The sequence below is a fragment of the Electrona antarctica genome (genome assembly GCF_951216825.1).
Source record: "Electrona antarctica genome assembly, chromosome: 14".
NCBI classification, from domain to species: domain Eukaryota; kingdom Metazoa; phylum Chordata; class Actinopteri; order Myctophiformes; family Myctophidae; genus Electrona; species Electrona antarctica.
This window is the reverse complement of record NC_136795.1, coordinates 13,035,417-13,092,738: the sequence shown is the minus strand read 5'-3', so window position 1 is coordinate 13,092,738 and position 57,322 is coordinate 13,035,417. Positions and strand designations below refer to the sequence as shown.

At 41.6% G+C, this 57,322-nt stretch overlaps 2 protein-coding genes across 9 annotated transcripts; both read left to right on the top strand.

Annotated features, from left to right (window-relative positions):
• The first annotated feature begins 8,522 nt into the window (after positions 1 to 8,522).
• Positions 8,523 to 33,361, top strand: vwa3a (von Willebrand factor A domain containing 3A). 8 transcript variants are annotated; one of them, XM_079520507.1, is made up of 32 exons: positions 8,523 to 8,628; positions 9,121 to 9,243; positions 9,420 to 9,532; positions 9,731 to 9,814; positions 10,410 to 10,464; positions 11,078 to 11,185; positions 11,305 to 11,411; positions 12,748 to 12,879; positions 13,068 to 13,170; positions 13,781 to 13,843; positions 15,702 to 15,857; positions 16,189 to 16,327; positions 16,774 to 16,877; positions 18,716 to 18,796; positions 18,980 to 19,074; positions 19,237 to 19,356; positions 21,341 to 21,415; positions 21,885 to 22,050; positions 22,830 to 23,019; positions 24,149 to 24,219; positions 24,360 to 24,527; positions 24,654 to 24,702; positions 25,330 to 25,431; positions 25,648 to 25,745; positions 25,856 to 26,008; positions 26,347 to 26,455; positions 27,357 to 27,501; positions 30,608 to 30,752; positions 30,849 to 31,000; positions 31,270 to 31,390; positions 32,874 to 32,971; positions 33,135 to 33,361. In XM_079520507.1, the coding sequence occupies exons 2-32, from the start codon at positions 9,136 to 9,138 to the stop codon at positions 33,169 to 33,171; spliced, it is 3,447 nt and encodes a 1,148-aa protein (XP_079376633.1). In that variant the 5' UTR covers positions 8,523 to 8,628; positions 9,121 to 9,135; the 3' UTR covers positions 33,172 to 33,361. The 8 variants fall into 8 exon arrangements, with proteins under 8 accessions (XP_079376633.1, XP_079376636.1, XP_079376635.1 ...); XM_079520510.1 differs by having other exon boundaries at positions 8,526 to 8,632; positions 16,195 to 16,327; XM_079520509.1 differs by having other exon boundaries at positions 8,526 to 8,632; positions 18,983 to 19,074.
• Positions 33,362 to 34,621: 1,260 nt separating this feature from the next.
• On the top strand, positions 34,622 to 49,256 carry sdr42e2 (short chain dehydrogenase/reductase family 42E, member 2). The gene is made up of 12 exons (XM_079519819.1): positions 34,622 to 34,742; positions 36,169 to 36,649; positions 37,254 to 37,349; positions 38,604 to 38,661; positions 39,754 to 39,872; positions 40,676 to 40,751; positions 42,584 to 42,666; positions 43,220 to 43,357; positions 43,948 to 44,013; positions 44,106 to 44,169; positions 44,835 to 44,908; positions 48,833 to 49,256. Exons 2-12 carry the CDS (start codon positions 36,182 to 36,184, stop codon positions 49,070 to 49,072), a joined length of 1,482 nt encoding a protein of 493 aa, XP_079375945.1. The 5' UTR covers positions 34,622 to 34,742; positions 36,169 to 36,181; the 3' UTR covers positions 49,073 to 49,256.
• The last annotated feature ends 8,066 nt before the right edge of the window (positions 49,257 to 57,322 follow it).

Here is a 57,322-nt window from a genome sequence, read left to right as displayed (position 1 = left end):
CCCCCCCAGGTGTGGAGTTTTGGGGGGGTGGGGATAACAGCTGTCTGGGTGGGCTGCTGTATTGAGAGACGGGAGGGAGGCAGGTGTTGAACTCTCTTGTCTCCCAGCAGCCAGCTCTGCCTCGGGGAGCCGGAGCGTGGTCACACTCGAGACCAGTGGTGGAAACAGTTTTACTTAAGTAAAAGTATCAATACTCCATTACAAGCAAAAGTCCAGAATTCAAAATGTACTTGAGTAAAATGACAAAGGTATTGGCATCAAAATGTACTTAAAGTATCAAAAGTAGAAAGTACTCACTATGCACTTCAAGTTTCCAAATGTATAACAATCTTTGGAAAATGGCTGAAATATATATATAGAGTGGTTAATGTGTGGCAGCTTGTAGGGCTGGCCCCCCACCTCGTTGATGTAGAAACCTATGGGGAAGATGAGCGCTGCCATGCAGAACAGGATCACTAGGGGAGAGAGAGAGAGAGACAGTTCAGTGATTCTCTTTCATTTCAAGGACCCACACTTTGATCAGACGCCCCCATTTATTATTTTCTATAGTGTACAAAGTAAGTTGCAAATAAATGTAGTGGAGTAAAGTAAAGTACAATATTTGGATCTGAGATGTAGTGGAGTAAAAGTATTGGAAATTGGAAATACCCAAGTAAAGTACAGATACCTAAACATTGTACTTCAGTGCAGTACTTAAGTAAATGTACTTTCCACCACTGCTGGAGACCAGGCAGAGCAGCGAATCAAGCCTTGATTTATACTTAGTCATACGATGGTGTTGCGTGCAGAAAAACAGCAGATCTACAGGCTCACAACGCTTCGCTATATGCAACATGTTTTGAGCCTGTAGATCTGCTCTTTTCGGCATGCGACACCTGCGTGCGGCGGAGTATACATGAAGCATCAAGCACCTTTAAAAGGGGAATACCGCTCTGTTTATATAACCATCATATGATATTCATATGCCTTTATAGGACAGCACAATATGAACAGCATTAACAACTGTATTGCAGCTAAATATCAGATAACATGGGCTCTACTCTGTGACTCAGAGAATAAAGACTGTGAACTATACAATATTCATTCTGAACTTGTACACACAACACGCACGCTTCATATTATAACAGCGCTATTAGTTTAGTAGCAGAAGGCTTCAGTTACCACTTCCAATTAGCTCACTTTGGACATAAACGTTATTCTGCTTTTTTAGCAGATGGTGCGAATGGAGACCCGACACCAAAGTATGACAATGACAATGACATGCATGCATGAATACGATTGGTATTCTCCTTTTAAAGCTGTTCATACTGGAGGGGAAATAAGGGAAACAAGCTCATTGTTTTTTTTTGTTGTTTTTTTGTTTCGCAGAATGTTAAAAACACGAGGACTGCTGGTCAGATCCATGCATGAGGCTGTGCCTCAGAGTGCTGCTCTTGAAGTCTGTGAACACACACACACACACACACACACACACACACACACACACACACACACACTCTAATATAGAGATACATGCATGTACAGTATAGATTTACGCATGTATACTTATGTACACATGTTTTGGACGCAGCATTAAACCTAATGAAACTCAGATCACCATATAGACAAGTGTGTGCTGACATGGTTCCAGACTGAGACACGAGCGTTTATTGTAATTTTCTCTTCGTTTCCATGCTTAGCCTTTTTTTCTTCTCTCACCCTTGTTTCCAATGTACAGCGCTAACGATGGACTCCACATCGCCTTGCCCCGGTTCAATTCGGTATTGTGCCATGACCTGTTATGTTTAATAATGTACGGACACAAAAGGCGGGGATTTCTGTATTAGCAAGCGCTGTGTATTCAACAGTATAGGCAGCAGAAATAGAAGCACCACAAATGTACAAAAAGAGAGAACTTCTTACCTCATTGTTTTTTGTTTTTTTGTTTCTGCTATTATTATTTTCTAATAATGGTGGCAGTGTGTGCCCTCTAATTTTTGTCTATTGCCTTGATCAGATGTCTACACATAAAGCCTATGATCATAGCAGAATTATTTATCACTGAATAAAACAAGGAAATGATGGATGTGCTTTGGACACGGTCAGTCTGTACGGTTTTGCTCATCTATAAAGGCATAAAAAGCATTTCTCAGCAGTAGTTGGCTAGAGTTGACAATACCTGTACGAGCCTAAAACAGTAGCCTATAGAAGATAATGCAGTTGACAAGAAATCTGAAAAGTTGTGTTATTAAATTTAACTTTAAACCGTGAATTATGACTAATGTTTAGAAAATATATGTTCAATATGACCTGAGTTGTAACTGGCCCTGCTTTGAAATGATTTATGATTATGGATGTTAAGACTTGAGTTAACTTAACTACTAATCTAATACAGTAACAGTCTCGGGTCCTGTCTCGGGGACATGTCCTATAAAGGTGGTTCTCACTTACAGGTCTAACTCTGTTATGGGGGTCCTTGAAATTACAAACCTTTGGGAATCACTGTCCTAAAATAACTCCTGTCCTGCTTCATGGAGTGTGAGTATATTCAGCCACAAATCTACTGTGATCAAGGGCAGTTTAATGGTGCATAATGAGGAAGGGCTATATCAGTGTTGTTCCCGGAATCCCTGCTAAATGCAAGTCATCTTCAGAGTTAAAGGGATATTTCACTTTCAAACATGCATTGTGTCATTTTAACATCTACTCTGGCTTTTGTGAGCACCTCAAACAGTCTAAGTTGTTTGAGTATCTAGATAATTGACTTTCATTTTAGGGGGGTATGATAATAATATGATCATAATAATAAAATAAATTAAATAAAAACGTAATTGAAATAAAAATCACACCCGTGTGAAAATAGACACTAAGCCGATTTGCTCAGACACTGGCGTAAAATTCTCCATTCATTGTCAATGGGAATTTAATGTTTGTGTAGGACAAAAATCACACCTGTGTGAAGTGAGGGGCGCTAATATATTAAAGTCTAACACATGCTGATTAGGTGATGTAATGGTGATGTAAAACAAAGGTTGCAAACAAAACATTAAACACCATTAACAATAAAAAGACAATATGACGTAATGAGGCACATTATATGTAGATTTTCCCTTCATTGTCAATGGCGTTTACAAAACAAACATTGAAGTTAAGACAAACATTAAACCTGTGTATAGGAGGGGCCCTCAAAAATAGACACTAAGCCGATTTGCTCAGACACTATGACGTAAAATTCTCCATGCATTGTCAATGGGAATTTAATGTTTGTGTAGGATGGAAATCTACACTAATAGCTGAATATAGGAGGGGCTAAAACATAAGGACAATATCAGTTACCTTACCAGTAGCAAGGATGGGTGTTTTCAATTAATCTAACATGGTTAAAATTCACCTGATAAAATTATATTAAATATCAACTGTCTAAGGTGCTCACAAAAGCCTGACCCCAAACATGAAACAGAAAGTGAAATATCCCTTTCACCTGCACAAAACCTGACACATTGACTGCCACGTATGTATTAATGAATGAATTAATTAATTCATTCTTTCATTCATATTATTTATTTTTTAAGTCATCCGATACATACATTTGTAACCGCAATCAGTGACGGGGCCGTGATCGGCCGTAAACAAAGCTCGTTTTGATCAGAATCGGAATCTGGGATAATGGGATAAAAGTATATTGAAAAAAAATCCAAACAAAGGTAAGTGGGGATGGATGGCCGGCGGCAAATTAGATTTTCTGGTCATCGCCCTGTTTATGTCGCACTAGCATTCCAGAGCCAGATGTAGCTGAGGACCGCGACCAACTTTAGTCAACATACAATATTAAAAGACGGAGATCTCCATCCACGGCAGTGAACTGATGGATTTGAAAAGACGGAGATCTCCGTCCACGGCAGTCAATGTGTTGTCTAAATATGGTAAGCGATTTAGTGTAAGCGACACACACAGTAATGCTCTTCATATTGGTGTTAATTTACCTAGCAGTGACCTTAAATTCTATTTATTATGCCATGAGGGCATCCAATCAGTTGGAATTATTATTTTCAGCCGTCAGTGATTTAATTTGAATGCTGTTCACCTGTAAAGTAAAGAATTCACCATTTCGCCATTTGAGCATTGACTGTGTTTTGTTTGCTTGCCTTTGGGCAAATATGGTGATAACACGCATGAATAGCGATTCTGTAATTTGGGATGCTGCAGTGCTCAATGAAGCATGGTTTTCTGGTTATTCCATGGATGGTGGCATCCAATATGTTCATCTGGCAAGATTGCTCTATTGATTTGCTTCATGTGGCTGCTGTGGCATTATCTATATGGCATTTGCAGCTTCAATCAGTCCTTCAATCATGAGTATTTTTATTTTATCTTTTACAAGAAATGCAATTTTCGGATTAACAGCCATTCCGTTTCTTCTTTTATGGACAGAGATGATTAAATATGCTCTTCCTACTGAGAACGATGTATCTTTTCAGTTCCAACTATGACGGCAGTGGTTACATTTTATGGCGTCTTTTGAAGATCTATTTTACACATTAGCTTCAAGAAAAGCTACAGTATGGTTCAGCAACTTCCTTCACCCATGCCAGAATACAACCATATTGAACACACCCATACATCAGATCCACAATAACGTTATTCTCAGAATCGTTGTATTAACCTACAACTCTCTATTTTTATTATTTTTGTGTGTGTGTGTGTGTGTGTGTGTGTGTGTGTGTGTGTGTGTGTGTGTGTGTGTGTGTTGTGTGTGTGTGTGTGTGTGTGTGTGTGTGTGTGTGTGTGTGTGTGTGTGTGTGTGTGTGTGTGTGTGTGTGTGTGTGTGTGTGTGTGTGTGTGTGTTTTTCACCCACGTGTCAAGAATGAATGGCATGCAGTTATTGAAATGTCATTCCCCTTTTTATTTGTGAATGAAAGTGGCTGAAGCAGGTATCCTTGTGGATAGAGTGTCCGCTCTGAGACTGGAGGTCAACTGAGTCATACCCAAGACTATAAGAATGCTACCAAATGCCTCCCTGCTTGGCACTCAGTATTGGATTGGGGGGTGTACTTGAATATCAAGCTGATCAAGCTGCCTCATGCAACTGAAACAGGGGAGAGGCCTTTGCTTGACCCATGAGTCACATAAGGCTTTTACTTTACTTAGGCTATAGTTTTTGTGTCTGCAATATAGTGTCTACACAACTGATGAAGGTTTATTTAATCACAAACTGTAAATACTTTAATTAAAGTAAGACCACGTTAATTGGGGAGCTATTTGATATCTATACATTATGAGGGTAATAACCCACATTGTACTTGCAATGCTTTTAGTACTGTAATGCCAAATGTATACTCATTATTATACGATGGATCTACAAGCTCACGACACAACACAACGTATCGTGATGTGAGCTTGTAGATCAGCTATTTTTAGTACAGATAGCACCGTACAATAAAGTAGCTATACTATAACAGTGGTTCTCAAACATTTTCATATCAAGGATGTGTATTTGTATTTGGTCGCCAACCCCATCTGTAAATATTTTGTGCCAAGGCCCCCAGAAGAGAAGGCTTGTGTTAAATTATTCAAAACCTTCCCAAAATAGCAATGTACAAGGTGTGAGCTTGTACCTCTGCTATTTTTGGATAGCCAAAGCATCAAAATGGATGAAGTGGTTAAAATAATTGTGATGATATATTAATCCATTGAGACCTGGAACGCATCCATGTCACGTTAGCGTTTAACCACATTAACCATTACCCCATTTTGGGGCGGGAACCCCTTTTGGTGTTTTAAACATTGTTATAATTTAGCTATTGAAAAATAGCAGATCTACAAGCTCATAGCGCGCCACCGAGTGGCGCGCTATGAACTTGTAGGTCTGCTATTTTTGAAAAATCGTTAAAATGTGCCTCAAATCTTTCCGAAAATTGTCATGATTTAGAAAACTTTTTTTTTTTTAAATTTCGACGTCAGGCCTGAATGGGTTAACAAAGGACCCCATGGGGTCCCCGGACCCCACTTTAAGAACCACTGACCTATATAAATGAGCGCAAGTCAATCTTTCCATTGGTGGACAGAGCAGGCCATTTATCACAGGCCAAGGGAAGAGGGATCTCTCTAATAGTCAAGTGCATCAATACAATCCCGTGACCATTACTGCTACACTGATAACTACTGTACCAGCTATTATACCATTTTGTAATCACGTCAAGTGCCTGTCTAATGTTTTTTAATTATTGTGTATTGTCTTGAAGAGTTGCAATTGTGTATCACTTAGTCTCTCTAGTATACACGGTGGCTCTTTGTTGTCTCCTTTTAATTCAAGACTGTATTTGGCCTGCTTCACCGTCATACAGTACACATTTTTCAGACAGTCTCTCACAACACCCGGCAGCTTAAATTAAATAACCCATCTATACTCAGTGCCTGTTGGTTTTATTTACATTGTTGCTGTCGGGCATAAAACGTTAATCTCCATATTCTACTTTTTTGTGTTTTCTTGTAAATTAATGCCCTACTTGATCTATTCTACAGTGTCACACAAAAGCACCACCAAAAGTAGCAGATCCACAAGCTTGAAACATGGTGCGAAGCAACATGTTTAGAGCTTGTAGATCTGCTACTTTTGCGGTTTTTGAATATTGAATCCAGGTAAGAGTTTTGGACATACGAGGTTTCCTGTTATTACGTTTTTGTTTGGTATGGGAGGAGTGGGGGGGTTGGGAGTCCATATCTATCTTTGTACAGTATTTTGTAGCCGCGGGTTGGGGTCACAGTCTATATAAAGTTGTCCAGGAGGATTCACAGATGTGTGCTAGTCTTGATTTAGTCAGGCCTCTTTGACAGTCTGCAGATCCTTAATAGTGAGTTAGTGGAGGCCTGATCAATATTGACAGTCCAGATGGAAGACCAACAACTTGGTTATGACAAACCAACCAGTCCATTTCACACCTATCAATTCTTCAACTGAATAACATGTGCTCCCTGTGAGGAGAAAGTGCACTCTACACACCTCGACTTTAGTGTGTGTGTGTGTGTGTGTGTGTGTGTGTGTGTGTGTGCACGCACACGCGTGCGTGCGTGCGTGTTTGTGTATGTGTGTGTGTGTGTGTGTGGGGGGGGGGGGGGGGGGGGGGGGTATTGTTGACATGAATTTGCTCTCAATTAGGCTTTTGGTATGTCCATTATGAATGTAAATGAGCAGTTGCAAGGCTGAGTGATAAAGTGTTATTGGCTGGTTGGTAATAGATTGGACAGAGATGTTTTGGGATTGATTGCTCAATGCTCACCATTCATGGAGCGATTGTGTTTAATTAATGGCCTCAGTGTGAATGCAACCATATGATCGAAGCTAACAAGTCATGCCATAGTTGCAATGCATTCACAATGGACTTTTGTGTCGCCATTAGCTGATTTATCTCCTAATTATATTACGCGTATTTGCAGCACTGCATGCATTATAGGACCTTATCATCAAGCAATTGACCTCAACTGAATTGTATTTGCATTGTCTATCATTCTAGCCATCAATGAATGTGTTACCCAGGACTGAAAAGTTAGTTCACCCACCCCCACTTGTAAATTAAATCTACCCTGAAGCAGAAGGTTATGCCTGGGAAAGGAGGAGAGTTAATTCAGTATACAACTGGTTTCACTCACCCCATGGGGACAGTTTGACATGCATAACAAAAACTCTGGAGTTGCTTATTGGCACAAGCAAATTTATAAAAGAATATACAGTTTTTTTGTTATTTAACTTATTTTAGATTTCTTTGAATCCGTCTAGCCTTCTGCAATCACAATCTGGTTTTGTGGTGACTACATTAATTGCTATTGTATTTATGATTATTATATTTTTGTTTTTTTACAATGAATGTACCATATATATTTATAAATATTTATAATATAAATATTGCAGGATAGGCTTTTGTTGATGCTTTCTGACCAATTGCAAATGTATGCACAGTGTGTTGTTTTTATGCGTTGCAGTGTAGTGTCCTGCTGCCCACTAAGATAGATTATTATGTCAGTGTGCTGCCAAAGTGCACTTAGATGGAAATATGGTTGCCATCTGTTCATCTGATGCTGTTCCAGCTTTCTATTCCACCTTTAGAGAAGAGGGGCCTGGACTGAGAGGAACTACTGGAATCAATGCCACATTTTGCCTGCAAAAATCATACACAAATCTAACAATTTCACCACAAATGAGCCCTGGCCATTCATTCAAGAGGCCATTATGCCTGGCTGTCTGTTTTGTCTCTCTGTCTGCGGTCTGTCTGTCAGATTCTGTCTTATCAGATATCTAGTAATGCAATGTAAGATATCAAATGTGTTTTTGTAGTGCATGCTTTTCTTTGTATCATATTCACATTATTTATCTTAACCAAAACAAACAAACCACCATTCAGTCACAATCTAGAGAGGTCACCATACTTGAAGTGAATGCATGCATGCGCCCCCGTGTGTCTGTTTGCAGAATTGCTCCGTTTCCTTGGAGATAGAGCAACAGTCAAGGTATGGCAAGTGGCAATACAATACAATACAAGAGTGAGGAAGTCGGAAGATTAAATGCTGAGCCTACATTACACACCAGGCCCAGGCAAGTAGGGCCCAAGCGGATCAAAGTGGAAGATCAACGTCGATTCGCGTGAAATTACGGTGTGGGTAATTAATAGCCGTTGTTGATGAAATGAAATGAAATGAAATGAAATCTATATTTACCCAGGGTATCTGGGCTAAGCTCAAGAACTTGTTTCCAGCCAGGCCCTGCTCATAGAACACATTTCATCGTAGTGGTTGATGCCTTGTTCAAGGGCATTTCAGCGGTGGTAATTTTAACGTGTCGGACGGCTGATTCGAACTGGGAACCTTCCGGTATCTAGACCGCGCCGCTATCCGTTCGGCCACCGCTGCCACTATCACTTAATCTTTACTTAATTTACTTATTTACTTAATCTTGTCCCGGTAAATAGACTAATACTATTTAATCGATAGCCTATGGAGAATTTGTGTTGAAGTTGAACATTCACTTTGATTTGTTATGTTGACGTTTCACCAAAACGTTGCACAGTCCTCCTACATTAAGAAGCCTAGTCTGTGATGGTGGGATGATATTGTAGCAAACCTCGATCTGCTATTGTTTGGTGGGTTAGGTTTGTAGGAGAGAGATGGAGCTTGACAACGTGTGTTCGCTCAGTGGGAGCCCTGCTTTGGAGAACCATGTACCAGATAATGATCCAACTGTCATCACCTGTGTCAATCAACAAGATGTACTGGTAAGAAGAGAAATCAAAATAATTAGGCTTATAGGAAAACAGATCCAGTATAGAATAATACGGATATAACGGTTGGATTTTTCTCCTGTGAGGTTGGCAATGTCACTATCCTTCTGGGCTCTTACACTGCCTGACTGTGTGTGTGTGTGTATGTGTGTGTGTGTGTATAACTTCAGCAAACAGAGAAATTACCAAATCAGTCCAGTGAGTGGAAGAGTTCATCTGATTGGCTGCAGTATCACAGTCTGCACATGTCTGAGCAACTCTCACAGCACACTGCCAAGATCATGTAAGTGTGTGTCAGTCTGGGTGTGTGTGTGTGTGTGTGTGTGTGTGTGTGTGTGTGACTGTGTGTGTGTGTGTGTGTGTGTGTGTGCACATGCACATACACTGATTGCCATGGCTGCAGTACAGTAATGTTCACCAGTACATCTTTACTGCTTGTCTTGTGTCCTACTGTTGTGTGTGTTCTTTGTTGTGTGGCCAGACTCCAGATGGATGGAGGAGGAGCATGTGGACAGCAGCAGAACAGCTCTGAGGCAGTCAGTGAGCTGGAGTTTAAGCTCTACCAGTGAGTACTGTTGAAACTGAAAAGCACACAACAATAGAGCATACACACACATCCACTAACTAAACGCCAGGTGCCAGGCCGAGGTAAATAATAGAAAAAAGATAAGATCTGCACACTGGAATAAGCTCCAAAGCTTCAAAATGTATTAAGGTTCCTTACACCATAGTGGTTTTGGTAATGTTTTGGGGGAAAATTGCGGGAAATGTTTGAATTTCTTTCGAAAGATGTTGCTGCCTATAATGGCATGCTCAAAAGCATATGTGCTTAAGCTCTCTACCAGTAAGTACGGCTATAACACTTGCACACTCAAATCACACGCCCACACACTAGTACAGTACATACAGGAATGTAGCAGACATCTACTGTCACTTAAGTCTCATATAATTATAATGTGTATCCATTTATGCTAACATATGGTATGCATTCTGAGCACCAACACATGTGTGGTGCGTAGCGCAAGCACCACAGGTCTGCCGTCATGCACAGCAAAAAACACAGCTGCATTGGCCTGCTTTAACAAGGCTGCACCTGTGACTAGCACCTGCTTGCTGTCTCCACAATCCTCTGCAATGATGTTCTCTGGACTGTGTCACAGGATGATTGAATTGTACCACGGCAGAATACGATGGCTCAACCAAGGGAGCAGGAAGGTACAGTACTACACTGGTTCTCAACCAGTTCTCGGGACCCATGTGTGGGCCGCGGACCCAACTTTTATGGGTCGCGAGTAAATATCCCTTTATTTTCTGTTTCCTACATTTTGTGTTTAATTATTATTTCAAAAAATGTACAAAAAAAAATCAACATTTGTCATATTAAGTTAAAAACAAATTCAAACGTTTAATCCATTAATTACATGAAAAAAATAATTGCTAATATAACATTAATATGTAAATAAGAACTTAAAGTATACTATGTTAATTCCATTGATCCGAGGTAGAACACAATCGATTGATTGAATAATGTGATCACAATGAATGTGTTCATTCTTAATGTTGAACTTTGGTAGAATGTTTTACAGTATAGCTGCTTGGGCATGATCTGTCCAAATCTGTCCATCATCTTTGTTACTTCTGTGCTGTGTTATTCCGGAACCAGAGTAGCGATTCCATTATGGCATAATATGTAGGTCTCAAAATTACATTTTTAGCATGGAAATGAGCACATGCAAAGTCGATAAAGATGATAACATTTGGACTTCTATCATGCCCAGCAGTTCAAGATTGTTTTAAAGGTTAACGCAGATTCCTCTGTATGAATCAGGTATTTGGCGTGATCCAAGGTTCCAGAGTGGGACTGATTATTGACAGCTCTGATGCTAACTGTAGCTCTACCGAAGTCAGACTGCAGGAGCTACAGACAAACCTTCAGGTCAGTGGTAGGGTGTCACCTGACACAACCTCACGAGCCAACCAATGAGCGTAAACCCAATTTAAATGGTGTGTGTGTGTATGTGTGTGTGTGTGCGTACGTGTGTGCGTCCGTCCCAGTGCCTTATAGAGGAGCAGCTCAGCACCAAAAAGCAGCTGTACCTGATGTCCTTTGGCTCAGACCACAGCAGCCTGTGGGACAGTCCCAAGGACATCAATGCCTCCAGGTGAGACCAACAGGTCACCATTCAAATCAGGTCAAAGGTCTCTCTCTATCCCAATCATCCCCTGCGATCTTATAGTACCAGGCTTTGTTGATTCGTCTTAAAGTTTGAAGTGAGCATCACAAAAATATGTTTGACAAATGTAAATGTAACACCCTACACCTGCATCGGTGGGGTTATGTGCAATTTTTCTTAACTCTGTTATGTTCAATTCATGTTATCATAAAACATTAGCATAATGTTCCACATATGCTGGATTTCTGCTATAATGCTACTAGTGAATTACACAGTATACTATTTGATGCATTCTATAGTATTATAATTGTGGCTGTAGTGAGTCTAGTGACTACTGAGCTATAGTTAAATAAGATGTTAGGTACTGTACTTGTGGGTTAGTACTGACTTGCTAATCCCTCTCAAATGCTCTCCAAAACAAAGATTTAGGCAACATGTTCTAAATGGTTTGGCTGCGTAATAGAACATAGCCTTCAGTGGACTCTTTCAAAAAAGTAACTCCACAGTGCACTTTTTCTTTGCCAAGCCTTGTGCCTTTTATCACATGTATTCAATTAGTCACATGTCCGCACAAAAGCCCACTAAAAGTTGTGTCATTCATCACTCTCCGGATATTATTGCTGACACACATCCCTTTAAGTGTTCTGTTGCGATGAAAGCCCCTATTATTCATCTGATGGTCTTAGGGTATCTTTAAGAGGCTTCTAGTCACTTTAGTTTAGGTTCTTTGTTGCTGTCCATGGACTCTGAATGTTTATCTACCAGTAGGAGATGGAGGGGAGGCTGCTGGGGGTGTAGTCTCACGACCCACAGAGCAGTGTGCAGGCCAGTGTTTATTTCTGCTACGGCCCTTGGTTTATTTTTATTAGGGTATTCATGTCTATTTTGATATGCCTCTTGTGTTATTTTAGATGAGTCACTGGGGAATGTGTGGGCACATTTGAGAACACTTTGTGACTGTGTGAAGAGAGACAAGTTCAGACAACACATGCACACAGTCACACACATTGAAACACATGCACGCACGTACACACACACACGCACGCGTGCGCGCGGCTAAATGTGGAGGACAGAAAAAGCTCCTGTGTTCTGTCTGTAGTAAATATCAGTGCCACAAAAAGGAGATAAAAATAGAATATCCGAGTCCAAGTGATTGTCTGTTGTGTAACTCGGGATTACATGAACGTTCAGTCCATCAAAGTGTCTTGCAGCAAACCGCATAATGAGCTTTATATTGAATGTATCCCTGCGACTATCCAGTTTCTGCATATTTTATCCTACTGCTCGGTCTGTGGCCTCGCCTACCATTTGTCTCTTCCCTCAGACTACAAGAGGCCCATGGCTGGGTCAGAGAGCTGAGACCCATGGGAAACTGCAACCTACTCCAAGCCCTTCAGAGAGGCCTGGAGCTGGGACGCTCTCAGCTTGACTCCTTGGTCATCATCCTGGGATCCAGGTCAAGATCTACTGTATCTAGCCTCCCTCATAATTTGTATTCTGTACAAATGCTTTCTCACGCGCAACCTTATAACCTCAAGCTCATAACCTTTGTAGCCGCCAACAAACAATCGACTGATTGTTCCCTGTCTTCCTCCTTACTCTTTCCATCCACGTCTGGTCAATGGCTCATCTGTCCACCTCCAGGACCGAGCAGACACCAGACGCCATCGCTGAGTACGCGGAGCAGTGCACGCTGGGACAGGAGTTGTCAGTCCATGTCGTGTCTTACTGCAGCAGCAGTGCCACTGTGAGTGGAAACACAAATAAACATTTGGATCATGTGAATCTCAGGATCCACATGGGAACGACTTGGCTTCGATATGGATCGGAGACTCATGAGGCCAGCCTGTAATGTCAATCATCTGTGTATTACATTAGTCGTCTATGACTATATCTATGACATATGACCCAAAATGAGGGCAAGGTTTCAGCCCGATCTGATTCCAGGATAAAATTAAGTTAGCCTACTGACGGTGTGCACAAGAGAGCTGGCATTGATTGGTCCAGCGGTTTGTGAGATTAGCTCCTGACACACACACACACACACACACACACACATCCTCTTACAGATGACTAGCCTCTGCAGAAGTATGCCATAAGAATTGGTTGCACGCAATGACAATATTGTATGCTTGATTGATTAAATACTTTAATAATAATAATAATAACATTATTAACAGTACATTCAAAGGTTATGCTAAAAAGGCGTGGGGGGCTTGTTTCCATTGTGGTCCATTGTAATCAATTCATCAGTAAGACATACAATACATACCGTACATTACATTACATTACGGATATTTTAAGTTATTTTAGGTTAGATTTCTATGAATGATTTACTGTGGTTTTGTTTCAAACAGAGCACTGTAAAGAGACTTGCTGAGGTGACCCATGGCCGTTACCACGTCGTCACTGCTTCACGGGTAAATACTATAGTTGTGTGTAATGTATTGTATGTGGCATGTGTTCAATGAATGTTGAACGCATGGTTGCCATCTAGGGTTGTCCACAACCAAATACATTCTTAGTTGACTAATAGTCGTAGGAATGTGTCGACTGATCTGATTTAATCAACAAATCTGTAAAATTACGATACAATCATGCAGAGACCAGACCTTTCCTGTTGGTGACATTGAGAACTGAAACTGAACATTATAATGTTGATTGCACAAAGGCTACAGGCTGAACTGATTATTAGAGATTAGAGTTTACAGGAGAGTTACTCATAATTCTTCAAAATATAATTCATTCAGCATTGAAAAAAGCATAAAAACAAGTAAACACTTTAATTGCCCGGGGTTATTTAATCCATTACATTATAGCGCCCAGTCGATTTATAAACACGGACCACTTTTACCGACGGACCGGATGTTGTTGTGAATGTGTGTGTAGCAGCTAACAATAGCCACACCACTAGAGTCAATCGACAACAACGGGAGGTAAGAATAAATCTATCGCGACTAGCGACTGGACAGCGGAGGGCCGTCTAACACAGGATGTTTTTTTTATAATTAGACGGGATGATTTAGATCGCGAGTTATTAAGGTTTTAAGATTTTTGTTGTCGTCGGCTAAACAGGGGAGGGACATTTTCAATGACGTCTCACTGTTGCGCAACATCGAGGATTGCACAACAGGCGCTTCCAGGCTGTGGAGCGATGTGATCCGTTTTCATATCAATAAACTTCGTCTTTTGGATCAAACTTCGTTTTGGGCGTCGGGCGTTACTAATAGAAAGGACAAAGAACTTCGTCCTGGGCGATGGGGGTGTTAACTGACAGTCTTGGTCAACTAGGACCTAGCCTTGGGGACCGCAGGTGTTTTGTTTTCAAAAGGAAAAAAAGGCCTGAGCAAACGAGCCAGGAAATCTGGCATAGGAGTGGGAGTGAACCTTGTAATAATTCAGTATTTAAGTCCGACGTCATTTTGTAGTGCTACGTTACGTCCGGGTCCAAGTGGCACCAGCTCCCGTCCGCATCTCATTGTCAATAGAATATCTAAACGCGTGAATCTTTTTACAATGACGTTATTTTTCAGAAAGGAAGCCATTGAGGGTTAAAATGGGTCTTAATGCTTCCAACTCTAGTAGAATTATTAATGTTTTGTACAAGTTTCCATGACAAAAAAAAATATGATGTGGAGACAATAAAGACTATTATTATCATTATTATTGAAGGTGGTAACAGTCCATTTGCTCAGTAAAATATTTCGGGGGCATATTTATAATGTTTGCAGGCTTGAGTATGTTGAATCTAGTTTGCATTAATGAGGATTTAGTTGACACAATGAAATAAAATGGCGATATTATTCCGCGTGGGGCAGACGGCCTGTCACAGCCAGATTTGGGAGAGCAGCGCAGCTTTGTTGTTGCGAGGAAAGCGGTAAAATGAGACTTTCATGGTTGTTTTCGTCTCAGATTTAGTCCGACGGAGCGTCACAGTATAACTCTATGGGGACACAAAAGCGTATATGGGGACACAAAAGTAGGACCCGGAAGTATCTCACGTGCTCGCGCTCACGTCACAGCTAAAATACTGAATAGTGCAGAGTAGAGGGCGTCGCTCCAAATTAGGTGATGTCAGTGTTCTCTGCTGTGTTCTACCAGGGAGGAGGAGGGGGATGGACGCACAGATTGGTAAACCAATAGGATCCACCGCCCCTCTAGACCAGAAATCACACACACGGGGCAGGCTAACTAGGACCAAATCAGCCAATAAATCTGTGTGTTTGTGTGTGTGTGTGTGTGTGTGTGTGTTTGTGTGTGTGTTTGTGTGTGCGTCAGTGTGTAGTAGATGACAGTACAGATGTCAGTGTGCTACGGCAGGAGATCCAGGTTGCTAGGGACCTGCTGAGCCAGACCGAGGCCCTGCATCAGGGACATCTGGAGGACATGGTGACAGTCCTGGAGGACATGACAGTCTCTGGCACAGATGGAGAGGTGACTCTCTCGCTTTCTCTCTTTCTCACTCTCCCTCTTGACCAACTCACCATTTTGCTAAACATCAACATTTCTACCCCTCCTGCTTTAATCTTCTGCATGAATGTAGCCTATACTTTGTTATACGAGGAATAGCCAATACTAGATCTATAAGTGAACTTAGATATAGATCTGCTATTTCGTCTATTTTTTTTATTCTTTGGAATGATATTCGTATGTAACAAGGATCACCATTTAAAACAGTTGCTACACTCTCTCAGAGTTGAGTCAACGTCAAGGTTTTTACTGTGCACGTGACACAACTGTTTTATTTAAATGTCTCGTTTGCCAGCTGCAGATGTCTGCAGAGCGTGAAGACCTTTCACTGCTGCTCCCGTGCCCAGCCGATCGTAGCTGTCTGCTGAATATAAAGCCATCAGGTGTCCAAGATATCTGCTCAGCAGATTGGCTCCATAGCGATGGATTGAAAGGTATACTGCCAACTATTGATTCCATGCATGCCTCTGGGGCTTAACGAGAACAGGCTCGGGGGGAAATCTTTATTTGTCGAATTCTGCTAAAATCTTGTTCAAGTTTGCTGCATACGTTGCTTTTCATCCATATGAATATACTGTAGTGTACAGTATATAAAAAAAACCACTGACTGTGGAGATTAAAGAAACTGACTATGTTAGCAAATCACTGAGCAAGACCAATAGAACAATGTGAATATAGGTAAACGAAGTATAATACAGTATATGAAGATTGTTATTGCTTAGGAAATATAGATACAGTATGCTAGTTTTTGATATGCTAATGTAGATTAACTGATTGATTGGTAGGGAGAAAGGAAGGTATACAGACAGACAGATTGATTAGATAAGACACTGTTGCATTGTTTTTCCACCTCATATGTTTCATCCTCTCTGTGCCTTAGCTAAGAGACTAGGACTGTACCAGGTTCTGTCTCCTAATGCCTACTCCCCCGTGGAACAGTACGTGCCCATTCTCAACAAAACGGTCACGTCCACAGTCCACGAGGTACCATCAGATGTGATTTCGGTTCCCTTCTTTGTTCTTCCTCTGTTATCTCTTTTTGAAACATCACAACAATCATCCTGTCAATGTAAATTTTCTTCAACCAGTGAGTTACCAGCTATGTTCTCCTCCAATCAGCTGTGGGCAGACACGACACAAATGAAAACGCTTTTTGTTCACTCACCTGCAGGAACAGATTTATTCCACTGCTTTCATTATTTTACCAACAGATTTCAGCTTTATAATATAAAAGAAACACCCCAGATGGCGTTTGGCCTCCTGCTACTGTGGCTGAGTGGTTCTCAAACATTATTTACCAGTGTACCCCTGCAACAATATTACTTCAGCTGAGTGCCCCCTTAACCAGCACAAAACATTCTTTGACCTGGTTTTCAGTTGTAAGTTTTAACCACTTTTTTGGGCTTTAGATATCTCTAAAAAAAAAAATACAGCGAGCTTGCTGGACGCTTATTTTTTTATTGGTTGGTTGTTGAGGGAACTGGGGATTGGTTGTATTGAAATGGCATATACATTATTTTTCTAATGTATCATAGTTTACAGATTTAACTGACTTTATGAACAACCAATATCAGACAGAATCTATATATATATATATATATATATATATTTTTTATCCCTAGTAGTACTTTATTATTAGTAGCCCAATTTGAGAAACTAGAGTGGTGCCCGTTGGCACTGGCCTTCTTGGAACGATGCAAGTTGGAAATGCATGCCCCACCCAGATATTTTTTGTCTGTTTCCCTTATATGCCCTTTTATGGAGTTCTTTGTCAGGCATGCCCAAATATGGAGTCTATGCAGACGTCAGAATTATGTCAGAACAGGCCAGCTCCATATATGGACACTGGGCAGTTCCCTGTACAGACCCGGGCAGAGGCCTTTTTGGGGCGGTTATGGACAACCGTGGGTCCGACCGACTCGACACCGGGCACTGCACCCCCTGTGGTGGTGTGGAACACGTGTGTCGAATTTGAAGTCGTTGGGGCGAACGGTTCTCGAGTAACGTGGATTACACACGTACGTTCAGACGCACAGAGACTTGGTGCATTTCTTTATAGATAGATAAGATAGATAGAAGATACTGTCATATACCAACTGACCACCCTCAGTCAAGGTTTATCTTCCCTAAGGTTCCATAAAGCCTAGTACTAGAGTACACTACTTACTTCCCCTGCTTCCTTCAAAGCCTAATTTATACTTGCGTCATATGGCTGTGTCGCTTTGATGAAAATAGCTCACTTTTAAGTGAAAGCCAAGTGTACTTTGAAGTCAGTGACATTGTGTCGCACAATGAAGCCTTTACCTTGTCCTCATTTTTTATTTCCCATTTCATTCTTTCAGTCCAGTTTGTGTTAAAGCTTCTCTTTCATTTTTTTCTTTAATTGTTTTTAACTGTAGATGAGGAAAGGAAAGAAGAACCTAGTGGTTTTAAGACTAATTAAAAAAAACATGATTAGTGGAAATAACGGCACTCCAAAAGATAAAAATGTAAGACTTTAAGATATATTCACTTATTTTCTTTTCTTTTGCTACATCAGGCTGCTAATGCATTTCAGCCTGGATCCTTCATTAGAGCATCATAAAACTCTTTTAACCACTTTAACCCTGATTTGTTATAATAAAGAAAGTGGCACTGAATATAACAAGGCGCCAATGAACGCCTGATCAATCCCTTGCTCTTTTAGAGATGCCATACTCATACTGTGTCTGGCCAACATAGTGTGCAGGTTCTGTTCTTTCCTAATGATCATATCCTATTCCTAACCCAACACATTGACAAGTGACAATTTTTCATCCTGTCGTTTTTGGCCGCCTAACCAGAAAGCCATGGTGCAGTTTGAATGGCACGACGGAACAGTGAAGAATCTTCACGTGGACCTGCCGTGTATTTTTAACTACCAGGTGTGTATGAAAGAAAGCCCACGACATGTCCCCATCCACTGAATTGTTTTGTTTTATTCCTCACCCCCGTAACGCTCATGAAACCTTGTATGTCACCATACCTTTTGCCTCCTCCTACTCTCCTTTTCTCTCACCCATCTCTCCTCCATATGTCTCTGTCTCTTTCTCGGTCTCTCTCCTCAGAAGCAGCTCCAGGCAGTGGTGTGTGCGTTGGAGAGGAGGGTGCAGTGGCTGAGCTGTGGAAGCAGGCAGATTTGGGGAGCAGTGTACGAGAAGAGGTAGTGTAGAATAGAAGCCACATGCTCTCCTTCCATTATCTCACATCCTGGAACAATCAGTCAGTCAGTCAGTCAGTCAATAATGTGTCCGTCCATCCATCCATCCACCCTTCCTGTCTTTCTTCCCCTTCATCCTGTCGTCCTCTATCTGTATTTCCATAGGGTCCAGATATTGGTTGATATGTCATTGATGAACTCTAGCCTTTCTCTACCAATTGACCTGTTCCTCAAGAGACTACTGGAAGAGCAACTGTCCAACACACACAGTTTCAACATTATCACGTAAGCTGCACGCACGCACGCAGGCAGGCACACACACACACACACACACACACACACACACACACACACACACACACACTGCACTGTGCACAGTCTATTTGTAGATCCTGTGTCTATAAAACAGTTAAAAGCTCATCTTGCTCGATGAAGGATAATTGAAGCCTTGCTTGTTTCACATCCCCTCTGTCCCACTTCATCAAGAGTGATCTTGTTAGGTTGTGCGTAATGTCACTCTAATTGATTTAGCTTAAAATCCCCTAGCTGCTCTTTCAAAGCATGACCTCAGAGAGCCTTTTCCCAAAATTACCATGACATGATGGGGCGGCAGTGGCTCAGGGGTAGAGTGGCCGCTTTCTAACCAGTAGGTTCCAGGTTTGTTCCCGGGGTCCCTCAGACTTTGCGTGGAAGTGTCCTTGAGCAAAATGCTGAACCCCTAAATTCTCCCGATGAGCAGGTTGGTGCCTTGCATGGTTTCCTCTGCCATCGGCGTATGAATGTGTGTGTGAATGGGTGAATGTAATGCACAATCTATGTAAAGCGCCTTGGATAAAGTCGCTATATAAATGCACCATTTACATGAGAGGACTCATCACTTTCATCAACACCAAAACTGACAACATGACATGAGATGACTAAACCACTTCAGTTACCTACTGTACTTCAAGTAAACCTGCGGACGTCAAAGTTATATGTGTCACCCTCACAATTTACCCTAGGGATGTTAAAAGCAAGTATCAGTTCACAGAGTGGGGTTCAGGGACACTCAGGCTGAGAACCACTGATGGAGAACATGTAATAACACTAGAGGTTCGGCCCGCTATGCGGCCCTCGCCCCTAGCGCCACACGTCGCCAAGAAGGAAATTGCTGGATTTGACAACCGTCCCTTTATTCTGCCCTTCACATCTAGTAGCGGATGGCACATAAATAGTATGTGTACTGTAGTTTATGTAACAGGGTATCTGCACGTTTAGTCAAGTCAGATTTAACTTTTTAAATACCTTACAGACTTCAACACTTGTCAGTCACTTGGCATAATAGCAGCACAGAGCATGCATGCATGCAAACAACATGTTCCTCCAGTTGGGGGGGGGGGTGTGTGTGTGTGTGTGTGTGTGTGTGTGTGTGTGTGTGTGTGTGTGTGTGTGTGTGTGTGTGTGTGTGTGTGTGTGTGTGTGTGTGTGTGTGTGTGTGTGTGTGTGTGTGTGTGTGTGTGTGTGTGTGTGTGTGTGTGTGTGTGTGTGTGTGTGTGTGTGTGTGTGTGTGTGTGTGTGTGTGTGTGTGTGTGTGTGTGTGTGTGTGTGTGTGTGTGTGTGTGTGTGTGGTCACGTGACAGTAAGCAGCCAATCACAGGGCTCACTGTTAACATGTGTTCTCTGGGTGAACATATGTGATGGTCTGAGGTCCAAGCCAAATATATATATATATATATTTTTGGTGGATGAATGGATATTGTGCCTGCTGTATGGTTGCAACATCCTACTGTAGTTTCCAGCAGAGTCCCCCTCCTGTCTCACTGCACTCTCTTTGTAGAAATGCAAAACAATGCACTGGTATAACTCAAAGTATCACTGAATAATACACAATGATGTGCATAAATTTGTTTTCACATCATTAATTCCCTCACTCATCTACCACTGACTGTAGGGTTTCTTAATGTTTCAGTTGTTTAGCACGCTTCAACGGCGAACAGCTCCGTTTTCCAGATGCCATCTGTTCCACCGTCATTCTGCTTCTGTTTGATTTGCATCTGGAATCCCTTGACAGTCAGAAGCTGTCCTAGAAACAATAGATCATTCATGTCACTGTGTAAAGTGTGTATACCCAAAATATAATTGCACTGTTTTACTTTTCATCTCTCATAAAAAAGTCAATTGTTTTTGTTTGTTTTTCTCTGCATTCTCCTTTGACGTCCGGGCATGCCTTTGAGATCTCGTCGTCAATCTTGACACTTCTACGTTGTGCTGCGTTCCATCATTGTGACAGGTTTGGTTCCAGCGTAACAATGTGGAGGGAAAGGATGGCTCCCCCTACCCCAGAAAACCTTGGAGATGCTTGGCAGTAAGGCCGTCTGTGTGTGCATGTGGCTATGAGGATGCTGTGTGATTCTGTCAGGTGTCTGCTTTTGAGAGCTCCTCTTTCCTTCTCTGTATCGACTTCAGATCTGCTCTGTACTGGCACAGCCCTCAGCTGTCAGAGAGACCGTTGTTCACATGCTGCCTAGTCAAAATGCAACTTTAAAACACCATCTGCCGTCAAAAATGATACTCGGATAAAACTTTTGAACAGAGTTTGCAGTGTGTGTGTGTGTTGTAACTTGTGTGTGTGTATTACTCTTACCTTTGTGTAAGAATTTAATAAAAGATGTTCTTATTAGTTGCTAATTTGTCATGGGATTAATCGGATTAGCTTCAGTCTAATATTATATAAATACATTATTAGTCAACACGCATTGGACTGATGTAGTTTATCAGTGGAACCTGATACCTCTTATCTCCAATGTGGACCTTGTTGCAATTCTTCTCTCTAGGTGGTTCCAGGGCGTCCAGTATTCAGGCAACAGCACCACTCTGGATGGTCTGAGACAGGCACTAGCTGGCATCCTTCACGACAACAGCGGATATGGTGGTGCATCCTCTGATCAGCTCACACAGGGGGTCTACCTCCTCACCAGCGGGCTTCCTGTCCAAGAAATGGTGAGCAACATGACCTGGGATGCCAGTCACAACACACAAATGATTATGTCTGTCATCACTGTCAGGTGGAAACATTGTATGTACAAAAATAACAAAAATAAAGGCCCTGTGTTCCAGTCAGTGGATCCAATTGCAGTTATTATTTGGTCACAAGCTCTTAATACTTTTAATTGGTTAAATATTTATCAAAACCCACAGACAGACTTAACCGCTTTCAATTTGGCATCCCTATTTTTGGCGTGTGTCACATCGTGTCACAAGTGTCACATCGCAATGTAATGTGAGGTTGTAGATCTGTTATTTTTGCTATTCTTATGGGACACTATACAATGAAATGTAAAATGGTTAAATAGGACATTCATTTATGAAGGTTTCTACCCAACAGCAATGATATACTCACAGTCTGACACAGACTGACTGTGGCCATGAGAAGACAAAAAAAAAACAATAAATAAATGGCTTTCAAATGGTTCTCATGGGAAGAGCAAATGGATAATATGCACTTATGCAGAAGGGGAATTGTGAAGCCATTTTACTGTTGTCTAGCACCCCCTGCTGTCTGACATTATTCATCTTTTACTTTGAGGAATCACACACTGGCACAGTACTGCACACATCATTAATAAAACTCCAGACCACATAGGGAAACTGGGATTGAGTATAAATACTAAAATGTATGCTTGTGTCTCATTTTCAAAGGCAATGAATGGTTCATGTCTCCACTTGTATTTTGCTCATTATCATTTCAAACAATCCTTTCCTGAACATCCGGTTTTCAGGGCGAGCTATGTTCATACGCGTCCGAGTCCTGCAGTCGTCAGCGCCTGCATCTCCATGTGTGTCTGTGCACCAACAAAGAGGAAGACAAACACCCTTCTGTTGGTTACACCGACCTTCACAGAACAGCAGGGGCTCTGAGAGAGCTGGCACAGGCTGGCAGGGGACGTTTTCATTGGTGCACAGAGGAAGGTACTAGAAAGATCGCACGCACGCACGCACGCACGCACGCACGCACGCACGCGCGCGCACACACACACACGCACACACGCACACACGCACACACGCACACACACACACACACACTAACAGCCTCTCACACATGCTCCAGCATGTTGGCTGATGTAATGGTTTATTAGGTTACCCATGCACTTAAATGTCCATATACAGTGTCAGAGTAGGACGTAAGGGCCCTCGACAGTTCATTACAATACATCAGAAACCACATTGTAAAATCCTGAGTGGTCATTTAACTCTGATTATACTCTCTGAGTTGAAAAAAATGGATATAAATGAGCACTGGGGATTTTACTGTGTAAGCTAATCAAAGCTAGTTTGCATTCTGAGAGGCCCACATTTTAAATTGACTTGAGGGAAGAGCTTTGGAGAGGGTGCAGACGAGGCAATGTCTCCCACCCTGAGAGGTCAGACACGGCTTCCGCTGGTGTATATGAGAGGCAACTGCACTCGTATTAGACGACACACTGGAAGACTAGACAAGTAGATGGGGAAAGACAGGGGGAGGTACACAATGACATTTAGAATCTTCATTTAGCGCTGGGTGCATTCTCAGATAAATGAATACTCCAGATTTTAATGGGGAATTGTAATCTTGCTGTAATAATGCAGTCAGTGTGTTATCGAGCTGGTTTGCAGGATCTGTCTTGAGAGATAAGTGTGCTATTTATAATCCTCCCATCACGTTTTTTTTTTAAATATTGTTGCAGATAAATGTTTTACTGTAAACAGCTGCTTAGTGGAGCCTGTAATTGATATCACAAATATGTAATTTGGTACAGAAAGATATGCTCTTAAGCTGTCAGATGATTTGGACACTGTCCATGTCATGTGCATTATGGCTGTATTTGTTTGTGTATGTCTGTGATTCGCAACCTTTTTAATTTCAAGAACCCCCAGTTTGACATGACCCCCGTTTGATAAATGTTTGTTTAATCTCTGTGATCCTAACCTACACTGTAAATTACTCAGTGTCTCATCTGAGAGTGTACACAAATCAGACCCGTAAGGGTGCATTTGGACCCCTTCTGGGTCCAAATGCACCACCCAACATTGAGAAACAGTGTTTTATTTGTACCATCAGGAATCATGGAGAGTGATGATATTACATTGCTAACTGAAGAAATGGAACAAGCAGCTAGTTACTGGGAGAAGGTGAGTGTACACGGCTGAATATAACAACTACTGTAATAATAAATGCACATACACAAAATGTGCTAAAGCGAGTATGTTGAATGATGACAAGGTTCGAGCCACAGTAGCAAACATTTCACTGTTTTCTACTGTCTTTCCAGAGTTTCAAGCTGGTGGAGGCTCTGACCCAGAGAGGTAGCTGTACATGCCCAGGCGAGGTGGTCCCCCCTGGGCAGAACGGCTCAGCTCTGATCCCCCAGCACTTGAGGTCCTCCAGAGATGGACCCATTCCCCTGCCTAAACCTACAGCACTCACCATAGCCAGGCTGGTGAGCACAAACTCCACACATCTCACTAACATTTTGTATTCGGCATAATAAAATAAAAATGAAACCTCCTTATTTATTAAACCTCCTTTAGTTATTAAAAATAAAAAAGCTTGTGATTGATTTCAGCAAGCCAAGTCAGAGGTTTCCAGCACTGCCAGAGCTTATACCCCCCCAGGTAATTCAGGTGAATGTATGGAAAATGCCAGCAGGTCTTGTCCCTTGCTGAAATTGTAATTGACTGTAAGGATAGCTAAATTGAACGGTCCTTAAAGCAGCTCCATCCAAAACAAAGTAAATGCTAAATCTCCACCAAACAAACGTACAAATTAAATCGTAATATTACAATGCTTCTTTTAAGAAGCCCAGGCTCCGCTCCTTCTGCAGTCTCTTAAGACCAGCCTTTTCTTCCTTTTTAATTACGTGTAGTGCTTTATGCTGTCAGCTCAGGTTTGGCATTGTGTCTGCTGTCTCCTGAATAAAAGATGATAGTTCTATTTCTGTCCTCCTTCCAAAACTACCCCACTCAGGACGTGCTGTTGTTGTTTACCTGAAGTATAGTCACACTGAAACTGACACAACATGAATCAGAGGCTTTCATGCTTGGATTTTATTAAGTGGTTACGATGAGTAAAGACTTGTGTTTATTTTTACCACCATACAGTTGCAAAATCAAAATGTCAGTTCTTTGTTGTTTCCCTGAAAGAGACATGAAATGAATGTGTTATTATTAAGCTAGAACACTAGCTTTTACAATCCTCTAATGGGTTATTGATTAAATGTAAAACGTTGATTGTGGCCTCAGGTCAGTCCATGAGTGGGAAGAGGCCATTAAGTACTAAATCCATGCAGAAGAAATGCAATTATGCGTCCCAGTCTTTCTTCTACCTTGAAGATGGCAATTTGGGTGAGGCGCACACACACACACACACACACACACACACACACACACACACACACACACACACACACACACACACACACACACACACACACACACACACACAAGACAAACTGGCATAGATCATTACAGAGATAGCCACAGCCTATGTGTATATGCTCAGATGTACATTGCACAAAATCTTCAGCATCATTTCATTAATGCAAACCTGCTTCATTACAGGTGTGATGTTTAAGTCTTACCCCAAACCTAAAAGTGTACGCAAGTCCATACCTTCTGTGGCTCTGCCCAAACGAGAAGACCTCTGCTCCACTAAGCAGGTATAATACACAAATCATAAGAATGCATTATTTACTCATCATCCATACACATCTCAACAGCAGAACCTTTTGCCTCCCCTCTACTGTCATGTTGCTACCCTGCCACCTAGTGGCTGAAGCGTTACAGTGTCAGGAGGCTGAAGCTGGACCTTCACCGCCTCCTATCTGGACCGGACTGTGCTCATGGGAAGAAGCTGGTTCCTTCTGTTCTCAAGGCTGTCTCTGCACGATACTGCTCCATATTCCCCACTGTCCAAATCAACGTGAGGACGAATCTTTATCTTTGTTTAACCCATTTTGACCTGAGATCAGATTCTAAAAATGTCTTCTACATCCTGACAGTTTTCTGAAAAAGCTATGTTTCTGTGTCAGTCGTTCTTCGATTTTTCAAAAATAGCAGACCTACAAGCTCGTAGCGCGCCACTCGGTGGCGCGCTACGAGCTTGTAGATCTGCTATTTTTCAATAGCTAAAGCATAACATAATGCTAACACCAACAGGGGTTCCCGCCCAAAATGGGTTAACAAACAAGTGTAGGTTATATTACATGTATACACATGTCATCATTAAAGGTCATGTTTGATTGTGCTTGTGGTTGCCAGGGGGCAGTAAAACACCTGCAGCTGACTCCAGGGGAGTTGGAAGACTATCTGTGTCAGACACAGAGACTGTTGCAGCGCTACCTTCAAAGACTACACTGGCTGCTTACAGGTTAGCTGCTCACCCACATTTAGATTTCATTTAATCAAATGACACACGTCTGAGCTGACTGGTGGACTAAAAATGGAATAATGGATAATTGCGATCGAAGGTCGCAGTTAACTATGGAATCGTGCATTTCCCGTCAGTGTGTGTGTGTTGGTTGGTTGGTTGGTTGATCAGGGATGGAGCACGTGACATCACGTGACATCATCAGGGATGGAGCATGTGACATCACGTGACATCATCAGGGATGGAGATCAATATTAATCCCATATATGGAGATCCCTGATGTCATCAATATTGGCCAGCAACTCTACATCTGACCTCAAACCCTTAGATCTCCATATATGGAGCTGACCTGTTCTGACATTCCATATGTTGATCCTTCCCCATCCATGCTTCCTCTTCGATGTCTCCCTTTTGACTGATTGATAACTGTCCATTTAAACTCTAGACGGGCCTGCCCCAAAGTTATTAGTGCAGCCGGCGAAAACTAGAGTTCTTAACAGGCCCGCAAATTAAGATCTTACCCCCCATGCCAAAGCACCAGCGCTCGCCCAGCAGTCTGCTGTCACCCAGGCGGATGCGTGCGGGGCGAGGTCACTTCTCGCCCTCAGGCGTCTTACTGGTATGAAAACTATATAAATTAATTGAATGGTGTTGATTCATTAACAAGCAAGCACAAGTGCATGCTTGTTCAATATTGTGAATGTCATTGTCATATAATTTTAAATGTAGTTAAAAGGTTGGAGGTTAATAATACTCTACTAGTCTACGGTAAAATCATAGTGTTAGTTTGAATTTAATGAAACGTTTGACACTCGGGGTTAAATGACCACAGTAGAGTACATTTCAGGCATTCTTTCCTGAGTCGTCTCCTCTGTCCCTCATCTGTCCGTCTGTCCTCTAGGGAGCAGGCGAGTGTTCGGGACGGTCCTGGAGAAGGATGTCTGTGTCCTGGTGGACGTCTCAGGCTCCATGGCCCCCTCTCTGGCGGAGCTGAAACGAGACTTGTCCTCATTAATCTGGGACCAACTGCACCACAACAAGATCAGGTAGTCTCTGTGCGTACTGCGTAGGACAAAAGCATGGGTCGAGTTCATTTGTGCAGCCCTTAATCATTCACTGTTGTAGTCTCAAAGAGTTTCACAGGCCCAATTAACAAGGGAAACAAAGCAACACAACCTCCAATAGACCTTGATAGTCCATAGATCTTTAATCAGGAGGAAAGGTCTAAAGTAAAAACACCTGACAGCAAATAAAAGGAAGTAACCGTCACAAAAGACAGGGCTCCCCTTTTTAATCTATGGGCCCCCAATTTACACTGTATGAAAGTGTTAATTTAACAATGTGAGAGTGTACAAATGCAACCAAATGTGATGAAGGTCGTAATAGACCGAAACATTGTAGCCTAATAAACTACTGCTGTAAGTGAAGACAGTGTGCAGGACTTACATTTTTGCTCATGTTGCACTGGTTGCCTGTTCCTCCGCATCGGGCCCAGTAGGTGTGCAAAAGGACTTTTCTCGACAAAATAAATTATTACACACAGCCATGGTCAAGAATTGAATTGGAAGCGCAGGACCGTGAATGGGGTTGATGTCCACGGGGCATCCACACACCAAGGAGGTGGTTTTTATTTAAGAAGTGCTACGATTCATTACTCACACAGGGTTGAAAATATGACCTAATGTCCAGTTTTATTTTGACATTGTGTTACTGTAAAGTCAGCATTGCAGCTCAGAATAGAGCGCTGGACAGTGTGTTAAATATGTCATTTATTCTCTTATTCTCTTTTCTATTATTTACCTCAGCCCAGCACCTGGCGTTTTATTTTATTTATGTATTTATTTGACAGGGACAATTAATCAACATTTCAGTTTTCACTTCCATGTAAATGTGCCAGAGTTAGCCATAAGCTAATTTTCATCTGTAGTCCCTGAGCAGGCTCTTAAAATGGTAGTAAAACTAAACATACAATGACACATACAGTACAATACAATGCAATACAATACAGATAAGTTTTGTTAGTGGATGTGCGTGCTCTATTATCTCTTTCTGTCTGGACATATCCCAAACACTCAAATGGAAGGCCATGCCCATGGGACACACAGCTAGTGGAAGGCCGTGCCCATGGGACACACAGCTAGTGGAAGGCCATGCCCATGGGACACACAGCTAGTGGAAGGCCGTGCCCATGGGACACACAGCTAGTGGAAGGCCATGCCCATGGGACACACAGCTAGTGGAAGGCCGTGCCCATGGGACACACAGCTAGTGGAAGGCCATGCCCATGGGACACACAGCTAGTGGAAGGCCGTGCCCATGGGACACACAGCTAGTGGAAGGCCATGCCCATGGGACACACAGCTAGTGGAAGGCCATGCCCATGGGACACACAGCTAGTGGAAGGCCATGCCCATGGGACACACAGCTAGTGGAAGGCCGTGCCCATGGGACACACAGCTAGTGGAAGGCCATGCCCATGGGACACACAGCTAGTGGAAGGCCATGCCCATGGGACACACAGCTAGTGGAAGGCCATGCCCATGGGACACACAGCTAGTGGAAGGCCGTGCCCATGGGACACACAGCTAGTGGAAGGCCGTGCCCATGGGACACACAGCTAGTGGAAGGCCATGCCCATGGGACACACAGCTAGTGGAATGGGAGCCGTGGTGCTGTCTGACACAGATCAGCTGATATCCTTTTAGCATTATTGTATAACCATAATGCCATACATATATACCATACATATATAGTATTCAATCAAAGCTGTGGATAGGAATGAAGAGAGAACTTCAGGACCATCACACTGCACACAGCCTTACACTAGCCGATAATCGGAAATTTTTGACGCTCGGGGGGTGCCCGACCGCTCAAAGCGCGATCGGGATCGGCCCGATCCACATCAAGAATGTTTGATATTTGCTCTGCCCCGCGCCGATTATCCTGTAGTGTGTGGTGCTATCAGATTTCAGATTTCAGATTGAAAAAAAGCGGCTAGTGTAAGGCCACCTTTACAGTAGAGTACTACATGATGACCTATATTCTATTGAAAACATCACTCACATAAACATGACACACACTCAGACAGGGGAGGTGAAACAGTCCCAACGACGATTTCGTCCTATTCCTTGCCTTCTTTTGATCAACGCTAAGGATTGTTTGGAGGCCAGTTTCTGAATACCACATGGACAGACACGGGGCATATAGGAAGAGAGGAGATCTTGGTGTGATGGTCGTGTGTCTTTGTCCGGAGCTAATCTCACAAACCGTTGAACCGATCAGTGCCAAATCTCTTGTGCACACTGCCTGTAGCCCACCAAAGTACAGTATATCCACTATTTAGTTTTTCTACATATGTTTTAAACTTTGCATTGCACAGCTTTGTGTGTATGTCTGTCCGTTCAGCACGGAATGTCCATTAGCTTAGTGTGGCTTTGTGTGTATCATGTGACATCATGTTGTTGACATCATCAGAATCAGACGTCGTCATTGTGATGAAAGGCACCGCTCACTTCACCCTTTGTCAAGTCCCGCCCGTGGTTGTGCCCCTCTTCGCACCCATTGGTTGCCGTTTCATGGTTGGACAAAAATCCTCTCTCTCCATCCACTACCATTGAAATAACATGTTTTTCAGTTGCTTCATATTGATATTCTGTGCACTCAATTCTTGTTTTAAACTTGATGTCTGTAAAAAGGAACATCACAGAACATCAGCATGGTGACTGGGCATATCATGTTTGTTTTTTTCCCCAAAAAAATGTTTTACCAAATTCAACATAAACAAAGCGGAACCAGGGCGGAACAAGGCAGAAAGAGCCTGCCTGCTGGTTAGTCAGTCAGGGACCAATCAGAAGGTTGACATGGATGGAAGTCAAAGCGACTTGGATTGGGCTGAAACCTTGCCCTAATTTGGAGTCTTACATCATAGATATGTTCTATTAAACTCTATAAACAACTGACTGACGTCATAGTTGACGGACATCACTGGCTGGCCACAGGAAGTCCAAGATCCACTTTGGAGCCACACCGTTCCCATGCTGTGGATCCCGAGATCCACATGATTAGATGTTCTAGTTTTATAGTTCAATTTCTACCGGCAGCATCTCTACTTGGCCTGAGCCTTTAATTACATGATCATATTTCTCCCCCCAGGTTCTCCTTAGTTGCATTCTCCGGGGAGGTGAGGGTGTGGCGCACAGCACTACAGGAGCCCAGTGAGGAGCAGTGCCTCAGTGCTGTGGAGTGGGTGTCTCAGCTGGACACCCATGGGTGCACCAACACACTGGGGGCTCTGCAGGTGAAACGCAGCTATTGTTTCCATTGATTTTGTGCCATGCATGTTTACTTGGCCATTTGTCTATATTATATAACCTCGTGGTTCTGTTCCTTCCAGACTGCCTGTGGCTTCGAGGACAGGGTGGGTCTGTACTTGCTGAGTGACGGCAAGCCTGACTGCAGCTGTAGCTTGGTGCTCAGAGAGACCAAGAGACTGACCACTGGCAGACACATCACTGTACACACTGTGTCTTACAACTGTTCTGACAGGTACTGGATATACTGTACACAGCTAAATGTGTTATTCAACCACTTAAAGGACCTGTTCACCCAAAAAATGACTTATTTTCTATCAACTACACACCCCATGAAGCCTTGATATCATGGAGACTTTTTAGTTTTTGTCACATTCCTAAGCCAATATTTTGACGCTACTCCATTAGCCACGACAAAGGAATTCAGTCCATAAATGTCATCTTGAACACCAGTAAGTTATTTTTCATTGCACGCATGTTGCTCGTTGGCTCTCGTCTAAACAGTGCGGCAAATGACTTCCTGAGGGACATGGCACACCAAACTGGGGGACGATATCACCGCAGCCACGACGATGCAGATACACTCACCACCAGACTGTTGGCTTCCAGAGGCCGTGATGTAGACGTGAGCAACAAACACACACACACACACACACACACACATGTACAGTATATGCGGTACTGTACATACTGGTATGTACAGTATATGAGCATGTATAGGAATGTATTGCAAATCGCTGCTAAAGCCATCAACATCCCTTTGTTTTAGCCAGTGCCTAGGAAAATAAACCACCCCTCCCTTTCACAACTTGTTGAAAGCCAGTTCAATTCTGGCACATGCACGCACGCACACGTGTGCGTGTGTGAGATGAGCATTCATGAGCGTGTCAGACTGCTCCTACCTGTTTTCACTGATGCAACAAATTTGAACGTATAATATTGTATCGTATCGAATATTGATATATTTGGCATGAATATCGAGAAATTATTGTGCAGCCCTAGTATAGGCACCATAAGGCACGTAGGTATATACTGTATGTGTATGTGTTCGACTTTTGATAGCATTGTTATTTGTACAGGATGTATACATGTATTATATAATATTGTATTATTTTATGTATTTTATGTATTATACTATTGTGATTGAATAATTATAGGGGATGTTCTCTATATGACCTTTGGGCTTCTATAACATCTCCTGCAAAGTATCTGTTTATGTATTCTTCTTTTTTCTGATTTGATCTTTTTTGTGAACATACCTGTAAATAAAACAAAACAGTTAAAAATTTGATGAAACTTAAAAGCAATGGCATGAGTCGCTAGGCTATAGGCCCCATAGATATATATAAACTCTAGATAGCTCACCCGCGCTGTTGGCCAATGGAGAGCGACGTCGTTACGTGGCGGCCATCTTACCTCGGGACACATAACATTGTGTCTATGGGGCATGTACTCTTAAATGACCATAACTTGCTCAATTTTCAACCGATTTTCAAACGGTTTGGTTTGTTATAAACGTCAGAGACGTCCGCATACTTATATGCTTTTATACGACGTTCATATAAAAAAAAGAAATTAAGCAGATAAGCGTGAATCATAGCCACGTTGACAACGTTTGTAATAAACCAACCCGTTTGTAAATCCGTCAAGATTTGAGCGAGTTATGACTGTTTCTGTTTGAGCTGCCATTGAACATACTGTACTGTAGCCCCGAAGTAAGATGGCTGCCGGGTGAACGACGTCAGAAACTCCGCCTTGAGCCATCTAGTGTTTATATATATCAATGATAGGCCCTATGTGAAATGTGGCATAGCAGAGCATAGCAGCACATTCTCAGGAATGACGCCTCTGACCTGTTTGACTGATCTGATGCACTCAGCGTGCCAAAGATATATGACACTAATTAGTCATTAGTATGTGAGATTACTATAGCTGCGAACAGTGTGTGCTCACGCTCGCGTGCACACACACACACAAACACACACCACGCCCACTGCTATGCCCTGAAATGTGGACTGATACCAAGGATATGTATGTAAAATGTATTTAAACATTTATGAACATGAACCTATTAAATGCTAGGGTCTCTGTTTCTTTCCACCCAACAGTCTCCTGAGCTGCCAGACTTCGAGGGAGATGATTTAAGAGGATTAGCTCGTGAAATTAACAAATTAGGACTGTTTCGGAAACAGGCTCAATCTTTTAGGTTGGTGTATAGTCAATCAATTTACATTTTACGGTATAGAAATATGTATCGAAAATGACACATTAAACAATACACCTTTTATTGCCATCACATTGATACATGTGTTTAAATGTATAGCTTGATTGATTGATAAGACTATAAGAAAAATACGTTTATTTTACAGAGACATCATTACAAAGAAGACTGCGGATACAAGCTGACGTAAAATTACTGACTTATTTCCATCTTGTGTCCATGGAGGTGGCACATCCATATTAGGATAAATATTATTACATAAGAATTCATCTGTGAAAAGATTGTAACTCAAAACTGATGATTGCATTGATTGCACAATAATGTGTAATCAAAGTCTGTATGTGTTCAGTATTAAAATAAATAAACTAGAGCTATACCTCCCTTGAGTCTGGTGATTTTATCAACTGGATCCTCATCATATATCTTGCTCTAATTCAGTGGTTTTCAACCTGTGGGTTCTCGCCCAGGGGGGTTCCCACGTGTTTTGTTGGGGTCCCCAGATGACAGTAGTAACAATTTAAGGACATTTTTTCAGTTAACTATGGAATCTTGCATTTCCCGTCAGTATGTTGGTCGGGTACGTGTGTGTTGGTCGGGCAACGTGACATCATCAGGGATGGAGCACGTGACATCACGTGACATCATCAGGGATGGAAATCCCTGATGTCATCAATATTAAGCCAATATATGGAGATCCCTGATGTCATCAATATTGGCCAGAAACTCTACATCTGACCTCAAACCTCAAAACCTTAGATCTCCATATATGGAGCTGACCTGTTCTGACATTCCATATGTTGATCCTTCCCCATCCATCCTTCCTCTTCAATGTCTCCCTTTTGACTGATTTAAACTCTAAACAGGCCTGCCCCAAAGTTATTAGGGCAGCCGACGAAAACGAGTTCTCAACAGGCCCGAAATTTAAGATCTTACCAAAGCACAAAGCACCAGCACTCGCCCAGCAGTCTGCTGTCACCCAGGCGGATATGTTGATCTGACCCCCCATTCCGAAGCGCCAGCACTCTGCTGTCACCCAGGCGGATGCTTGCATGCGACCTCGCCAGTCTTCAATAAGGCGAGGACAGGCGGCCGCCTGGCCAAATCCATTTGAAAAACACGACTTAGAAAAAAGAGAGGACAAAAACCAGACCAGCGAGGTCGCTTTTCGCCCTCAGGCTCTTACTGGTAATAGGCCTGCAGTACATACTTGGAAAAAATAAAATTAAAAAGGAAGAATAAAATATACTATAAAAACTAGTCAAATATATTTTTCTTGTTTTGTATTTTGTATGACTTGTTTTTTTTTTTGCCTTGTATTATCTGTCTTGTATAATATGTCTATCTTGTATGGAACCGAGTCAGTCAAACTAAATGCATCAACCACTACATTTCCATGTGCTTGTCTGGCAGGGTGGGGGGGTCCACTCCACTCCACAGTCCATATGATTATTTTGGGAAGTCGCGCCGAGAACAACTGTTTTAATTTGTTGGTAAAATAGCATCATCATACATCGGCAACGAACGTGTGCACGCTTTCTACAATATTTACGGTAGGCGACTCCCAGATCGAGTCCCATGCAGGTGAGGTAAAGCGCAGGTGACATAGCTCTGTGGCATACACTGCAGCCTGCAGGTGACTGACAGCTGCAGGGTGACATGCAGGGACACTTTAAAGAGGGTCCATTCTGTGAGCACTGCGGGAACTAGTTGCCTAACCTGTGGATTATAACTAAACTGAAAGAATACAATAAAAAAGGTAAGTTGGTGAACATGGTTCAGAGTTTAATAGGAAGAATCTGTGCCATTTATGTGTGCCTTAGGCTATACTCTCATCAGGTTTATCTTCCTTAAATTACATTTATTTATTTATTTTTTACTTTACCTTTCATAGTTGTGTTGTGTGTAGCCTAGCTATTAATCTATAACAGGATGATTGGCTACAGAACACCAATCACCACATTTCAAAACACCGGTTGGTTGCGCACACGAAGTCACGCGCAAGACGAATCTTTATAGTAGCGTATAGGTCTACGTTTAATTCTGAATTCTCAGAATAGAATTCTAGTTGTTCTTCATAAAATGCTAAATTAAATGTTATAGCCTGCCTACTTTGAAGACAACTACACAACTTTTAATATGCTAGCCCTTATATTGAGCAACTGTTCAAAACGTGTCCTGATGATGTGTAGCCAAACATTGGACGCTAAAGGTGTTATTTCACAATAATCATGATACTGTAGTCTAGTAATCTATTGAAATAACGTTTGCTAGCCCTTTCCCTGTGATTTGGCATAGGTTATAGTAATGTGACATATTTAGGCCTATACTTTTGGGCTATATAGCTTTTGCGCAAGTGTGGGAAGAACAAAGAAAGAAATTAAACGTTTGTACTGCAAGGTTAACACACATATGTTCTATTGCACATTAACAATGTAAATAAGTGCGGGAGTTATTATTATTATTATTTACATTAGCCTACAGTAGGCTATAATGAAATCCATGCCTTGATTTTGTTACAGCACTTTTCTCCAAGTTAGCTACTTGTCAAAGGATATGCTTTCTTTGGTACTTGAATAAGTATACTTAATTGGGATTTGTTTTTAGCTGAAATACTAATACAATTATAGACCTTTTTAATAGTGTCCCTGTAAGACCTATATTGCACTGTGCTAAATTAATCCTGCCTCAGCATCCATTGCAGCTGAGTAGACCACCAGACTGCTAAACATTCTATGTTTTAACAAGGTCAAATGAGTCACAAATATGTCTGCCAGTATCCACACACTCAGCTCCAACAATTGTTGCAAACAAGTATCTTGTATTCAGGATGACATGAGCAACGTGTTGCAGCTGACGAAGCGCTAAGCGAAGCGCATTGCTCATCATGTCCTCCTGAATAACAGTGCCTTGTTTACCACTTTTGGACCTGAGGTTACTAACGGTTACCACAAATATTTGTGGCTTGTTTTATCTCATATTATTTTACAGTTGTTGCCAGTTCCTAATTGTCCCACAGAAGCTACTGTACTAATACACTCTGCTTTTTTTCCCTTTTACTGGCAGTCATTGTTTTAACTTTGGTTTGTTCAAAACCATTGTTGGACTGCAGTTGTGCACGGTTGCTATACTCCATAACCCATCATGTCCTCTTATGTCCTCTCTCCTTCCCATGCTCCCTCCAGTTACAGACAGTGAATGGAGCTGTGTGGTCCCAGTATGAATGACATTGGAGGTTCTGTGTGTCAGGTGGAGAAGCTGCCCTGCCCCGGTGTCTCCCTATCCAACCCCGCCGGTGCTCTGTGCCGCCTGCAGGCCAACGGACACCAGTTCCACAACAACCTCCACACCGTCACCCAGCAGCAGCCCTGGGTCAACCCGCCGACCACCGCCATGGCATCCACTCCAACCTCAGCCATGATCCGACACACGGTCAACGGAGCAGTGGGGGGCTGGAGCAGTAGCCAAGAAGAATGCGCAACCTCCAGGCGGGGAGAGGGGGCAGCTCTGCCACGGAGGGGCCCTGGGAAGGTGCTGGTCACGGGCGGAGGTGGCTACTTCGGCTCCAGACTGGGCCGGGCGCTGGCCAGCCGGGGAATCCCAGTGATCTTAATGGACTTGCACAAGCCACCCTGGGATACTCCAGATGGAGCCATCTTCCACCAGGTGAGGGGGCATGCTGTCGCTGATGGGCTGCTTAACTGTGTGTCGGCACAGGGGTGGATGTGTCACAGTCTACTGTTAGGATTCATTGACCTTTTTTCTGTTGTCAGTGCAAGTTACTTTGGCTACCAGGGGCAGTTTAACATACTATATGTGGGGGTAGGGAATAGAACACGCCTGCCTTGGGAGCCCCAAGTGGGGTAGTCCCATCAGGCAGGTGTCATGTGGTTAATGTAGGTGATGGGATGGCTGGAAGAACACACAGATGAGTGACCCGTCCCAGAGTGCCAGGTGTTGACTGGATGGAGACAGATTCAGGTTTCATGATTCAGGTTTCAGCTGCAGACCTCATGGTGCGCTTACCTTAATTATGCTGCCCTTCTATGGGATAATCTCTGACACAACGCACGTAACATATCACTTACGCTACGTCAAAGCTACCAGCTCATTCAAATGTTTAAATACAGTTGCGGTTGCTGCGTTTAGAATACAGCTGAGGCATTGTCTCCCCTGGCTGCTTTCAGCCTGTTTTATCACACAGATTGAAAGTATAAAATAAAATCGCCAACAAACCAAGTAACCCCATCTCCCCATCTCGTTCATTTAGAGTGACATCCGGGACTATGCTTCTCTTCATAAGGTTTGCGAAGGAGTGGAATGTATATTTCACACAGCTTCCTATGGCATGTCTGGGCCAGAACAGGTGAGTGCACATCCCTCCCCATCATTCAGTATGACTGGTTCGGAGAATAGGCTACACTTTATTCATATTTACTCACAACTATTTAGTTTTTTCAGTAGATTTCTTCTTTCTTTTTTTTATCCCACGATTTTGTAACCCATTTTTCACCCCTGTGTCAATTATCTAATGTGATCCTGGGCTCTACACACCCTCCGCCAACCTAGTCCCCATTTATGGGGGACATGGGGAGAGCAACAGACTTGAACTCATGCTTCCTTCATTCCTGAGTTGCTCCTTTACACCTGACAGGGGGGAGTTTCAGTAGATTTTTTCATTGTTCTGCATGTTAAATAATGGAATAGACTAGGAACTTTGAGACAGATATGAGCATGTTCAGAGAATGATGATGTGTGATGATGATGTGTGCCACCCGGCATGTGCACATTCCCCCTGTATTAAGAACTCAATGTTCAGAACCATTTGCAAATATTTGCTGATTGTAGAAATCTGCTAACGCTCACATGCATTTACGGATGCACGCACGCACGCACGCACGCACGCACGCACGCACGCACGCACGCACGCACGCACGCAAGCACGCACGCACGCACGCACGCACGCACGCACGCACGCACGCACGCACGCACGCACGCACGCACGCACACACCACACACACACACACACTCTCAGCAATTATATCAAGTATACCATACCATCTTGCTTCTAAACATGCCAAACAGTATAATGATAATGATCTTTACTAATTTATATAGCACCTTTCATACAAAGATCATAAAAATATCATAAAAACAAGTACATAAAGAGGAAAGCATAAAGAAACATATGTGCTGATATGTGCTGAGAGACAAAAAAACATTGTTTTTTAAAACTGTGGATTGGCAGTCAAGTACATACATCGTACGTACATCTTCCAGACTTTGCTTTCTTAGGCAAGGTGTCATAACACATAATCAATCAACTCCATACCCTATACATTCCATCTCATTGTAAGTGTTTATTGTGTGCATGTGGAGCATGCAAGCAGCCAAATATCTGTCATCATCAGCTGTACAATGCCATCAGACAAGTTTCTTTCTCCATGAAACCTCTGTAAGGCTGTCATTCCAGAGAGATGCATATCGATATGATCCTCCTTACACCATCACAAACTGAAGTGACATTAAACATTGGTCATTCAATGTATCATAGACCTGCTGATGCATGGTATAAAATGTTGACATTTTAGAAGCGATGTTTTTCTCTGTGTTCCCAAAGTTAAGAAAGGAGCAGGTCGAGTCTGTCAACGTGGGCGGGACCAACAACATTATAAATGGTACAGATACCTTGTGAAAGTTGTGACACACACAAACATTATGATCATTCCACAGATTCCATGCTGTCAACATTGGGTATCTCTCATACTGTAAATGGTTGGAGGGCATTTGTCATTTTGTGCTGTGACAATGTGTTTGTAAACACCACTAGGCACTCAATAGGTTTGTAAAAGCCTCTGCGAGTAGCTATAGCCAACGTGTCTCAAAGTGGGGTCCGGAGGCACCCAGGGGTCCTTGAGGGGGTTCCAGGGGCCCATCAGCTAAACGAGGAACTGTTTTATTTCACGATTATTTCACCGGCTAGAATGGCCCAATGAGAGAATAAAAGAACTATTCGATCATAGATTTCATTCTCTCCACTGTTATCTCCCTACCTACAGTACAGTATAAGACAATTATTTTTCTACTCCATGAGATGGTGGCCAGAGCACAATTAATAGCTACTTTAGGACTGTAAAATGGTACGGTACAATAATAACTATATTGCTATAAAAGTAACAGTCATACTCCTTTTCGAACAAGAGTTCTTTCATGTTTCAAGGTCTCTTAGAATATAGAGAAACAATGTATTGTTTAACGCACTGATTCCCAAACCTTTTAGCTCGAGACCCAAAAGAGAAATGTGATGTCTCTCCAGGACCCAAGCTCACAATTGGCTATTTTCACTACTTATGATTATGAAATTACAAGAATGTATGAATGACAGTACGAATTCTGTACTAAATCTCATAGTCATATAACAACAACGAACCTCTTATGGGGTCCCTGGCACAACATCTTTTCAAATGGGGATCTGCGGCCTAATATGTATCAATTTGAGCTTCCTTGACATGAAAACTGCTGTGTGTCTCTCCATTGTGTCACCCAAACACCATGTCCCCAATTAACAATTGGGGACAATTGTGAAAAATAGGTCTGTCCTTATATGACAGACTTATTTTTGTCATCTTTTTTTTTTGTATTACATTTTCACTCTTATTTATGATAAGCACAGGTGTCATTCTATTTTAGCGTTTGAATTTGATTGTAGTTTTCTACCTGACGTCTTATGCCACTTGCCATTTTGTTGTGTTTACATTGTCTGCCTTCAGTGTGTAAAGAGCGGGGCATCTCTAGGCTGGTGTACACCAGTACGGTCAATGTGGTATTTGCTGGCAGGCCAATCGAGGAGGGCGATGAGGATTCTGTGCCCTATGTGCCTCTGGATATGGTGAGTATAAAGGCGTTTAACCTAAAAATGTTCACGGCATGCCCCAAAATAAGAGATGCCAGTGTTAAAGTGGTTAACATAAAGACTGTTTGTAAAATGAAATGGATCAATCCTCTTGTGGTACACCTACATTCCAATAGTTAGTGCTATACAATACAAATTACAATAGCAAACATGATGAGCATTATGTCTGCAATCTGCATAACGTTGCTGTCGGGCAGGAACATATCTCCATTTTTATTTTTGAGGCCCTCCTATGCCCAGCTTTGTGGGTCTGAACACAAACATTGGCTTATGATTGGCTGATTACCCCATAGCGATGATTTGATTGGCTGAGCAAAGTACATAATGAAGATAAAAGTGAGGCCAGAAAAGTGAAGATGCCAAAAGTGGCCGGAATGACATTTGTGATAATTTGATTGGCTGAGCACGGAATGTGATGTATGATGATGTATGAGCACCCCTCACTTCACACGATTGTGATTTTTTCATTTGTAATCCCACTACAGCCTCGGACAAAAGCATCAAACGTAGCAGATCTACAAGCTCGAAACGTGGCACGAAGCGATGCGCTTTGAGCTTGTTGTTCTGCTACTTTTGCTATTTTTGAATTTGATTCCAGAACAGTTTTGGACATTTGAGGTTTCCACTCGACAGTAAATGTACCGCTTTAGGGATTCTGCCTTATTTGTTCTGTAAAGCATTGATTTGCTCGTACATTCTGACTACTGTGCTTCAAGTTGAATGGGGAGAGTGAGTGAAGCCATTGATCTCTTAACATATGACGTTCATGTCTGTTCCAGCACATAGACCATTACTCCAGAACCAAAGCCGTTGCAGACCAATTGGTCCTTTCTGCGAATGGATGCTTGCTTAAAGGTGAGTCATGATCTGTGTGTGTGTGTGTGTGTGTGTGTGTGTGTGTGTGTGTGTGTGTGTGTGTGTGCGTGTGCGCGTGCGCACGCGTGCGCGTGCGGCGCGTGCGTGCGTGCATGCATGAGTCTATGTGTTTGTGCATGTGTGTGCTTGTACATGTGCCGCCCTCTGAGCTAATTGTTGCTATAGACACCAAGATGTGCAATCCAATCCAAGAGACCTGCTGACACCAGTTTAAATTTAGAGCTGGCAGCACAATACCACTGGAGTCAGTCCAGTGACCACCTGACACCAGGTTGTCTCAAGCAGTCTGCAACAAGCAGACCGCTCTCTCTTCCTCCCTCCCCCTTTGTCTTTCACAAACAGACAAACACTTGTAAACACTATCTGTATCTATTTCCTAGTCCCTTATAGAAAGTACAACTGCCTGCTGCTTAAAGGCGTGCGAGGGTATATTCTTCACAGCTCACTCTTTGGCAATTCCACTGCTTCGCATAAACAGCAGGCGGAAGCTTTGCATTCCGTCTCTGGGTGTAACCCTATACACCGATATATACATGATCAATGGCCTCTTGTTTCTATATTCCATTAAGCTCATTATATATACGTTCTAGTTTAAAGCCAATGCATATGCTGCAGTAGGAAGTATTATTTATTATATGTATTGTCTCTGTTCAGGCTAATGTATGGGGTGGCTTTAGAAACTGTGGTAATAGAAAGTTTGGCATTGTGAAGTGCTACATGGAGTATTTGAATAATCCTTGAAATGAAATGAAATGAAATGAAATGAAATGATTACTATATTTACCCAGGGTATCTGGGCTAAGCTCAAGAACTTGTTTCCAGCCAGGCCCTGCTCATAGAACATTTCATCGTAGTGGTTCAATGCCTTGTTCAAGGGCACTTCATGGCATCGCTAGTTGGATTATATATTCGGAATCTTGTCTAATATCAGACCAGCATACAGAATTAAGTTAGACAACTCCACAATACAAGAAATCAACAAAATTGTTTTTGCAGTTGTGTTGATTTCGTGATATCTTTCATTTCCTTGCCCCAAAGGTAGAGGAATTTCATTTTAAATTAGTAGTTCATTCAGAAAATGACTTACTGTATGTCCTATCAATTACACACCCCATGGCTCCTCCTATCCACATGTCGAAGTGTCCTTGGGCAAGACACTGAACCCTACATTGCCTCCAATGAGTTGGTCGGTGTGAGCTCGCCACCATTGGTGTGTGAATGTGGGAAGTGAGGACGCTGGCGTCGACTGTTCGCCGCTTCACCTCCCAATGTATGAATGAATGAACCATTGTAAAGCGCTTTGAGCACTCGGAAAAGCGCTATAAAAATGCAATTCATTATTATTATTATTATTATTATTATGAAGCCTTGAATTCATGGAGATGTAGTCACCTTGTTTTGTGAAGACATACACCGTTGATTTAACGATAGATAAACTAACGTTAAACCTCCTTTCTTGAAACAATATAATCTTGACATTGGAAGATAGTAGAACGGAATTTAGCACTATTGCTACATATACACAAAGACATATCTCATTTTCGGCTTTCAAATCGGAATTGTCACTATATCTCGATCATCTCCTTGAACCATATGAAGTGAAAAAATACGTTTTCGGACTCAACCACGCGCTTATTGTTTTGAGTATTCATTTTTGCTCATTCAATTTCTGTGTTACTTGGTACTGAAAGTGTGATGTTAGATTTATTTTATTGACCTGCTGAACCATGTACTATGCCTTAATATGTTTGTTATTCATTCAAATGAAAAACAACAAGTTAAAGTCTGTCTCCTCCTCATATTAATTAAAGGTGGAGGTGTGTTGCGGACGTGCGTCCTCCGCCCGTCTGGAATCTACGGCCCAGAGGAGAGGAGACACCTCCACAGAGTGATGGTGAGTGGCAGCGTAAACAAACCAAACTCATTGACTGTTTGTCTTACTACTACGGTATCTGTTCCACACGAGACATCGGTGTCAGCCCAATTACTGTGCCCTTAGTTGGCATGTGTGCCTGCCTGAAGCACCTACATTATTGATAGGGACCTCTGTAGGTGTCTCATTACGACCCTTCTGTTTTTTTTCTCCTGGGCATGCTGAGGTAGTCAAGCTAGACTGTGTGTAAGGTTGTGAAGTTTGGTTGGCGTTGGTTCAGAGTTTACTGTTGGACAAAGTGGCCTGGCATATACTGTAGGAGCCAGAGATTCTCATCGGACGTAGTCACTTCTTAATGTATGCTTGCTTACTTCAGCTTCCTTGCTTGCTTATTGCTTACTAGCACGCACTAGGACTGCCTAATTATGATTAAAACTATAATCCCAATTCTTCCTCTTAATATTTTAACCTCTAATATTAATTATGATTACCTATTGGTAATGATGATGATTTTTGTAAAATATGTAAAAACACACACACACACACTGGACTGACTCAGTTCTTCTCTCGGCAGGTGAACGTGAAGCGACGGCTGTTCAGCTTCCGCTTCGGTGACCCACAGGCCCGGATGAACTGGGTTCATGTAGACAACCTGGTGCTGGCTCACTTACTGGCTGCCGAGGCTCTCACACCCATGAAGAGCTGTGTCTCTGTGAGTGGCCCGCTGCACACCAAACACAACATCAACCATGTGCTTCTCAAACCTTTTCATGTCAGACCCCCACATTTAGATGTATATGGCTGCGGACCCCGAGCTGATCCCTGGTATGTCATACCAGAGACCTCCACTCCTCCAGAAGTAAAAAATTTTCGCTTAAAAATATATAAATTAAAATATTTGCACAAGGTTTCATGATTAAAAACAAATAGCAGATCTACAAGCTCATACTAGTGTGGTATCTGCTATTTTTGAATACCCAAAGTATAAGTAAGTGGTTGAAACATTGTTAGAAGGCCTGCCCTCACTATGGGGCCACAGTCTGTGTAAACACCCCTGGTTGAATGCAAGTTGGAGTTTAATGTCCAATTAAGCTGATCCTAGTGACTGTTTCGCCTGAACTTGTCAAGCTGTTACTGCAGCGAAGGCAGGTGGTAATCAAAGCAATCTGATCTACACTAGATAACTACTAGACTGGACTACTTCTACCTAGGAACCTAGTGTGTGTGTGTGTGTGTGTGCGTGCGTGTGCGTGCAGTACACTGTCTTAATGCTAATGTTTGGTGTCAATGTTTCTCTTACAGAGTGGGCAGGCCTATTTCATTAATGATGGAGAATCAGTGAACCTGTTTGAGTGGTTGACACCACTGGTGAGTTACCCTTTCAAATGTCACACCAACAAGATATTCACTGATTACTGCATTTACCTCATACCTCACTCACTCCTATTTTCTAATTTTAGTTTGAAAAGCTGGGTTACAGGAGACCCTTGATACGCCTGCCTGTGTCATTGGTCTATTCAGCAGGTACTGTAGACTCTCATACTATCACTAGAGTCACTTGTTTTAAAATTGTGACTATACTCTACAGTTTATGACCTCTATATGACTTCTGTGTTGTTTATGTTAAAGTAGAACTTCCCCACTTTTTATTGAAAGCCAGTGTAATCAAGCAATACAATCGTCACTGTGTGCTATATTGAATGAAATGTTGTAAATCTCCTGCTCAGAGCCTTTCTGACAGTATGTACAGTACTGAGTTAGAAAGTGTGTGTGTGCGTGTGTGCGTGCGTGCGTGCGTGCGTGCGTGCGTCAGTATTTTTTCATGTATTGACTTGAGGTTTGGGATGAGCTAGCGGTTTTGGGATTTGGGATATTAAGTCCATACAGTATTACCTACAGTACACGTGCCAGTACATTGTACTTGTTATATTAATGATATTGTTGCAGACCACAGAACGAACTAGAAGGAAGTTGAACATCCAAATATGGTCTGCACTCAGCAGCGACTTGCTGCAGTTGAAACTATGTTTTTGTTATGGCACTGGGAATTAGACTGCTACAGCTCTCGGTAGCAATACAGAAAACATTGACAACTATTGTGGAGGTTATAGACATACCACCCCTATGACTAATACATGGAATACGTTTGAAAGTTGGCCAATATGTTGTTTTCTCTCTCTTATTTACAGCGATCCTCATTGAATATTTGCACATCGTCTTGAGACCCATCGTAGAACTCCCTATCCTCTTCACCAGAAACGAGGTAAACACACTGCACCTTGTCCATCTCTCTTAAAACACTTCCACACATTCCGGAGCATTAGAACAGTAGCTGTAGCTTCAGATAATGTCAACCAGTCCTGCTATCAAACCCATAATGTTGGAGAAACCGTTTTTCTTATGAATTCAGAATATTTTATTTGGAATAGAAAGAGTATTTCTTTCTCTCTGTCTCTCTCTCCCTCATCAACATTTATTGATCTTTGTCTTTGTCGGAGGGAATTTCAAGTGACATAGCAACAGCAGCATTAAGACTGAAACATGGGAACCGGTAAAATTGTCAAGAGCCAAGCATGTTTTAAAATGAAGAGAAAATAAAATATACTAAAATAGACACAAGACACAAGTATAAGAGTACAGTATGTCAACAATATGAATGATATACTGTAAATCTATCACCAATGAACTGGAAGACAGTGTGTGGGTGTTTATTTATTCTTTGATTTGGGTCCTTGAAATAAAAAAAGGTTGAGAATCACTGTGTATATCCTAGTAGTCCATATCCAAATGCAAAAGGGGAACATTACAGAACATGGTGGCATCATTAGACAAATATACTGTAGAGGGGCAGGGTTCTGCAAGTAAGTTTAGCCTTTAGCCAATTATCTTTATAAGCTGTTAGATGGTGGGGCAGAACACAATCAATGGCTAATTTAGGACCTTTGAAATGCAACAAAACACCTTACATTAGTCACTATATTGCTATAAAAGTTAATAAATAAAGATGTGTGATAGAAATAATGAATAGAAATGTGTGTGGATTGTGGAATCAAATGTTACAGGTGCATACAGAAATGCCTTGTGTAGTCATTTTGTTCAGGCCCCATACTTGAATGTGGACATTAGTTCTTCAAAAGTTTTAAAATGAAAATTAATTAATTCTTCAAAAGTTTTTAAAATGAATGAATGGAATTTTTACTGGAGACAGACAGTCATATTACTTTTTAGACAAGCTCTTTCATGTCTGAAGGTCTCAGAGAGATACAATGTATTGTTTAAGGCATTTTAAACAGTTTTGGTTTCATCAAAACAAGTCTAAGGAGGAAGGTTTACAGTGAAAACATTCAAAGAATGGCAATATAACTATATGTGTTCATCCTACCTGGTTTGATCAATGCAAAGCCATTGTCCATATCCATCCTATGTGGGACTGTCAGTCAGATATTGTAAATTATTTACAAAAACATTTGCCGGGCCAGACATTATTGCTGACGGGTGTGTTCTGGCCACCTGCTGCCTACCTACAGTACAATTACTGTATGGTACTGTGCTTGGGGTTGTGTACAGTAGATAGGGAATTGGTATGGTTCCTGTGCGTGTTTGCAACGTGTGTGTGATGGGATTTGGATGGGGATGGGGGGGTCTTGGGTTACCTGCTACCAGATGATTAGAGTCTTGTTTAAGTCCCACGGGGGCCCTCTCTCTCACCCACAACAGTGAAGACAGACTTCATTAGAGCGAGTAGTTTCCTACCCCAACCCCTGCTCGCTCCATCGGATGCGATCTGTTTGTGCATGAATTAATTATGGTTATAATCAAAATTAGCTTTAATGGTTTCACAAATTATGGCAAATCAACACTTCCTTTGTCTGATATCTCAAATTCGGCCTGCTGTGTCTGGTGGACAGTAGGTCAGTGGGATGTGACGGTCCAGGTTCATTCAAGAGATGGAGGGAAGGTTACAGTCATTCTGTATGCCATAATACTGGAGTGGCTTTAACAGCCAAGAGCTGGCACAACCATGATGAGTAATGTTGTCTTCATGAATGTGTGATGAGTCAAAGAAACCAAATCTTGGCGCATGCCTGAACCCAGAGCTCATTCAGTCAGATGACTGCTGGCTAGGCCGGATGATTGATGATTGCCCTGTGAATAAAACATAAACTAGCATGCGTGCCTCAGGACAGGAAGTTCAAGATGATGGTTTCAGGAAGTGACCTCACAGCCACTGTGATGATGTGATATGATAGCTGTGGTTAGCCCATCCCGTCTCTGAATGGTTCAGACTGTGAAGTGGAGCCATCACTGTTGAGCTCTGATACAACAGCAAAGTTCAGAGGGCTACCTGGTGTTCCAAAATAAGCGACAGGCTTTGAAACTGTTTTAGAATAACCAAGATGGTTAGGACAATTGCAACTAAACAATCCAAGCACGTTAGCACCAATAACAGTGACTATAGAGTAGACTAGGCCCCTTTTATTTTCCAAATCTAGGTGGGTAAATTGCTGTGGGATTAAATGGCTTATGACATATTATAATTATTATTGTTGCAATTACATATTGTTTGAATCAAAACTCATGGGTGAAGTCTGGAATATGGGTTGGGGGATGGTTAGATTTAACAGTATGAACCCATCAGTACTTATTTCACCACAGTGGCAGGTGTAAGTAGGTAGATGGCAACTGGCAAGTAGGTACTGATGGGTGGCACTGAGTGTGGTGGCACTGTGAATCAGTGGTTACTTAGCACTGTTTCCTCACAGTAAGAAGATACTGGCTTTGAACTCTACTGGGCTCTTTATGTGTGGAGTTTGCATGTTCTCGTTAATGTAGGTTTCCTCCCATCCCATGTCAAAACATACAAATGTTAAAGACATACTCCAAGACATGGTCGCTAGGCACTGGTCCGTTTTATGACATTTTCCAAAAAGTATAACATAACACAGATTACGAATATCCAGTCGACTAACTTGAGCAGACAATAGATTCCTCAATGGATGAAACTGTGCTGTGTCTTGTGTTGAAAGCTGATGAGAAAATTATACAGAACATACAGTAGACCCTCAAGAGGCTTATACAAGATATCTATAAGAAATGAGCATGGATTGGAAACTTTAAACCAGGGGTGCCCACACTTTTTGACTTGAGAGCTACTTTCAAAATGACCAGCTCGGCAAGATCTACCCACCAAATCAATTATTATACCATTGCTGAAAATAGTTTAAATACTGTATGTACCTGAGGGGGCTTCGGAATAGTAGAGTTCGTGTTACATTCTGTACAGTATAAGACAAATGCACTTGGAATGGGAAATAGAGGGGGAGAATTTTTGTAATCGTTTTTTTTCTTCAATATATTTAAATGAAATACTCTTTAGGGGCATGTCATGTGATCTACCTGCACAGCCTTTGTGATCTACTGGTAGATCGTGATCTACTGCAGGGGGCATGTCATGTGATCTACCTGCACAGCCTTTGTGATCTACTGGTAGATCGTGATCTACTGCAGGGGGCATGTCATGTGATCTACCTGCACAGCCTTTGTGATCTACTGGTAGATCGTGATCTACTGCAGGGGGCATGTCATGTGATCTACCTGCACAGCCTTTGTGATCTACTGGTAGATCGTGATCTACTGCAGGGGGCATGTCATGTGATCTACCTGCACAGCCTTTGTGATCTACTGGTAGATCATGATCTACCTTTTGGCCAACCCTGCTTTAAACGGACAATAAGTAAAAGCATATACATTCAAAGGCAGCACTGAAGTTATGTTCTTTGTGACAGAGATTCCTGTGTGTGTATGTCTTGGATTATGTCTAGGAGTGTTGTCTCCATCCATCGTTATGGAATGGATACTTTCCATGCAGACACCTTATCCCCAGGCAGGCAGTAAGAAGATACAGAGGCAAGAGAAGCATCATCAGTATCAGGCCTCGGGTGGCACGGTGTTAAACAAAGTTTCCCCAACTGAGGTTAATCTAAAACATTAACCTCACACTCTGACCTTTAGCTTCTTCCAGCCTCCTGATAAGACTCAACACCTTTAAACAGTGCCTTTGTCTAACTGTGGGTGTATAGGTGTCGGTGATCGCTACAAGGAACCCCTGGAGATGACAGGCCGCGTGTAATCGAAGTAAAGTATATCTCATCTCATCTCATCTCAAGTATCTTCTCTAAAATTCTAGGTGAGGAACATAGCGGTGAGCCACACCTTCAAGATTGACAAGGCACGTCGAGAGTTGGGCTTCTGTCCCCAGCACTACACCCTGGCAGACTCCGTGGAACAGTACCTGAAGTCTGGACCACCACACTCAGGGTCAGCTCCCCTGGGCCGGTCCACTTCCTGGAACCAGCCTCTCCTGATGCTTGTGGTGCTGGGACTCTGCCTGCTGCTGTTACTGCTGTGCTCCCGTCTCTGGCAGTAGTACCAGCCAGTCTAGTGCTACATCCATGTACCTCTGCCTGATTTGAATGAATGATTGCATACAATATCCCACATGTATAACGTTTTAATAGAATACAATACAAAAGCCAACAAAGTGTTAATTTAACTCTGAGTGTGTAAAACTTGATATATATATATTTTTTTTACATAGTCAGAGACAGTTTATCAAAAGAGAAACTCTATACAACTCCATACTGCAAACACCAAACGTTTATCAGAAGTTTTGGTGTTTGTGGTATGGCGTTGTATGGAGTCTCTATTTTTATACATTTGTATTTTTCTCCTTTTGCACCTGTTATTTTTGGTGTGCAGATTTCATTTTTCCTATATACTCAGAGTTAAATTAACTCTCAAGATTTTGCAGATCAGCTGTACTGTATATCTGCCAGAACATGTTGTCAATGCAATTTTTGTTCATTCAAAGATATAGATGATCCTGGTCCTTAATCAGCAAATCTTACTGTGATGCCAATGGCAATTACCTGAAAAGAGCGTTTCTCTGACTCAAAGCAATAGAGTATCTAAATTTTCACATCCATGTAACTTAGTCTATTTTTGGTGCATTCTGTAGGGGTGTGCGAGAGAGCAAGAGAGAGAGACTCTTCTTCTGTGAGAAGTACCTGGCTCTTTTAAAAGTATTATTAAAATATCCAGTTAATGTACTCTACTGGATTTCTATACAGCTTTAAGTTGATTCGATTTCATGAGACTGGAGAGAAATAGTTTATGTTCATTTATTGATATTGTAAAATGTATATTTACAATTCCTTTTGAATGTAATTTACATGCTTCCATTCTAGTTTCCATGAAGGAATGTAATAGTGTAATAGTGCTAGTCATTTTGTAAGCTTTTACAACTAATTTTGAATGCCATTGACTAGGCTATTATTTTATAATTAAGCCTAATTTGTATGCTCAGTGTTTTAATTACATTGATGTAATAATATAATCTATTAATCATTTATAAAATAATTAATATGTATTTAAATCTACATCTATGAAATAAAAGTAAAATTATAGCCTCCAATTGTGTCATCTTTGTCATGGTAAAGAGCAGTGCAGTGATCTTGTGCGCCTACAATTTGATCACCAGAGGGAGCTCTTGCACCGTTACTGGCAGCCTACTACACGATTACGGTAAACAATGAATGTTTGGCGTTGTGGTCGATGCCATTGTTTGTCCCACTGGTCATATGAGATTATCATCACCATAGTTAATCAATTGAAATATTTGGACCTTATACTGAAATTGAACCCGTTTCTTAAAAAGATTCTGGCAGTGGTGGGATTCGAACCCACGCCATCGAAATGACTGGAGCCTAAATCCAGCGCCTTAGACCACTCGGCCACACTACCATACGGTGCGCATGGAGAACTAATCACTAATCATAATTCAATCAAATTGTTGTTTTCATTTGAAAGCAGGTAGCTTCAATAAACGTGACGAGACGACAGAAGCCGTAATTCTATTCTAAAACCCCATGCGAAAAATAAATCAGAGATTCTAAATACCATGCAAAAACAATAATGATCACCGTACCGTTCTGTGGCTCTGTTTTAATGTTTTGTCTGGATTCTGGACTGCAAAAATGTGAAACTAGTTCTGAAACATGCAGTGCACAAAACACGTTCGATTATGGGAAGCCGTTTAACTGAATGGTCAACTTGCAGTCTTGCACTATACTCTATGGGGAGAACGAGGGAGTCAGGCAGCCGGCAGCGGGTAAGTTGAACCATAGATATATATATCTATGAGTTGAACCACCCCGGGGCGGCAGTGCCTTAGCCTGGTGAAACCACTTCCCCTGCTGGACAACATTTGCATTCAGGAGGGAACTTGTGAACTCAATACTGCCGCAATCTGGCAGAGTCAGGTTAGCAGTGGCTCAGGGGTGCCTGCTTTAACTATATTAAAATAATACACGTAAAAACGGAAGCTTGTGTAATGATTGTGCGATCCTTATTCTTTTGCGACTTGTTCGAAAGCAGGCGTGGCGGACTGGTGAGCAGAGAAGGTCACAGGCTCGAGTTGGCTGTAAACTGAGGGATAAATTGAATTCAGTGTTTTACACATAGGCCCATTTTCCACCGGTTGGGAACCAGTCCAGTTCTTCTTGGTTCTTAGTCCATGAGCCAGAGCTCCAAAATTGTCGTTAATTATGAATTGAGTGTGTAAAACCATACATATTAAATTGTTTATAGGGTGTATACATTAATATGATAACCCTTCCACAGTAGTAGCTTTTTCATATTTATCACACATTTAGTTATTTTCACTGTGATACTGATAGGTGAATAGGTAAAAATGTAATTAATAGTTATCACCATGAAACTTCCCCAGTTGATTACTGGACAGACAATGATTTATTGTATTGCAAAACTTCAGAAATTGTACATTTAAATATGCAAATTAGGCACATAGGAAAATATGCAAAAAAAATAGAAAATATGAAAAATCTACTACTGTAGAAGGGTTATCATATTTGAATTTACTTATATTGATCCTATAAACAATTTAATGGAATTGAGTGGTTTTGCACACTCATAATTAACGTTCCAATTTTGGAGGTCTGGCTCATGGACTAAGAACCCAAAATAACTGAACCCAACCGGTGGAAAGGGGGCCATAGACTTGTGCAGTAGTAGGCTACTGTCAGAGAATTCTCCCTAACTTACACATTGTTGACTAATTGGGACACTTCCAACCCAACATGTTCAAGTCATAGGTTCAAATCCCACGGTTGGCTTTATTCTTTTTTCCCCTAAGATTAAGGTTAGGTGTGGGCTTTTTTATATAATACTATAATTATAATGATATAATTAAATAATACTACAGACAGAGAATAATATAATTAGGCGTGAGAGGACTTGCTAGCCTGTGCAATTAGTCCGGCAGCCAACTAACCTCGCGTCACCAGGCTTTCCACCTCGGAGGAAAGCCCATGGCCTGTGTTCCAAAATCGCTGTGTGAACCGGTCTCGAGCAGATGGTAATTTACGTCATGTTGTAATCACTGATTTGTAGTCATCAGGCAGGAAACAACAAGGCGGAATAAGAACTACCCATTCAGTACTGATTACGCCTTGTGGTTTCCTGCCAGATGACTACAAATCATTGACTACAACATGACGAAAGTTACCATCCGATCCCGACCGGATCATAAACCCGAAATGGAAGGCTATGGGACATTTGGTCACATATAAACCCCTATAAAAATTGCTCAATGCTGACAGCGGGTCAGCAAGTGGATTCATGATGTATAGACAATATTATAGGCCAATAAAAAAAACTATATACCAAATTTCCCACTCCACACCCCCGGCTGCCGGACTAAATGGCTTGATGAGTAGACATGCTTTGTGACATGCAATCTTTAGTCTGAGGCCCTCTGGGCTGGTCACAGTTGGCATGATAATCATCTTTACACAGTGGTAAGCCAACACTTATACTGAACCCAAAACACTTCTATCTTCTATCTTGAAACCTCACCTCAGCCTTCAGCAACACGTAGTCAAACAAAAGGAATGAAAAGTATATAGAATATCACAATATCACTGTTGGCCATGTAATGACGTAAATGTAAAGCAACTTCTAGATTCATTCTGTTTTGGTGTGTATTTTATTCCTTTTTGTTGTCATCATATTGGCAAATTGCTTGCATTCTGTGCCGCTTGCAGAGGAGAAGTGGGTATCTCTAGGTGAGGAGGACATGCCCTAACTTAGCCCAGCCCCAATGTTGATTGAGATAGTGGCTTTTTTATTTACATTCCAATGGCCCTGACTACCTCCTCTACAAGCACCACAGCCATAACATTTGAAATATGTTCTGAATTCCTCTGATTGTACTGATTTATTTAATGATACAGTAGGCCCTTTAGCTAATCAGCTATACTTTGAGGTGTGTGTGTGTGTGTGTGTGTGTGTGTGTGTGTGTGTGTGTGTGTGTGTGTGTGTGTGTGTGTGTGTGTGTGTGTGTGTGTGTGTGTGTGTGTGTGTGTGTGTGTGTGTGTGAGTGTGTGTGTGTGTGTGTGTGTGTGTGTGTGTGTGTGTGTGTGTGTGTGTGAGTGAGTGAGAGAGAGATTTCATAACAGTTTTCCTTGTGGATGACACCTATGACACCTTCAAGCAAATTGGATTCTGCATTTCATTTGGAGATCAAGGTCATGGAAGATGAGACAACAGATCCAACAATACACATACAAAGGATGAGCACCTCAACAGTGCCACAGGCTGATCACCTCCATGCCACGCCACATTGATGGAAGTCATTAGTTTGAAGTAGCCCAGTCTCAGACCAAATTGAGTAGCATAAATTAACATATTTCTCAATGCCTATATTCAGGCTATAGGTGCTGGATGTCAGGCATCAAGGCAAACATCAAGGAAGAGGAAGAACATCCGCACACCAGTTTGTAGAGCTCCGAGACTTATTTTCTTTTAAGGCAACAATTACAGTAAATGCAACGTTTCAACCGACTAGGTCTTCATCAGCCATTTCATATTTGCCTGCTCAGCTTACTGTGGAGACACATGCTGGAACTTTTTACTTTGAAATGTTTTGTAGTTTCGGAGTTATTTAACTTAAACGCCCAATGCATTCTCAATGGCAATAGCACAAACTTTGGCATGCTACTAGTCCTACATACTTACACCTATAAACCCCTTTCAAACCTATTTAGGTTCATCTTACGGTGGACATGTTTGCCTGAAAAGGAATCTTTGAAATGTTTCATAGTTTTAGAAATATAGTGCTTTCAAATTTGAGAAGTTTACAATGGGGCTCAATGGCAGATATTGGCACGTCAAAAAAGCACTTTCACCTAGAAACTTCATTCACACTTTTTATAAGTCAGCTTACTGTGGAGACACATGCTGGAACTTTTTACTTTGAAATGTTTTGGAGTTTCGGAGTTATTTAACTTAAACGCCCAATGCATTCTCAATGGCAATAGCACAAACTTTGGCATGCTACTAGTCCTACATACTTACACCTAGAAACCCCATTCAAACCTATTTAGGTTCATCTTATGGTGGCCATGTTTGCCTGAAAAGGAATTTTTGAAATGTTTCATAGTTTTAGAAATATAGTGCTTTCAAATTTGAGAAATGTACAATGGGGCTCAATGGCAGATATTGGCACGTCAAAAAAGCACTTTCACCTAGAAACTCCATTCACACTTTTTATAAGTCAGCTTACTGTGGAGACACATGCTGGAACTTTTTACTTTGAAATGTTTTGTAGTTTCGGAGTTATTTAACTTAAACGCCCAATGCATTCTCAATGGCAATAGCACAAACTTTGGCATGCTACTAGTCCTACATACTTACACCTAGAAACCCCATTCAAACCTATTTAGGTTCATCTTATGGTGGCCATGTTTGCCTGAAAAGGAATCTTTGAAATGTTTCATAGTTTTAGAAATATAGTGCTTTCAAATTTGAGAAATGTACAATGGGGCTCAATGGCAGATATTGGCACGTCAAAAAAGCACTTTCACATAGAAATTCCATTCACACTTTTTATAAGTCAGCTTACTGTGGAGACACATGCTGGAACTTTTTACTTTGAAATGTTTTGTAGTTTTGGAGTTATTAAATTAAACGCCCAATGCATTCTCAATGGCAATAGCACAAACTTTGGCATGCTACTAGTCCTACATACTTACACCTAGAAACCCCATTCAAACCTATTTAGGTTCATCTTATGGTGGCCATGTTTGCCTGAAAAGGAATCTTTGAAATGTTTCATAGTTTTAGAAATATAGTGCTTTCAAATTTGAGAAATGTACAATGGGGCTCAATGGCAGATATTGGCACGTCAAAAAAGCACTTTCACCTAGAAACTCCATTCACACTTTTTATAAATCAGCTTACTGTGGAGACACATGCTGGAACTTTTTACTTTGAAATGTTTTGTAGTTTCGGAGTTATTTAACTTAAACGCCCAATGCATTCTCAATGGCAATAGCACACACTTTGGCATGCTACTAGTCCTACATACTTACACCTAGAAACCCCATTCAAACCTATTTAGGTTCATCTTATAGTGGCCATGTTTGCCTGAAAAGGAATCTTTGAAATGTTTCATAGTTTTAGAAATATAGTGCTTTCAAATTTGAGAAATGTACAATGGGGCTCAATGGCAGATATTGGCACGTCAAAAAAGCACTTTCACCTAGAAACTCCATTCACACTTTTTAAAAATCAGCTTACTGTGGAGACACATGCTGGAACTTTTTACTTTGAAATGTTTTGTAGTTTCGGAGTTATTTAACTTAAACGCCCAATGCATTCTCAATGGCAATAGCACAAACTTTGGCATGCTACTAGTCCTACATACTTACACCTAGAAACCCCATTCAAACCTATTTAGGTTCATCTTATGGTGGCCATGTTTGCCTGAAAAGGAATCTTTGAAATGTTTCATAGTTTTAGAAATATAGTGCTTTCAAATTTGAGAAATGTACAATGGGGCTCAATGGCAGATATTGGCACGTCAAAAAAGCACTTTCACCTAGAAACTCCATTCACACTTTTTATAAGTCAGCTTACTGTGGAGACACATGCTGGAACTTTTTACTTTGAAATGTTTTGTAGTTTCGGAGTTATTTAACTTAAACGCCCAATGCATTCTCAATGGCAATAGCACAAACTTTGGCATGCTACTAGTCCTACATACTTACACCTAGAAACCCCATTCAAACCTATTTAGGTTCATCTTATGGTGGCCATGTTTGCCTGAAAAGGAATCTTTGAAATGTTTCATAGTTTTAGAAATATAGTGCTTTCAAATTTGAGAAATGTACAATGGGGCTCAATGGCAGATATTGGCACGTCAAAAAAGCACTTTCACCTAGAAACTCCATTCACACTTTTTATAAGTCAGCTTACTGTGGAGACACATGCTGGAACTTTTTACTTTGAAATATTTTGTAGTTTCGGAGTTATTTAACTTAAACGCCCAATGCATTCTCAATGGCAATAGCACAAACTTTGGCATGCTACTAGTCCTACATACTTACACCTAGAAACCCCATTCAAACCTATTTAGGTTCATCTTACGGTGGACATGTTTGCCTGAAAAGGAATCTTTGAAATGTTTCATAGTTTTAGAAATATAGTGCTTTCAAATTTGAGAAATGTACAATGGGGCTCAATGGCAGATATTGGCACGTCAAAAAAGCACTTTCACCTAGAAACTCCATTCACACTTTTTATAAGTCAGCTTACTGTGGAGACACATGCTGGAACTTTTTACTTTGAAATGTTTTGTAGTTTCGGAGTTATTAAATTAAACGCCCAATGCATTCTCAATGGCAATAGCACAAACTTTGGCATGCTACTAGTCCTACATACTTACACCTAGAAACCCCATTCAAACCTATTTAGGTTCATCTTATGGTGGCCATGTTTGCCTGAAAAGGAATCTTTGAAATGTTTCATAGTTTTAGAAATATAGTGCTTTCAAATTTGAGAAATGTACAATGGGGCTCAATGGCAGATATTGGCACGTCAAAAAAGCACTTTCACCTAGAAACTCCATTCACACTTTTTATAAGTCAGCTTACTGTGGAGACACATGCTGGAACTTTTTACTTTGAAATGTTTTGTAGTTTCGGAGTTATTTAACTTAAACGCCCAATGCATTCTCAATGGCAATAGCACAAACTTTGGCATGCTACTAGTCCTACATACTTACACCTAGAAACCCCATTCAAACCTATTTAGGTTCATCTTATGGTGGCCATGTTTGCCTGAAAAGGAATCTTTGAAATGTTTCATAGTTTTAGAAATATAGTGCTTTCAAATTTGAGAAATGTACAATGGGGCTCAATGGCAGATATTGGCACGTCAAAAAAGCACTTTCACCTAGAAACTCCATTCACACTTTTTATAAGTCAGCTTACTGTGGAGACACATGCTGGAACTTTTTACTTTGAAATGTTTTGTAGTTTCGGAGTTATTTAACTTAAACGCCCAATGCATTCTCAATGGCAATAGCACAAACTTTGGCATGCTACTAGTCCTACATACTTACACCTAGAAACCCCATTCAAACCTATTTAGGTTCATCTTACGGTGGACATGTTTGCCTGAAAAGGAATCTTTGAAATGTTTCATAGTTTTAGAAATATAGTGCTTTCAAATTTGAGAAATGTACAATGGGGCTCAATGGCAGATATTGGCACGTCAAAAAAGCACTTTCACCTAGAAACTCCATTCACACTTT

What these genes read in the sequence shown, in the direction of transcription:
- sdr42e2 (XM_079519819.1), top strand. Translation starts at nt 36,182, where the DNA reads ATGGAGCTGTGTGGTCCCAGTATGAATGACATTGGAGGTTCTGTGTGT. An exon ending in GACCAACAACATTATAAATG is followed by an intron (nt 38,662 to 39,753) that starts GTACAGATACCT and finishes GTCTGCCTTCAG; the next exon opens with TGTGTAAAGAGCGGGGCATC. An exon ending in CCTATGTGCCTCTGGATATG is followed by an intron (nt 39,873 to 40,675) that starts GTGAGTATAAAG and finishes TGTCTGTTCCAG; the next exon opens with CACATAGACCATTACTCCAG.
- vwa3a (XM_079520507.1), top strand. Translation starts at nt 9,136, where the DNA reads ATGGAGCTTGACAACGTGTGTTCGCTCAGTGGGAGCCCTGCTTTGGAG. An exon ending in AGCTACAGACAAACCTTCAG is followed by an intron (nt 11,186 to 11,304) that starts GTCAGTGGTAGG and finishes CGTCCGTCCCAG; the next exon opens with TGCCTTATAGAGGAGCAGCT. An exon ending in CCAGAGGCCGTGATGTAGAC is followed by an intron (nt 31,391 to 32,873) that starts GTGAGCAACAAA and finishes TCCACCCAACAG; the next exon opens with TCTCCTGAGCTGCCAGACTT.